Below are 72,089 nucleotides of genomic sequence, written 5' to 3' on the forward strand. Positions count from 1 at the left end.
TTGATTCAAAATCAGATATTTCATATTTAATGACCTAATATGTGACACTTTATAAGTTTTACACACTAATTCAACAAATATTTATTGAGTACTTACAACAGGTCTAATGCAGGTCATTGATACATCAGTGAAAAAATAAAAAATCTCTGCCTCCATGGAAAGTGGAGAAAACAGAGAATAAACAAATATTAATAAATAAGCTATTAACATATAAGTGCCACTGAGAAAATAACGCAGAGGAGGGGCATAGGGAGTTCTTGGCCTGGTGATGCTGAAATTTCAAGTAGGATTTCAAATAGGGTTGCCAGGGAGGATATCATTGGAAGGGGACCCAAAGTAATGAGCTGAGTTAAATAAAAGTGTTAGCCAAGAAGATACATGTGACAGAGCATTCCAAGCAGAGGGAACAGCAAGTGTCAAGACCCTCAGTTGGGATTGTGCCTGGCCTTTTCAAAGATGAACTGAGCTAGAAGGTCAGCATGGCTGGAACTGGCCAACTAGGAAGAAAGTAGTAGGAGAAAATTTAGAGGTTTAAGGGCTAGAGAGAGACTTTGGGTTTTCCTCTGATGAAAAGCCCTGGAAGAGTTTATTAAGCAGAGAAATGACATGATCTGACTTACAGCTTAGCTTGTTAAGAGAAAAACTTTAGACAAATTAAATTTAGCAGAGTTTATAGGAACAAAGAATGATTCATAAATCAGGCAGCACTCAGAACTAGAAGAAGTTCAGAGAGCTCCATCTAGCAACCTGGGCAGGCAGTATTTATACACAGAAAAAAAGAAGTGCCCTATAGAGATAGCTTGATTGGTTATAGCTCAGAGTTTGCCTTATTTGCCCAAAATGTGATGAGTCATTTGCCTTACATGGACATGATCTAATCAGAGGCAGCCTATGATTGGCTGAAACTCAAGCACTATGATTTTTGTGAGTGTTTTTTTCCTCTCCTGCCCCCCCACCCCAGCTACTATGACTGGCAGAGACTCATCTACTTGGTACAAATACATACTCTTAGGTTTGGTTCCTACACAGGAACTCCAAGTTTGGAGGCTTTAGGCCAAATTTAATTTAATTTATTTTAAATACAGTTGGATAATGACCAAAGTTGGTCATGACCAGAAGCAGGAACATAGACAAGGAAGCTAACACAATATCCAATAGAGAGAGGTAATTATGATAGAATATGTGGTGTGAAATGGTTGATTTCCGCATACATTTTGTTGGTAGAACCATCAGGATTTGCTGAAGAACCAAAGTTGTGATGGGTGAAAAAGAACCAGGACAAGGAGCTGCTGGCTTTGGAAACCACTTACATTCTCAGTCTTAGCTCTGAAAAAGGTAGAGCTTTGTCCAGATTTCTTGTTTTCATACCAGATTATTTAATCAGAATCTTGAGGATCGTGGCTCTGGAAACAATTGTGATTCTTCCGCAGCCACCTGACTCGGGCTGAGGAAGTCCGCAGGCCCAGGGCTCACTGGTTATATGGGAAAGCTTGCCCTTCAAGGGACAATCGGGAGCACAGGACTGTGCAGTGTGGACTGGTGAGCTACTGCATGGCGAGATTACTCTCACTCTGGTCCCTCACACAGAATGCAGGAGTACTCTAAGAGGCCTAAAGTGGGTTGGGTTAACCACGGAAGGGTTCCCGGAGGAGCCTGATTTTGATGAAGGCTTTCTTAGGCCTTTAATAGGAGGGAAGGGGCGAAGGTGAACGGAAAAGATGGTAGCTTGGGGCTGAGAGGTGCCAACCACCCACGCCAGACTTCTGGTTAGCGGCCTCTCTCCCCAGGACGCAGTCCAGAAGCCACGACCAAGCGCAGGCGCGACTCCACGAAGGCCACGCCCCTCCTGGAAAAAGACCGGCCCCTTTTCCGCCCGCCCCCGAGTTTGAGTTTCCGGAAGTACCTGATTTCAGAGGGGACCAAACCGGACGCAGGTTGCGCGCCCTGTTCCGCCCGCTTTCGGGTTCTCCAATGAGCGACTGCTCGGTGGGGCGGGGACGCGCCGTCCCTTTGCGCAGGCGCAGTCGGCGGTCCACGCGCGGCGCAATGCCGGGGCGGCACGTTTCCCGAGTCCGGGCCTTGTACAGGCTCATCTTGCAGCTGCACCGGGTTCTGCCCCCGGACCTCAAAGCCCTGGGCGACCAGTACGTGAAGGATGAATTTAGGAGACATAAGGCCGTTGGTTCTGACGAGGCCCAGCGTTTCTTGCAGGAATGGGAGGCAAGTGACGCCCCCTTTTCTTTGCCCCAGACCTTTGTGGACCCTCGGTATCCCGGTTTGTCCTTTCAGAGACCACCTGTCCCTGCTGGTCCCCAGTACCCCATGCAGGATCAAACAGAGCGGCAGCCTGTTCCGTTTTAATTAAACAGCGTAAAGCTGTTTAGACAACACTTCCCAAAGTTACTTCCTGAGACCCCCGATTTCTCCCACGGGTTCTTCGCTGGAGCAAATCCCGTTGCTCGGCGTCTCCAATTCAGCTCAACTTTTTGAGCTCCTGCAGATGCCAGGCGCCGGAGGGGTGAGGGTGGGAGGTCACAAATTGAATCACCACCGAGTGCGCAAAGACCTCAGCGGCTTTTGTCCCCTTCAGTGCCTTTGCACGTAATATTAGTAAATTACATGCTCTTTCACTTAGTTCTTAGACTTAGAGATTTGTTTCCGTAATTTTTTATTATTTTTTGAATCTCAGCGCTCTTGGTTGGGTTTTTAGTAATTTTATCGCTTGACTGAGAGAGAAATCAGATAACATGGAAAAGACTGTGTTGGCGATTACGAATGAAGGAGAAAAATGCTGGTCGGATTTAAGTCTGGCGAAAGTTGATTTCTCCTAAGTCTCAAGTATTGTTACTTTGTTATATTGCCCTGCACCATTGCACTAAATCTTAAGCAGACACATGCATTAGGGATAAGTTGTTTGACTTTTTTTGAGTGAAGGAAACACAAATATTCAGAGTTTTGCCGGGGGCTGGGGCCCCTGTAGGATTGTCCATAGTTCTGACTTGGCAAATATCAAGAAATAAATTGGGAGATTACAGCGACTTCTTAGGCATATGAAAGCATGAAGTGTTGGTGTGAAAATAGAGGTAAGCGACACTTGAGCCCAAAAAGTTGATGGCTGAAGACGCGATGACTGAAGACTGCTTTTGAAAAATCATAAAGGTTATGGTTAGGGTGAACAAAGAAAATTTTCACTGAATTCTGGAATTCTTGTTTGTAGAATCATTGAAGCTTTAAGGAAGGGCATTTTGAAAAATGGTGAAATTTAGAACTTTCTTGAAAGTCACGGTGTATTTGATGTAATTTGCTTGCCTGAAGCCAGAGAAGTTGAATGTATTATAAATGCACACCTTCTTTGAATAAAGTAATTTGGTCTGGGAGCCAGAAGAACTGGATTCAAATTCAGGCTTTCAGATTTATTGAGTGTCAGATCACTTAATTTTTCTAGTCCTGTTTTCTCATCTGTGTAATAATAACAGTATTTACAATATCTATCTCAAAACTAGTGTATGTAAATGTATTTAAAAGCACTTTCTGTATTGTTAATTGCTATGAAGCTGCAGTATTAAGGTGTTTCAGTGACATCTTTTAAGTTAGGTCAGTTTGTGGCCAGCCAGGAAGGAGAGTGTAGCTCTGTGCTGGGAGGAAATTAGGTTGCTTTGAGAAGTCCAAAAAGTATAAGAACTGGAAGCCTTTTAGGGAAAAAGTAACAAAGAATAGGAACTCAGAATAAATTGATAATGGGCTGAAGGAAGAGAGAGGGTGTAAAAAAAGAACTGGGTAAATAAAAAATGTGTTAATCAACCTAGTAGGCTTGGTAACAGGGATTTAGCTTTTAAAAAGTTTTGGAATAATTTTAGACTTACAGAAGAGTTACAAAGACAGTACAGAGTTCCCATACATCCTACACCCTGTTTCCTTTTATGTTAATATCTTACATAACCAGGATACAATGATCAAAACTAAGAAATTAACATTGCTGCAATACCATTAATACAGGCTTTATTCACGTTTTGTCAGTACTTTCACCAGTGTCTTTGTTCTGTTCGAGGATCCAATTTGGATCCTACAATGCATTTAGTCAGTCTTAATCTTTAGTCTGTGGCAATTTCTTAGTCTTTCCTATCTTTTGTGACCTTGGCACCTTTTTGAAAAGTGCTGGTCTCTTTGTGGAATACCTCTCAAGTTGAGTTTGTCTGATGTTCATGATTAGATTGATGTTACACATTATTGAGAAGAATACCACAGGTGTGAATTATTGCCCTTCTCAACATCTCATATCAGAGGGTACATGATATTAACATGACTTCTTATCATTGGTGATAACTGTGATCACTTGGTTAAGGTAGTATATACCAGGTTTCTCTATTGTAAAGTTACTGTTTTCCCTTTTGAAATTAATACATAATTTGTGGCAGGTGCTCTGAGGCAATGCAGATAGCCTGTTTCTCTTTAAGCTTTGCCAATGAATGCTAATCTTAGCATTGATGGATTTTGCCCTTGTGTTCCAATGGTGATTTTCTATTTCCCTGATTGCTTCTGAATTTATTAGTTGAAATAGTTCTGTAGGGAATAGTTATCCCTTCTTCCCCATTATTGATCTAACATTTTTACTCATTTTTTGAAATGAAAAGAGTGGCTAGAACCCTGTAGTTAATACACTGGCAGCTTGGTAAAGATAAATTTAAACCTCGTGAGCTAACTATTGGGCTAAAATAATAATTCTCACAGTTGCAAGGCAGCTTAGTCTAAGCCTGGGAGTTAGAAGGGGTAGGATGGATCCTACCAAGAAAGGTAGTTGGCTCTTCCTAAGAGTGGGGCTAGAGAAGACGCTAATGATTTGGAGGTGAGAAAAACCTTGCTAGGGCAGTTTTCACAAGAGAGCAGTATATTAATACTTCAGCCTTCCAAGTCTCTTTTCTCCCCACAGGTTCTTCAAAACACCTAATTTATGATTATGTTATACTAGATAAGGCATGGATTTATATTTTTGTTGTTTTTCAATTCATGGTGATTACAAACTTGGCATATGTTATCAGAATATTACTACCTTAATGCTTATGTTTATTTCAGGCTAATTGAGAGTAACACAGTTGTGAACTTTCAACTTAGTATGCTAGGTAGAGTTTAGTTTCTGGGGTTCCCTCACACTTATAAAATTTTTTATGGACTTGAATGGAATCTTAATTTGTTTTACATCAATGGGCAAAGTTGGGTACCACTGGAAAAAAGAAAGTGAAAAGGATGAAGAATGCTAGAGGACTATATTAGGAAGAGTGTTTTCTAATTCCTTTCATTTGTGATACTGGAAAACTGGTAAATAGTAGAGTTCAGCTGGGGAAGTTTCTGTTAAAGGACCAATTGAGGGAAAGTGGAAGGAAAGTATTTCATTTCATCCTAAGTATAAAAATATAAATGCATATTTACAGAGTAAATAGTGAATTTATACAATTTCTTACCATAAGAGTAAAAAATATAAGTTCAGGGAGAGTTGTTGGGACTCTAATAAGGGAGCAGTTTTGATAACTGGTTTATGCAATATCCATTGTAATCTCCTAAGTCGTTTAGGAGCCAACTATTAGAAGTGAAATTGGAACTGGGATCAGGGATCTTACTATGGCATTTTTAAAGTTCTGACAGTACTCATGTTTGAAGAATAGCTGATTTAAGTAATGCTTTCCATTTTTTCTCTGTACCTACCACTTATTTTCTAGAAAATCAGAATAAGTATTGAAGATTAAATAGGTAAACCATGTTAGAAAATATAAGACAAAGAGCAAAAAACAGTATGCCCTCTGGAGTTACTTTGAAGAGACTTATTATCTTATTAATCATGTGTTTAATTTTCCCTTTTCTATCCCATTTATTTATGTCAGTTGCCTCCTTGCCTGGTTTCTGTTGTTTTTCCTAAGTAGCTGCTTTGTTCTGTGTCTGTTGGGGGAATGTTTTATTTATGTGTTAGTTTTGTTTCTAGAAACAAGCAAAAAGGCATAAACATTTTATAGATTTGATCATTTACTATTGCCAGAAAATGTGCTAGATATTGTTGGGACACAAAAATGAATAATAACTGTATTTTATTTGCACAGTGTTTAAAGTTTAGTAAAATAGGCAATTGTAATATAGCATGAAAGAGTGTCTATTAAATGCTATGGGATCAAAGAGGAATGGAAGAAGTTAAAAGCCACATAAAATGGTTGAGCTGAGTCTTGAGCTAGTCGAAGTTACTATGTCAAGAAAAAAACTTTCTGGAAAGAGGGAATAACATATAAAGAGGCATTGAGGTAGGAAACAGTATGACTTTTTCCAGAAACTGTAGTGGTGTGTTTGGAATTTAGTGTCTTACGTGGAAGATTAGGAAGAGAAAAAGCTAAAGAGATGGCAAGAGACAGGATATTCTGCTGAAGATTTTAAGTTTTTATTCTGAATCACTGAAAGATTTTAAGCAGTGGTGGAAATGATTCAAAATGTAGTCTAGAAAGATCACTTTAGCAGCCATATAGAAGAATAATTGAGGGAAAAGCCAAATTGAAGATAGGAAGAACTGTTAGGAGATTGATGTAGTAATCCCAGATATGTATATGCGAAGACAGGTGTTGAGAATGGACAGTATGGATTTATAAATTATCTTTTTTTTTTTTTTTTTAAGGTAGAATGCGTCTTGACTTGGTGACTGATACAGTATTAATTGGGGTGGGGGGTGGGGACAGAATGGGTAACTCCCAGGTTTTGGAACATGATATCAATAACCAGAATAGAGATATAGGAGGAACAGGTGGGGAATGAGTTCAGTTTGGTATGCTCTTTGCTAAAAATTCTGGTCAACAATTAAGTGAAGATGTTCTGAGGTATGTATTGGTCTGATACTCAGGAGACAGACTGTGGCTAGAGACAGAGGTTTGGAAATCATTAACTATAGTTGGTAGTCCAAAGGGATGGATGGAAGTGCCCAGGTTGAATATAGCATATGGGAAAGTGGTCAAAGATAGAATACTAACAATTCGGAGTTAGTATTTTTTTCATCTGTGTTTAGTTGTTCCTAGCTACTTCTGCAAAGAGCATACTTTTTCCCTTCTTATGTTTAATTCTTTAGACTTGTGTGATAGTCTTGATATCATAATAAAACATTTGTTTTTTTGTTTTGTTGCATTTGTTTGAGAGGAGGAAATGCTTCGGATTTCATGTAGCCATCCATTTGTAGCTCACATGGGATATCTTTTTCTTATTACAACTTTGAAGTGGATTATCAGATAAAAATGTATGATTAAGTGGCATGTCACCTATATTTAGAGTTTTCTTAACTTAGTATAATTAGGATCGGATGGATATTTTGCTAGATTTTATAATTGCACGTTTCTCTTACCTAATTTGGGGGCCTCATTTTGTTGCTTTTGAACATCCTGATTTATAGTTTGTATTTTAGCTTGTGGGAAAAAAGGAATGAATTATTTCTCTGTTTAGTAAATGGATTGTATGCATGGGGGATACATCTACCAAGTATCAGTGGGTCACTTGGGTATCTCTCAGTTATATTGTTTATTCTGCATGTTACTCAATGTAGCTTTTTTGGTAATAGTTTATGGTGATGTGTCACACATACGTGTTTTCTATATCAAACTTTACCTTTTAAAAATATTTAATTATATTGTAGTCCTTAACAGTTTAAAAAGGGATACAAGAAAAGATACAAAACAGTATGTCCTTGCAACATAAAATGTTTTCTTTTTCCTGTGTCTAAAGCTTTTGGATTCTTAGTGAGGTTTTTAAGATAGTTATTATTTATGAATATTTAGTTTTTACTGGTGTCATGAGATATGTTATAACTGCTTATATGTTAAAGTAACTAAAAGTTTAAAAAATCATAATATTGCATATATTATTGACTTTATAGTACATCACTGGACAATAGAAGTATGTTTTATATAAACGATTCAAAATTTAATTGTCAGATTTAATATGATAATAGCATGATAATATGCTAGTGGTCATGGTTCTGAAACAGTTGTGCGTATATAGATAACATGCAAGAAATTTGAAATAAGATTTTGTACAGAATTTAAGGAGATAAAGGATTATATATGTGTGATATTAATTTTACTTAGTATTTTATGAAATATTTGTAGTTTATTGTTGCTTAATAAGAACATTAGGTGCTTATGAAGTTTTACATAGGGAGTCAATCTGAATTGACTCAAAGAGAGTTCCTGATTGCTTTGTTAAATAAACCCTTTTTTTCAGCTGATACACTTCAACTTTTTTCTTAAATCAAAGTGTATAATGCATATGGTTAAAATTAATGAGCATAGGAGGGCTTATGATAAAGATTAATATATACTTTTCTGTTGTTTATCTATTCTAGGGACAGTTTTTGTTTTATTTTGGTCTCTTTCATGTGTAAAATGTCTTGTGAATTTTGGTTACCTGTCCATATTTACAAAGAAAGCAGTAAGAAACAGAGCTCTGCATATAGGGTAGGCTTGTTGATTGGGAAGTAACCTTTAGGGTTAGGGTTTCAAATAGTCTTGCTCGTATTTGCTTCCCACTCCTGTTTTCTTACCTACCTAGAGTTTGAGTTCAGTTGGTTCTGGCGGTTCGGCTTTCTCTTTAGCTGTATCTCCTCTGTGCTCTAGCTGTGGCTTCCTTTGTCTACTCTGCTTCACTAGTTACACTCCTGCACTGTTTTCCATCTTTAGAAAACTGTTGAAATCACTTGGATGCCAATGGCGCCGTTCTTGTTCTCTTAGTTGTGATGAATTACTCCTTTTAAAAATTCCTTTACTACCAGTTTAGTAGGATTTTGGAAAGGAGAAAATAAGGAATAAGCTCCTATAATATGTCTAGTCTGCCATCTTTACCTAGAAACCCTCAATTCTTTCATTTTGAAGATAAAGAAACCAAGGCATATAGAAGTAAAATGACTTATTTGGTATCACACAGCTAGATAGTATACAAATCTTGTGTTCTTATCTCATGAAAGTCTAGTTAAAATTAATTTTTCCAAAAAAACTGTTTAACTTCTGTACTGTAAAATAGTTACAGATTTTTTTCTTTGAATTTTGCTTGTTTGCTTGCTACAATTTGTTTGATGATTTTTTTAATATTTTTTCTGAGGGAAAGAGAAGCTTCTTAATCACCTTTTTATCTTCTGTACCTCTAGCATAATGTCTTATAAGCAAATGTTTAAATATTGTTTGAATAATTTTTTCTGTTAGCCTGAGTTGTTAATTGCCTCACATTTTTGCTTCAAAGACTTTTTTTAGTAATGAAAATGGAATGCTGGGATATAAATGTTATTAATCTTTCATATTAATCAGGCAAAAATACAGTATGTATTTGCTTTCCGTGTAATTTTTTGAAAGGTTTCTTTGGGCCTCAGTTGGCTCAATAGGGAAAATGATATTTTGCCCCTAAAATTTTAGGGATGGACCAAAAAGTTTTCTTTTACCTCTAAGATACGATTATGAGTTAAACTGTCGAATCAAATGGCTTAACCATGCTCACTTTGGCAGCACATATACTAAAATTTGAACCATACAGAGAAGATTAACATGGCCCCTGTGCAAGGATGACATGCAAATTCTTCCTGTGTACCTCCGTTTTGATTTTGATTTCATCATGATAGATCTGCTATTTCCTTGTAAAAGACATTTATTGTGTGAATTAATACAAAGTATCCAAATCCAGCTGTATAGCAGCTTCAGACACATACCTGACCAAAAATTCCCAGTAAGCAGGCATGACCAAATTGTAGTGGTCATTTACATCTTGGAATTATCAGCACTTTTTTCAGGAGCTGGTTATGAAAATGTTCAAGTTGGTCTGACAGCATTTTATTAAGGATATTTGTTTATATGTTTATTCAGTATAATTAAATAAAAATTGTGTTGCCTTCAGTCAAAATTGAGTAATTATGACAGCTATCTTCTGTTGTTTTATAAAGTTTTTCTCAAGAAAATGGGAACAAATTTTGAGTTTGCTCAGCTTTTTACTGAAGATGCTGAAAGCCACAGGTTTTATTGCCTAACCCAAGCTGTTACTTTTAGCTGTGAGATGATGGGCAGCAGGATGAAATATCAGCATGTGGCTGCACTCTTTACACATGAGGCTGAAAATGGTTCCTGGTGTTATAATATTCTAGACGTAAAGAGGGAAGGTACAGGTACACATGAATTAGCTGGTGGTACAGTTGGGAGCTCTTTGTGCCTGTGATCTATTGGATTTTTTCTGCAGGACGTACATTCTCTGATCCTTCCCCATTTTCTATTCTTCTAGATGTCAGTGTAGTGGACTGCTACTGTTTTATCCACTTGGCCATAGGCTCTTTTTCTAACAGCTGCATACTCTTTCTGTATACTACTTGGATTGGCAACTTTGTGTCTTTGACTTTGTACACTAGCTTGATAGTGCTGTCTTTCATTTCTTGTTGTATGAATTTTCTATAGAATATGCAGCGATACAGCATTGCCATTCTTCTGTTGAAAGAAAACTTTTGATGATGAAACAATAAAGATTTTAAATGTCTAAAAAAAATGGCTTAACTCAGTTTATACTTTTCATTGGCACCACTGATTATTCCTTTTAATCTTTTCTATTAGTTCTAGGGTTATATGGTAGTAGAGCAATAGAATGGGTAATAAAAATGCAGTATATTTTATTTGTCTTTGAAATATTTAACATTTAAGATAAAATTAAAAACTCTTAAATTTACAGATAGTTAAAAAGGCAAATGGAATATATTTGAGATTAATATATGATAGTATTAATATAAAAAGAGCTTATTTAGCTTGATAGAAAACTTACAGGTTTGATAAAAGAATGGGCAGAGGGGACTCTTAATTGGTTATTCTATGATTTATCTACAAAGATGTTAATTGCTGTGTTGCATATATATAGTAAGGTAGTGTGTATGTCCAATGACAGAAGAATGAAATAATACAGCCACATAATGGATGGGTTAGTATGTGGCTATTAGAAATGATGTTTCAAAAGAATTAATGACATGGAAAACTGCTCATGAAATAATTAGATATAAATAGTGTTTATCTTTGGGTGATAAGATTAAGGATGATTGTAATTTTCTTTCTTTGACCTCAAATTTTCCAGATTCTCTGCAAAGTGAAATACCAGCATCTTGTAAATTCAGTTCCTAATATTGCCCTTTACATTTTGTAGGCTAAGCTTGGACTGTTTCATGTTTTGTAAATGTTCATGTCAGCTATGTGTTTTGTACGACTTCTAGTTGAGTTTTGTAAATGGAATGGAAACCTAAACTTGTAGACTCAAACTTTATCTGGTTACTCTTGTTTACCTAACCATTAGAAGAAATGTTTAGAATCCTTAGGGGTCTGAACTGAAATCAGAAAAGCATCATCATGTTTATCTATCTGGCATCATCAGAGTCATCTATCTGGTATAGTATTACATCTTGTTAAGCAACTTGAAGAATATCATGTTTAATTTTTTAGAGATCATACTTAAATATTCAGTGATTCTCCAGTAACTTAATTTGATAAAAATTAAATTTCTACTTAATAAGTTTATTCTACTGTATTTTAATTTTTTATCCTTTCTTTTTCTAAGTTTTGTAGAAAGTTGAATGAAAGCTGACAGGCAGTATTGGAAGGGGAGATAGGTTAACAGTTGATTTATCTTCTGACAGGTCAGGGTGGATGGAAGACGAGTAAACAGGCTCCCTTTTGTCTTGGAAACTGGTAGGCTTAGAAAAGAGATTCTAGGTGGGTATGTGCCCACCCATAGATTGTGATCATAAGGTCTAGTAGCGACTTTGTAGTCTGGAATTGAACTTCACCAGTATACATAGATATAATCAGATTCTAGGCATCAGACTCTTGCTAATTAAATTTATATCATATTCAAATATAAAGCAGAACGCTGAATTACTCTTTCTGCTGCTAGGGGTGCTGGTAAGAGGCTCCCCTTTTCCAGGAATTAGAATATTTATAATATATTTACTTCCAGGAGACCCTTTTTCAGATGTCTCAGAATCCACTATTTTTTAGATTTTAGAAAGGTAATAAGGAGTATGTAGTGAATTTTAAGAAACATCCTAGAAGAATCTAGGAAGGCACTGTGTAATCAAATACATTAATATATGTGCAGAAAAACATTTGACTATTCACATTAAGTGGAATAAATAAAGACTTCATGTCCATTTAGGTCAGGATTTGCTGCCAGATAAGTTCTGAAAGAGCTTTTGTTTTTAAGAACTTCTTTGATTTCTAAATTGCAAATAAGGGATTGTGGACCTCTATTAGCTTTCTGGGAAACTGAATTAGTGTTTAGAAAGTTGCCTGGTAAACATGGAATTAAAATAACGGGAAGTGGGTAGGCATGAAAGATTTTTTTCATCAGGCCTCACTGTGTCTGCAGTAGAAAACATGCCCGTAGTGATCGTTTTTGTGGGCCCTACAGCTTCATTGCTCTTTTTTTCTGAACAGATATTAGCTAGTTTGCCCACAATCCTCTATTTTGTTAGCCATCTTCTTTCTTTTGAGGCATTATTATTATTACTGTATGTGATAATAGATTAAGCTACTTCATTTAGTCTTCTGGGCCTGAAAGATTTCAGATTATTCCCACTGTGTATAAATTTAATTAGCTTACTCCCCAAGGGAGGATCATATTTATCTTATTTACAAGTTTTTGCTCTTCTTTACTCCTAAATCATTATAAGTTGTAGCATTTCTAAAGTAAATTTCATTTTGTTTTTTAAGCTCTAAAACACTAAAAGTATTTATGCTTTATTTGAATAGAGTTAAAAATTATAATATTTATTTTCCTTAAAAAAATTTCATTGTTATAAACATATCCCTTCCCCCTAAAAAACCCCACTCAAACCAAAAACAAAACCAGAATGTTACATATTGTGTTTAAGTAGGAAAGGTTTCTTTCTTGACTTTGATGCAGTGACTCTTTGCTAATGATGAAGTGGTCTACAGTTTGTTTAAAAACTATCCCACTTAAAAAAAAAATCCATACACCCCCCTCTTTTCTTTCCAAAGCTGAGAATGGCAGCAGATGGCATAGCAAACATACACACACACCTACAACCACTTGAGTGAGATGGGTGCTTGTTGCAACATCGGTGGGTTTGACTCCACAGCATGTACCTTGAATTATGACTTCTCCAAAAGGCATCATATTCGTTGCCTCACACGTCCAAGCATGGGCCTCAAGAGTTTGTCTCTATCATTTTTATTTATTTATTAATTTTATAAGCTATAGATACATATAATTGATAATTCAGGATTTCTGACCAATAACACTAGTTAATACTACTTAAAAATGCTGTGAATATGATTAAATCCCTTTATAAGGCTAAGAGAAAGGTGACCAGAGTGAGAACTTCTTACTTTAAAATGTTTGGAAATTTGTACAACTTTGATATAGTTTTCAGGGTGCTTATAATACCCCTGGCTGCTTAATGCAAACACTAAAAATTTCCAGAGCATTTTTAGAAATTTCAATGTTAACATATTCTAACTTTGTAATTAAATCTAATGAGGGGAGAGACACCTTCTCAAAGAGCTGTATCATGGTGTTTTCTTTACTCTGGAATTCACTTGGAAAGAGATATTCAGTTTTATTCCTTCATCATACCCCGTTTCTCAAACCTCGTTCACCCTCTGTCTCCTGGCTGTCATCCTTTTCATCTTCCTCTTTCATTTTTTTCAGGCGATTATAGCCGTCCCTGTTGCACGGTCAGATTTTCCTGAAGTGGCTTCTGCTTCAGCTTTACCCACTTAAATTATTGTAAGGCTGCTTTTTTGCTATCATTCACATTACTCCTGACTACCTAAAATAAGTGACTGAGGCAAAGATCTCACTCAGTGGAGGTTTATTAAGCCAAACTTGAGGATGCACTAGGGAAAAACATGAACTGAAGACAAATCTGTGGCTGTTTTTCTAACAGGGAATTCGGAAGTTTCAGTATTTGAGAGGAGGAGGGCATACAGAAAGGAAAAAAAGGAAAAAAATGGGGTGGGTGGTTAGTGATACAAAATGGTTACATTCTTGTGAGACCCAGGAAAATCTACATGTTACGTAAGATAAGGTGAATGTTAGAAGAGAAAAAGGGAGTGAAGGAAGCATCAATTATATGGGTGTTTTTGGGTAGGTAGAAGAATGTTTGATCCTGTCTTGTCGCTGTTCTGCACCTGGGAAGATGAAGTTATAATTCATTATTAGCGTGGAATCAAATAGACTTTAATTGTAGCATGTCCTAGTTTATGGGAGGCCAGCAAAGAATTTCCTTAATGAATGATCTGGGGGGCCAGTTATTCACAGGTGCCTGAGGCCTTTGCTTTCCCTTTTGCATAGGCAGGTGGAGGGGTGTCTTGAGATTTTTATTTTCTTTTTCACTCCACATCATACCTAGCATTTTGATCTTCAGTGGAGATGCCAGATTTGTATATTTGTTCTTAGAATGGAGCTGAACAGAACAAGAAGCCAGTCAGCAGTGGCAATTGGGGGGCATAAGGATCCTTCTTCCTTCCTTTCTTAGCTGGTCCAAAATGCTTCATTTTTGGATCATCAAATTTGGATTTCCTTTTTCCAGAAATTGTCTTCTGGCAGAGCATTTCTTAAAAAAATGCAATGCTAATGGGGATCTTTTGATTTTCCTTCTTTTTGTACTTCTTGCCTAGTTGCACAAAGAAGACAAAGTTGCTGTTTGGCTTTTGGTTTCTTGAGGTCACCTTTAGCCATAATGATTCTGTTGTTTGTTGGTCCCTGAAAAAAAAAAATATATATATCTTTTTTCATTTGAGACAGGGTCTCATGCTGTCACCCAGGCTAGAATGCAATGGTGTGATTATAGCTCACTGCAACTTCAAACTCCTGGGCTCAAGTGATCCTCCTGGCTCAGCCTCCTAAGTAGCTAGGAATATAGGCGCACACCACCTGTGCCTGGCTAATTTTTTTACTTTTTGAAGACAAGGTCTCGATATACTGCCCAGGCTGGTCTTGAACTCTTGGCCTCAAGACCTCGCACTTCTGCCTTCCAAGGTGCTAGGATTATAGGTGTGAGCCATTTCACCTGGCCCCTAAATATATTTTTAAAGGAGAATTGGGTAGGTTCATGATTATTAGGAGAGTTATAAAAATATATGTGACAAACTATCCTAAATATACATTTCTAGGCCATTCTCAGCTATTTATTAGTTTCACCTACATTTGTTAAGCTATTGGGACAAAGACTATAATAATAGGAGTTTTTGAAGCTTGATATTCTAATTTTATACTATAAGTGTATTTCTGAAAAGTTGTTTATAAATTGGTTTTTTTGAAATGTTTTAAGTATACTGGCAAATTTACTAATCGAAGGAGTTCTTTTGTGAATCCTTTTGTAAAGTGAATAATCAGCCTATAATTTGTTTCTTTGTGTCAACTTGTATCTGCACATATCAAATTTGTTTTAAGTAGGGTATGTCTACAATTGTTGATGCATGTGTCTAAAAAGAAGAATATTTAATTTCTGTTTGTGAAGAATAAATTCAGATTTGCCAGTTTTGATGAGTGAGGCATGCCAGATTATTTTAGCTCCATTCTTTTTAATGCTATTAAAATATGTTCCACACCCTAAATTAAGAGCGTGGCAAGAGTTTGTGTATTAAGATTGAACTACAGTATGTTTTAGAGCTGTTTTTCTTAAATAGTAACAGGGCTAGTTGAAGTTATGCAAAGTTTAAAAAGTTATTTAGTAGCTTTATCCTTTATTTTTTATAGCATAACTGGAATCTGAAATATTAATGATTTAATTTTCTTTAAAATTTTTGCCTTATCTTAATCTGTAGTTATAGAAGTGGATATATATGGTGTTTTTAAATAGAATATGGTTGTTAGCTTACTACTTACTATAGTTTGATTATACCCATCTATTTATTACTCTATTTAATACTTAGAAAATAGTAATGATAATTCATCTTCCTCTTGGTTTGAATACTTAAATGTTGCTAGCCAGAATGAGCCATAAACAGCTATTTAGTTCTTAATGTAACATAAAATGGCAAATTTATAATATTAACATAATGAAAATATAAAATAAAATGTGATTGTCATTGTGTAATATTTAACTCTACCGTGGGTTAAATATAGGGTTGTTTTTTTTTTTGTTTCATTTTGTTTTCAGGGCTGTCTGGGAGTCTTACTACTATTTAATATGTTGTTTCTCTGAGAAAGTATATGCAAATGAAAGCCAAGAGCATCTTATCCACGTCTCCCATGTCCTCTGCATAGCCTACTAGATTGTCAGTCAAGGGAGCCTTTCATGATCTAACGTGTTGTTAGATCTCATGGAAAATAAAATCTTTCCTTGGTAACTGAAGAAGTAGTCTGTGGGTTAAGGAACCCTTGGAAGTTTTCTGGGATCTTACCAGCCATGTTTGTCTAATGTAAATAAGATCAGCCATATTTGTCCATGTCCTTAACAAGTTGAGGGTCAGGGATAATCCAGAGGACCTTATCAGGTTCAAAACTAGAAAGGAGACAAAGGATCGGGAGCAGAGGTTTTTGGGATCAAGTTCAAGGTGGGACATGGACAAATTGTTCAAAATGTAGGCCTTGAACTATGTGAGGGTGTTCACACTGTGCCAGGGAGAACTAGACAGAAGCAGCCCAACTGAATTCAATTGTTTACTCAGTCATTTAGTGCCTGCTATTTTTTAGAGGATGCAGATATTAATACATGGTCAGTGTCTTTAAGGAGTTTGAGTCTCTTGTGAATCAGTATATGATAGAGTGACAACCATTGTGCCTTAAAGAATAGTAGCTGAGAAATGTTGGTTTTTTGGCAGTGGGTCAAACAATGATTTGGGGCATAAGTAGTATGAGTACAAGAGGAAAAGCTTCTCTTTCCCATAGCTATTGACTTTATGATTAGGCAGTTCTCTGACCAATATATATCTACCCTGTTACTTGCCATTTCCTTCATGCGGCTCCATTCCATTGGATTTTGAAGATCTTGTTAACTTTGAGTTTCTTTTAAAAGTACTTACCCCTATGAGACATTCTATTTTAAATTTATTATCAGCTAACACTTTTTTTTTTTTTTAAAGAGAGGCAGTCTCACTGTATTACCCAGACTGGTCTCAAACTCCTGGGCTTAAGCTATCCTCTTGCCTCAGCTTCCTGAGTAGCCACTCACCTGTCTAAATTTATTAAAAACAAACACTTTTAATGATTATCTGACATTGGTTAACATCTAGTCACTCACTGTGTGATTTTGGGTAATTTGATGGAACATACCAAGCCTCAGTTTCCTCATCAGTAAAATGGGCATACCAACAGTACTTACCTTTAAGGTTAAGGATTAAATAAGATAGTATATGCTTAGTAGTTGCCCAGTGCATTACACATAGTAAGTGCTCAAAAATATTTAGCTCTAGTGTAGGGAAGAAGGTTGATAGGAAGGAGGCAATAGTTCTATGTAAGAGTTCTGAAGATGCTGAAAACAATTCTTCCATCTCTCATATCTTCCATATCCATATCCAGTTAATTGCCAAATCTTGTTGATTCTCTTTTCTTTTACATTGTCTAAACTCTGACCTATTGTCTCCATTTCAATTGTCATTACCTCTGGGTGTTTGTAGTAATTTTATAAATAATCTTGCTTTTAGTCTCTTTTAACTGTCACCTTACAAAGCACAACTTTGATCATTTTATGGCCTTGCCAAAACCCATCACTGTTTTCCCATTGACCTCTATTTAACCTGAAGTTCAAAACTGTAAAACCTGGCCAGAATATGCTTTTATCTCTCAGTTTTCTTTGTCATGAATTCTGTGTTCTGGTCGTTCAACTGAGCATTGTTTTCTGAAGGTTAACCTCAAGTTGTTTTCACTCTTCACTATTAATTTGGCCTAAATATTCATCTGTCTTTTGCGTGGCCAAACCCTAAAATGTCTTTCAAAACAGCCCTATTACTATGCCGTCAACTCTTTTTTGATTAATTCTCCAGTGAAAAGGAAATCTCTATGTCTTTTAGTTCTCCCAAAACATTATTTTTGCATTTCTGTTTGGGTACTTAATGTTTTTCTACATTGTATTGTAGTTACTTATGTATACCTTTTTGCACTAGTAAATGGTAAGTTCCTTGAGGACAAAAACAATGTTTTATTTATCTTTGTGTACTTTAAATTTACTAAGACAGTAGTTTGTTTTTTTTATAATAGATGCTCAGTTAAATCTTTTTTCACCCAAAAGAAAAACGAATCACTATTTTTTAAATGGAGACCAAACACACTAATGTCCACAGCTGGATAAAAAAAGTAGCCAATCAAATGTGGGAATTGCAGTCTTTATAAAGATGACCAGTTTAAACAAAGGCTTAAATTCTTAAATTGTATTTCATAAATATATGAGAATTGAGTTTTATATTTTGTAGGGAGGTAGGCTTAATCCAAGCACTTTAATTCATGTCTTTATCAAGATAATACTGTCAGGTCATTAGGCATATGATTATATGTATAGCTGAGTCAATTTTTATTTTTTTTTTCCTATGTGGCTATTAATAAACTGTTGGTCTTTATTAAAGTAGTATCAAGCATATGTGGTTCCTAATTATTCAGGACAAGTTAAAGCAGCTTAATATTCCTGTTTTTTTTTCTACTTAATCTAGTGTTTTAAGTGCCTAAGATGGGGGAGAGAAAAGGAGAGAGTATTTAAAGAATTTAAGATCATGAATTGGAAAAGACCTAGAAGAGCCATGATTGCTAAGTGTCTTGGAAATAAAATGAGATTGAGTGTCTGCCATGCAAGTACCCTTAAGCTACAAATGAACACCATCTTCTCTCAGGAACAAGAGAGAAGCTGGGAGCAACTGTGCATGATCATTTTCACTAAATTCTTCTAAGACTACCTAACTTTGTTTACAAACTGGATTCATCTTTTCAAATATTGCAAACTCTTGGGGGTACAACAATTTTTTTGTCTATGTGTAATTTCAGAAATTTCCACAGGGTGGCAGAAGATGCTTATATCTGGAAAGACAATGACATGAAATTCATAAAACTTTATATTTCAATTTTATCTGAAATAGTATTTGTTCATATTCCTAGTAATTTTTATGTTTGCATTGTGTGATATAGGTTTGTTGCCACTTTAAATATTTTAAATGTGTTTGCAAATTTTAAAATGGAGTAAATATTTTTTATATTTCTTATATACAATTTTAATCCATTTTTGAAAGTTTCATGGGTGTACCTCCTGAATAGTGTTTTAAACAATTGTTTTGGTAAATGTCTTTTTCTTAGTAAGTCAGTTTAGGGGAAATTGAGGATAGTAATCTACTATTTCTAGATGAATATATGAGACCCAATATGTAAAATTTTATTTGACTTTATTTTTAGAGATTAAGGAATTGATCTGGTACAATCATAGCTCACTGCAGCCTTGAACTCCTGGGCTCAAGCAATCCTCCCATATAAGCCTCTGGAATAGCTGGGACTACAGGTGCATGTCACCATGCCTGGCTAATTTTTCTTATTTTTTGTAGAGGTGATGGTGTCTCACTGTGTTGCCCAGGTTGATCTTGAACTCCTGGCCTCAAGTGATCCTCCTGTCACGACCTCCCAAAGTGTTTGTGGTTCTTATTAACAAAAAATATGTTTTTCATAAAAATTTAAAGAATATGTAGCTTCATATATAGATAGTAGATTAAGTGTAAAATTATGAATTATGTGAATGATGAAAAAGATAAAAATAGGGATTTGGAAATTCTTTGGAAACTTAAATAGGCCAAGTTTTTTTTTTCCTTTTCTTTTTTTGAACACCAGATGGTAGATGATCTAGTTAAAAAAGATGGGGGAATAACATAAGACTTTTTATTTTTGGCCAGTAATATTCTGGCCTTTTTTAATGTGCTGATGTTTTATTCTATCTATTATTAGTTTGATTGTATAATTTGTTGTCAAAACTGGGCCACTCCTGGGAGCAAAAGAAGCACTAAAATGAAATCATATACATATTTGAAATGTGTCTTTATTGACTTTGAGTTTATTATGTTGCAAGAATTATAAAATAGTTCTTTATAACTGTTCTTAAAAGTAAGTTTTCAAAATATAAAAACAGATTTGTATACTTTAAGGCAAAAAAAAGCCCCTTTATTGTGATTATATGAACATTACAAAAAACATAAATAATTATTCTGAGACATATTATTGTACTTTCTTTTTAACTGTTCTGTCTGTAATACTGTGTCACTTTTTTCCCCTGAAGCATACAGATTTTACAGTATGGTTTTCTTTTAAAATTTTTCTTAAAATTGCCTAGAGAAGTTACATTTTACGATAAATAGAGAAAACTATCTAGCTATAGGTGTTGAGATAGCAAAGAACCTCAGGGCAAATTCTGCTCAATGGAAGATATTCTCAAATTAATTTTTTTAAGTTTAACTTTATAAATATTTAAGCCCAAATATTTTAACAGGCACTTTCTTTCTGTCTCCATTTAGATTAGCTTTCTTTGATAAATATTTTTGGAAGACAAAACTTGTCAAATAAATTATACTTAGGATTATTTTGAATGTTTACCAAATTCAGATGCTCCAAAATCATAGGCCTTTTCAATTTTTTTCCATTTTGGTATGGAAAAATAAAACAAGTATGTCCAGTTATAAATAGGAGTTCTTCAAAAGATTGTTTTTAGAAGTTGAGATATACATTACAGAATTCAAACTTAAATCTTATACACTATTTGTGCTCTCATGATTTAACTCATTATTTCTTTCTTAGTAAATTTCAGTGTTCCAGTTACAAGCTTTGTTTTCAGAAAACACCATTTGTTAAAAGCTTAAGCTGTTTGTTTATTAGTCCAGTAAAGCTCTGATTAAAGAATTCCTGCTGATTTGAACAAAATGCAACCAAAATGTGGGAGACTAGTTTATAAAAAAGTTCAACATCATTGTAGGACACTTAGATTGATTTGCAAATTAGTTCAGCAAAGTCTCCAGTAGTTCTATTAGGTCATTAAATATGAAATGTCTGATTTTGAATCAAAAGTTTAATTTATTATGTCTCAAACAAGCACCTAAATTATCGGCACGCTTTTGTCATCTTAACGGTAGCTTGTTTATGCCAGCAACAAAGAAGCCTGGAGAGTGAGTGGCAATGAAATTGCCAAAGGAGTTTTCCACAGCTTGTTGAGAATTGAATATTTTTCCTTGCAAGAAGTGGTCCAAAGCCTGGAAAAAGTGGTAGTCAGTTGGTATGAGGTATGGTGACAGAGAGTTTCCAAGTCTATCTTCTGTAGTTTGAGCAGTTGTTTGTGTGACATGTGGTCCAGTGATTGGTCTGTCTCTGTGGGATTAATCTCAGCTGCTTAATCATAAGCATCCTCATCATTTCATCCAACTGGTTGCAGTAGACATCCACTGTAATTGATTGACCAGTTTTTATGAAGCTGCAATGGAAAATACTGGCATTGGATCACCAGACACCATTAGATTTTTTTTTGAGAATATTTGGTTTTGGACTGTATTTTGGCACTTCATCTTTATCAAAGCATTGTGTCGAACGCTTGCAATTGTCAAAAGGAATCCATTTTTCATCACATGTAACAATATGGTGTAGAAATGGTTCACCTTTATGTCGTGACAGCAAAGAAAGGCAAGCTTTAAGACAATTTCTCTTCTGATGCTTGTTTAATTCACATGGAACCCATCTATCCAACTTTTTTACATTGTTGATTTGTTGCACATGGTCCAATATTGTTGGAATAGTCACACGTAGGTTGAGATGGATTGGCTTCCACTACAGCTTTCAGCTCATCATTATCCACCTTGGTCTCAGGTCACCCATGTGGCTCATTTTCAAGATTACATTCACCAGAATGGAACTTCTCAAACCATCTATGTACTATGTGTTTACTAGCCACATCCTTCCCAAATGCTTTGTTGATGTTTTAACTGTCTGCACAGTATGGGTTCCACAATGGAACTCATATTTGAAAATAACACACGTTTTTGACTTATCTATAGTTGCACAAAAATTGCTCTAGAAGAAAATTTGAAAGATAATCACAAGCCAAACAGTGCATTTGCAAGACAGGCTGTACCTTCACAATAAAAATAAAACAAGAAGTGTTGAAGTGAAATGTCAGAGATATCAACTATCAAACTTAATACTTAAGGAAATCAGACATTTCATACTTGATAAGCTAATAAAATCTGTAATGTAAATCTGTAGATGATAGCACAAAGGGAAACCTCATACTGCCATGCAGAAGTGCTTGTACTCAATAGTAGCATTACTACAAAAATTTTATAGATTGCTGTTACCGTATGTATAACCACAGATTTTTAGACAAGTAGCATTTTCACAACAGATTCTGTTTTATTAGAATATCACAATTTGGGTATGGTTATGAATTATGTACACCACAATTAATTCCATGTACATTCATTCTTGAAGAGTCGCTAAATTTAATAAGAACGTTGTTTTTTTACCTTGGCATTCTGCTTCACCAAGATTTGTATTTGTATTATTGCTATAAAAACAATTTTATCTTCAATGCTGAACTTTTTTCAAACTGAATTTACAGTAGCACTGACAATAACATCAGATATTTCACCTTTAAAAGCATGAATTTCCCATAGCTTTACTTTGATTCTGTGAGTTTGGTAAAGAAATCAAGCTGTTACTAGATTTAATTTAACTAATTTTCTATTTGAAGCATCTGTTGTCACTGATAGCTAAAATCGTTTAACTTTTTGCAAAGTGGTTCTTTTGCTAACAGTTTAACAATTGTTGCTTTACTTTTTATATGTGCACAAGATAATCTAGGATGAAAATGGTGATGTTAACTTAGATGATTAGTGATTTGATCTAAATTAAAAAATCATGCTTCTCATTGTAATATGTAAATATACTATCTGTAGCTATACAGATTGTCTTCACATACAGGCTTAAAATAATTCAAAATAACTTTTAAAGTAAATGCTGATGCTTAATCAGTAGATTTGTGTCTTTTGGTTTTCAGGTAGTCAATAATATTGCAGTAGTCTCTTTCGTACATGTTTATTGTCAAGTTTTTTTGAGAAATAGAAATTCCACACTCAACTTTTCATTCAAGATACATTTTTTTTAACTTACTGGTGCCAAAAGAGTTAATGGCAAAATAAAAAGCACTGCCAAGCAATAAATAGTTTCAGATTTATACCATGTGTTAAATGGACAAAACCACTGTAGTAGGAGCTAACCATACAGGAATACCTTGGAGATATTTTGAGTTTGGTTCCAGAACACCGTAATAAAGCAAGTATCATAATAAAGAGAGTCACATGAATTTTCTGGGTTCTTAGTGCGTATAAAAGTTATGTTTACATTATACTGTAGTCTGTTTAGTGTGCAATAGCATTGTCCAAAAAACCCCAATGTATGTACCTTAATTAAAAAATATTTTATTGCTACAAAAATGGTAACAGTCATCTGAGCCTTCAGCAAGTTGTAGTCTTTTTGGTGGTGAAGGGTCTTGTCTTGATATTTGTGTCTGCTGATTGATCAGGGTAGTGGCTGCTGTATGTTCGCCATGGCTGTGACAATTTCTTTAAATAAGACAACAATGAAGTTTGCCGCATCAATTGACTCTTTCTTTCACAAAAGATTTCTCTGTGGCATGCAATGCTCTTTGATAGCATCTTATCCACAGTAGAACTTTCAAAACTGGAATCAGTCTTTTCAAACCCTGCTGTTGCTTTATCAACTAAGTTTATAGAATATTCTAAATCCTTTGTTGTCATTTCAACAATGTTCACAGCATCTTCACCAGAAGTAGATTCCATTTCAAGAACGTACTTTCTTTGCTCCCCTATAAGAAAGAACTCCTCGTTTGTTTTATCATGAGATTGCAGCAATTCAGTAACATCTCCGGGCTCCACTTCTGAACTAGCGTTTTAGAACTAGAGTTCTCTTGCTATCGTCCCCACATCTACAGTTACGTCCTTCACTGAAGTCTCAAACCTTTCAAAGTCATCCATGAGAGCTGGAATGAACTTCTTGCAAAATCCTGTTAATGTTGATATTTTGACCTCTTGTGAATCACAAATGTTCTTAATGGCATCTAGAATGGTGAATCCTTTCTAGAAGGTTTTCAGTTTACTTTGCCCAATTCATCTGAGGAATCACTGTCTATGGCAGATAAAGCCTTATGAAATGTATTTCTTAGATAGTAAGACTTGAAAATTGAAATTACTCCTTGATCCATGAGCAGCAGAATGGAGGTTGTAGTAGCAGGCATGAAAACAACATTAATCTGCTTTTATGTGTCCATCAGAGGTCTTGGGTGACCAGGTACATTGTCAATAAGCAGTAACATTTTAACGGGAATCTTTTTTCCTGAGCAGTAGGTCTCTATAGTGGGCTTAAAATATTCAGTACACCATGCTGTAAACAGAAAGGCTGTTATTCAGGCTTTGTTCCATTTATAGAGCACAGCCAGAGTAGATATAGCGTAATTCTTAAGGGTCCTCAGATTTTCAGAATGGTAAATGAGCATTGGAGATTAGCTCCATAGGAGAGTCAGCCTGTTCTTTGAAGCCAGGCATTAGCTTCTGTCTAGCTATGAAAGTCTTAGATGGCATCTTCTTCCTCTACAAGGCTGTTTCTTGTACATTGAAAACCTGTTGTTTAGTGTAGCCGCCTTCATCAGTGATCTTAGCTAGATCTTCTAGAGCTTAGCTAGATAATTTGCTGCAGCTTCCATAGCAGCACTTGGCTGCTTTTTCTTGCACTTTTACGTTATAGAAATGACTTCTTTCCTTAAACCTCGTGAACCAACTTCTGCTATCTTCCAACTTTTCTTCTACAGCTTCCTCACCTCTCTCATTTTTCAAGGAATTAGACTTAAGGCCTTGTTCTGGATTAGACTTTGGCTTAAGAAATATTGTGCCTGGTTCAGTCTTCTGTCTAGGCCACTAAAACTTTCTCCATATCAGCAATCAGCTGTTTTGCTTTCTTACCATTCCTATGTTCATTGGTTTAGCACTTTTAATTTCCTTCAAAAATTTTTCTTTTGCATTTGTAACTTGGCTAACAATTTGACACATGAGGCCTAGCTTTTGGCCTATCTCAGCTTTTGACATGCCTTCCGTACTAAGCTTAATCATTTCTAGCTTTTGACAAAAAGTAAGAGATGTACAACTCTTCCTTTCACTTGAACACTTAGATGCCATTGTAGGACTATTCATTAGCCTAATTTCGATATTGTTGTGTCTAGGGAATAGGTAGGCCCAGGGAAAGAGAGACAGATGGGGAACAGCCAGCTGGTGAAGCAGTTAGAACACACACAATATTTATTAAGTTTGCTGGCTTTTTTGGCACTGTTCATGGTGCCCCAAAACATTTATAATAGTAACATTTGCAAAGATCATTGATCACAGATCACAATAACAGATATAATAACAAAAAGTTTGAAATATTGTGAGAATTATCCAAATGTGACACAGAGACATGAAGTAAGCACATAATGTTGGAAAAATGGCACCAATAGACTTGTTTGACAGTGTTGCCACAAACCTTCAATTTGTAAAATACATGATATCTGTAAAGTGCAATAAAGCAAAGTGCGGTGAAATGAGGTATGCCAGTATATTGTATTTGCACTTTATATACTCTGTTTCCCTTACATATTTCACATGTACCTAACCTATAATTTCTCATGTTCTCCATTCAGCTTGCTTAATGGCAGCTTTGTAGGTTTTATAGGCTGAAACATAGACCACATCACAACTGCCCCTGGTAGGGGCAGCAGAGTCAAATGCTTATTTGATTATTCTATTCTAGACAGGAATTATTTAACTGGAGCTGCTTATATCTGAGTGTTGTTTACTTTATCAACAAATCCTTGTATACTGTCCTTGCAGGCATTAGTTACACTGAGTCAGGAAAGGGTCGGGAAAGACAGGTTATCAATAGTCATCTTCCAGATTTAACCACTTATTAAGAACTTGTGTTTGTTGAATCTCATACCTCACTAGAAAATCTTTGAAACTGGAAGTACAACGTGCAGGTGTGCCAATAGTATCTCTGCTGTCAAATGCTGCTGTTAATACTTTAATAAAAAGTGAAAAAATTCAGGACAAATTTTAAACTGGATGAGATATCAAGACAACAGTCATAAACCAGGAGAATTCTCTACAAACTGGATGTATAGTTGTATTATTATGTACTTTAAGTTAATCTGATAATAATAGTTTTTGTAGGGAAGTGGCATGCTGTAATTTTATAAGTAAAATATTGAATTTAGTCAAGCCTTTAGTTCTTGACTATATCCACTGATTTGCTGTTTCATCTTTGTCGTGTTTCATAGTTTATTTGTTCCTTAATTTCTCCATCTTTCAAATAAAAAGAAGATATACTTTAGACCCGTGTGATAGAAAGTATTACATGAACAAATTAGACCTGGCAAGGCATTTGGACTCTTACAGAAATAAATCTAAACCTGAAAGAATTATTGACTTTATGAGGTGAAACGTTAGGGCTGCCAACATTGCACTCCTGAGAAAGAGCGTGTAAATGTTCCACTGAGCTCAAAGGCACACGTGGATTCTTGAAGGACACTGCACCTTGGGATTGTCGACTTACGTTTGTAGCTAATCTCAAAATTCCTATGTCTGGATACATACTCATCATGGACTATTATCTGTAGTCCAATTTTTGTTGGCTGCAGTGGGCTAGGCCAGTCTTCTAGCCAAAGGATCTTATTCCAGAAAATCAGCTCCCTCAACATCCCACCCCACTTTTTATTTTTGAACATATGCCCAAGGAAGTTCAGTTTGGTATTTGAGAAAGTTTCTCTCCTACATCAAATGTTTAGTCAGGCTTCTTTGAACCCAACTTGGCCTTACTGGCATGTCCTTCAAGAGTCCAGTTTTAGCAAGATTCTGTCAAATTGATTTAGCCAGAATCCCCTGCCCTTGATATCTGATCACCCTTGAAATCTGATTGGGTTCCTTATCTTCCACCATCCCCCAGGTAGTATCTGATCACTCTGATTTCTGCCTTTTGCAAGAATCCTGTTAGATCAGTTTAGCAAAGAATTGCTCTACTTTCTTAGTAATTTTTTATCCACTGATCCCTCCACTGTGCATCTTGGCTATAAATTTCTACTTTTCTTTGTTGTATTAGGAGTTGATCCCAATCTCTACTACTGGAAAACCCCATTGCATTAGTCCCTATACTTATTGCTATAGTCCTGAATAAGCCTGCCTTACGGTTTTAACGAGTGTCATGAATACTTTTTTCTTTAATAGCTTGCCACTTTTCTTGAAGGGATTTTGCATTTCTGAGGCTGTCATTCTTCTATAATAATCACATTAATAGATTGGATCTTGCAGAGAAAGTTAACTTGACACATGAACAATAAAAGGTTTTGGTTAAGAAATTCATGTGTAGCCGTCTTGTTTTAGGATGACCAGTTACCTGGTTCACATCTAAATAGGTTAGGATTTTTTCTTTTTTTAAATATCTGGACACTTGAAACTTCAAAATAACTACAAAAGTGTAAGAGAGTAGAAAGTATACTCTTGATAGGAAGTCATATCTTCAGTTCACTGTTTCCTTAGAGTACACAGACTTGTACGTTTTACACAATTTCCTGTCATTTTAGGAGTACCAAATTATAACACTTTTTGATTTTGATTTTTTCTATCTTATGAGCTTTAAGCATCTTATGCTTCACCAGTAGCTTTTTGCATTTCAGTATAAATTTGCATAATTCCTGATATGTTCCAGTTATATTTTTAAAAAGACACTTTAGCATGCCAGTGTTTTTAAAATGCCTACAGCCCTTTTTTTTTTTCTGTTGTATCTTTTCAGATGTTCAGAACAATTTCTGATTATGGTGATTTGTGTCTATGTTCATTTTAAAAAGAGATTAAGTATATACGTAGTATGTATTTATGTGTGGGGAGATTAGTGGGACAGCATTTTAGATCTTCTTGACATCCTGTCTGCCCCTTTATACTAGTGTGCTGTAATAGTTTATAGTTGCCATGTATTGAAAACAAAAAATAAAACACATTTTAATGAAATTGATATATTCCTTAATATTTATTGTGCACCTGTTAGGTTCAAGGCTTTGTTTAATATATGATTTGGGGCCTCAAGAAACTTTAGGATATAGAGGAAGAGATAAGAAAACTACAGCTATGAAGCAAGGCACTCATAGTTGTTGTGTTAGTAGTAAATACTACTCAAAGTTAAGATTTGAAATGGAAGTTCAAAGTATGTCATCCAAACAGCTGGGTCTGGGGCAGGTTCTATAGGCAGAAAACTATTACGAGAGAGGTGGGAAAATGCAACGAGGCATGACCTGGTTGGGCTATGCACAGAGGCGGTGCAGGGTCTGTGGCTCTTAAGTTTGTACTGCAACAAAACCTGGCACCCCTCACTTTTTTTTTTTTTTTTTTTGAGACAGAGTCTCACTCTGTTGCCCGGGTTAGAGTGCCATGGCGTCAGCCTGGCTGACAGCACCCTCAAACTCCTGGGCTCAAGCGATCCTCCTGCCTCAGCCTCCCAAGTACCTGGGACTACAGGCATGTGCCACCATGCCCGGCTAATTTTTTCTGTATATATTTTTAGTTGTCCAGATAATTTCTTTCTATTTTTAGTAGAGATGGGGTCGTCTTGCTCTTGTTCAGGCTGGTCTCGAACTCCTGACCTCAAGCGATCCTCCCGCCTCAGCTTCCTGAGTAGCTGGGACTACAGGTGCATGCCACCACACCCAGCTAATTTTTTCTATTTTTAGTAGAGATGGGGTCTTGTTCTTGCTCAGGCTGGTCTCAAACTGCTGACCTCAAGCAATCCTCCCACCTCTCGCCCTCCCAGAGTGCTAGGATTATAGATGTGAGTCACCGCACCCGGCCTAATATCAGAACTTTTTAACCTCTGCTGAATCAACTTGAACAATCAATTAACAAATACATTCTGTTATCTAACCTATCCTTTAAGTAATCAAACTGATCTTATGCTGTTTCTGTTTCTTCTCATTCTCTTTTCCCTTTTAGTCTTTATGTCTCCCATATTTAACACTGTACATATAGGCCTGTAGACATTCTATGAAAAGACCATAAGATGAAATTTATCAGAAATTCCAGTGTATCTTGTCAATTTCCAGGGTTGACTACTGGAGCCCTTAATTATTTGGAACTATTAAAAAAAAATCCCACTAAATTTCAAAAATGTATTTTAAAAATATAGACTGAATCATTACCTCTTGAGAATTTCAAAATAATTTTTCTCTAGTGAATTGTAAGTTATTCTTTTAAAAAATCAATCCATAATTAGACTGGAAAAGGAAGGATATAATTATGGAAGTTTTAATTGCTCCCTAAGTGTGTTTTACCAAAGTGATAGCATTTTTTTAATTGGAAAAAGAGGATATATATTATAGACTATATTATCAAAAGTAGAAATACTGAAAGCATTTCCTCTAACATACTGGTTTAGATAATGTTAGCAATTTGTATGTCTACTAATGGAGTATAGAGCTTTTAAGGAAATTCTATTTAGAGTTGAATATTTAATTTGGTGAATAGTCTATAAAGTATTCTTGTTATTGCCTGAGTGTTAATATAAAAACTTATATTATCTATATGCACAAGAGATTATACATAAGTCTTGGAAGCCAGGGCCTAACACAGTGAGTTGGGGAAACTTGTTAAAGGATATAGGACCACAAACCTTATGGAGTGCAGCAGCTCCACTTCTTGGCATTTTCTTATTGTCTTAACATGACATTACAAAATTAGGAAATAATACAAGTGAAAATTAGAGAATCCTGGTAGGGTTCCCCTTTACTCGGTATGCAGCATGCGAGACAGATCCAGCCTACATAGTCACTGCCTTATTCTTGAAACCTGTAGGGACTAAGACTTTTAGTAGCTACAGTGGTTCTGACCTCATCTTGTTTAAAACTGTAGTCTGCCTCAACATAATAAAGGTCATATATGAAAAGGCCACGGGAAACATTGTACTCCATGGTGAAAAACTGAAAGCTTTTCCTCTAAGATCAGTAGATAAGACAAGGATGCTTGCTCTCACCATATCTTTTCAACACGTTAGTGGAAGTCCTAGCCAGAGCAGTTAGGCAAGAAAAAGAAATAAAAGGCAGGCGGCAGGCATTCATATTAGAAAAAAAAAAAAGTAAAATTATCTCTGCAGATGACATAATCTTATATGTGGAAAACTCTAAAGAAGTTTAACCAAAAAAGTGTTAGAACTAATAAATGAATTCAATAAGATTGTAGGATCAGTTGCATTTTTGTATACTACTAATAAACTATCTGAAGAGGAAATTAAGAAAGCAATCTCATTTATAATAGCATCAAAAGAATAAAGTATATAGAAATAAAGTTACTAAGGAGGTGAAAGACTTACATATTGACAGCAAAAAAACACTGCTGAAAGAAATTAAAGAAGACACAAATAAATGGAAGGAGATCCTGCATTCATGGATTAGAAGAATCAATATTGTCAAAATGTCTATAACACCAAAGCTATGTACAGATCAATGCAATCCCTATCAAGATTCCACCATTTTTGTCATTTTTGTTTTTACAGAAAAAACAATCCTAAAATTCATACGGAACCATAAAGGGCCCTGAATGGCCAATATCATCTTGAGAAAGAACAAAGCTGGAGGCATCGTACTTCCTGATTTCAAAATGTGTTACAGGTCAGGCACAGTGGCTCACGACTGACTGTAATCCTACCACTCTGGGATGCCAAGGCGGGAGGACTGCTTGAGCTCAGGAGTTCGAGATTTTAGCCTGAGCAAGAGTGAGACCCTGTTTCTACCAAAAGGGAGGGAAAAAAAAAGTAACTGGGTAGGTGAGGCCGTGTGGTATGGTACGTGCCTGTAGTCCCAGCTACTGGGGAGTCTGAGACAGAAGGATTGCTGGAGCCCAGGAGTTGCAGGTTGCAGTTAGTTACAATGATGCCACTGCAGTCTACCCAGTGTGACATAGGGAAACTCTGTCCTAACAAAAACAAACAAGGCAACTGAACACCCCTCCTCACAACCCCCCCACACCTTCATATTTAAATTATTGTATTGTAAAAAATGTATTACAGAGCTACAGTAATTAAAATAGTATGGTACTGTCATAAAGACAGACCAGTGAAACAGAATAGATAGCCCAGAAATAAACCCATGAATATATGGTTAATTGAACTTTGACAGAGTGCCAAGAATACATAATGGGGAAAGGGTAGTCTATTCAACATATGATGTTAGGAAAACTGTATATCCACATCCAAAACAATGAAATTGGATCTCTATTTTAAACCATGCAAAAAAATCAAAATGGATGAAAGACTTAAGCATAAGACCTGACACTATACAACTGCTAGAAGAAAACATAGAGGAAAAGCTTCATGACATTTGCAATGATTTTTTTGGATATGACACCAAAAGTACAGGCAACAAAAACAAAAATAGACAAGTGGGACCACATCAAACTCAAAAGCTTCTGCACAGCAAAGGAAACAGTCAATAGAGTGAAGAGAATCTACAGAATGGGAAAAATACATGCAAGCCATACATCTGATAAGGAATTAATATCTAGAATGTTAATATATATGGAACTCCTAAAGCTGAATAACAAAAACCACAAATAACCTGATTTTAAAATGGGCAAATGACTTGAATAGACATTTCTTCAGAGAAGACATACAGATAGCAAACAGTTGTATGAAAAGATACTCAACATCACTGATCATCAGGGAAATGCAAAATTAAGCCACAATGACATATCATCTCACATCTCTTAGGATGACCATCATTAGAAAACAAGACAGCAAGTGTTGGCAAGGATGTGAAGTAATTGGAACTCTTATACGCTGTGTGGGAATGTAAAATGGTGCAGCCACTGTGGAAAATGGTATGGAGGTTCCTCAAAAAATTAAAAATAGAACTGCCATGTGACCCAGCAATCCCACTTCTGAGAATTTATTCAAAAGAACTGAAATCAGAATCTCAAAGAAACAATACACATGTGCATTCATTGGAGCACTATTCAGAATAGCCAAGATGTGAAAACAACCTAAATGTCCATTGACAGAAGAATGGATAAAGAAAATGTGGTCCATATGTACAATTGAATATATACAATTGAATTTACCCTTTAAAAAGAAGGAAATTCTGCTATGTATAACAACATGGATGAACCTGAGGGACATTATGCTAAGTGAAATCAGTCAGTCACAGAATGACAAATATGCATGATTCCACTTACATGAGATACCTAAAAACTGTCAAACTCATAGAAGCAAAAAGTAGGATGGTGGTTGCCATGAAGCTGGGGAGGGGGGGAAATGGAGAGTTGCTGTTCAAAGAGTATAAAATTTCAGTTACGCAAGATGAATAAGTGCTAGAAATCTGTTGCATAACATTGTGCCTATAGTTAACAATATTGTACTGTACACTTATTTTTTTAAGCTTATGTGTTCATACCGCACACACAAAAAGAACAACAAAACAAAACCCCCTATAGTCTAGCTGGTCAGATTGCCTTTGGCAATAGGCCCTATAGTCCAGTTGTGCCAAATGGAGTGAATGTCAGTCAAATTTAACCAGTTGTGAGCCTTGTGTCTCTTCATTATTATGAAATTGAAAATAGTTTGTTATGGAAATTAATAATGTTTAGATTGTATTCAGGGGATCTTACAGTTAATTGTATTTAAGAGCCTTTTAAAGATCAGTTCCTAGTTTGAGAAGTTATTATATTTACAAAGAGTATAACAGCTGTACATGAAATGGCAAGTTTATTTTGTAAAAGAGAATCATTTTTCTTAGGCTGATTCTACTTCAGCATGGTTTAACATTTATGAACAATAAGCCAGAGGTTTACAACTAGGCTTGAGATTTTCTATATAAGCAGATGCATTTGATCAGAAATTATGTTTTCATTTTAAGTCATCTTACAGATTGGCCATCATGGAAATGTGTCAAGTTTTTCGTCAGTTTGTTTAAAGTCTAGAATTTTTACTTACAATGGTGTAATTTTTTACTGTAACGTAATATGTACCTCTTTTTTTCTAGTAAATCCAATCATGTTTATGTCCTTGAACGTACTAGAAAATTTACACTGCTAAATATATCTATAATACTGTGTACTGTAGAACATTTTTCTTAAGTTAATAATAAATTATAGCTCTATTATTTTCATCCTGAGATCATATTGCATACATTGAACTTCCATTTTAATGTAATGAATATTTATTGAGGAAAGCAGTCCTCCTCTGAGCCCTTTATATCATTCAAATACATAATTTTAAAAGTTTTTGAAATTTAAGATATACCGAAATAGAATAAAATTACAAAAAATCTTGCTAAGTAAAACTCTGATCTTTATAGTTTATTTTAATAATGTGCTGGTAATTTTTTAGAAACTAAAACTATCTATAAATTATGATTACTATTGAAATTTACTTTGGTACTAAGCAAAGTAAATTTTACTTGCTTCAGGTGGTAGATCAGAACACACAGTACATTTGGGCTTGGTGGGATGAATTAGCCGCTTTGATTGGCTAAAGCTTGGCTGTTTGTGGTTGGCTGAAATCCGATTATTTGTTACAAAAAATATACTTCTAAATTAGGTTTTAGTTTGTTTATGTACAAAGTTAGATTGTATTTGTTAGGTAGGAGCTTCAAGTACAGAGACAGCCTCAGGCAAATGGCCTCTTATTTAACAGAATATATAGTGGCAAGGTAATTATTATCTCCAGACTAAACTAAAGATGTGTTGATATATGATTCTGATTTTATATACCTACGCCATTTATGCCACTAGTCATTTTGATGAATTATTTCACAAGTAAATTATAAATTATTCACAGTAAATAACTAGGGGTGAAGATTTATAGTGAAACTAGTCTACCCATGTGGGGATGGAGGGGAGGACAGGCTAACATAATTTCTCATAATTTGCTATATACCGAAGCAATATATTATCATATAAACAAAATTACACAGTCAACTGAAACTGCACGAAAAAATGGCAAATATATTAGGGAACATAGTTTTGAAATGATGTGTCATGGCTCTGAGGAAGCTAATGGAAAACAGTACCTTGGAGTTCTTTGATCATAACCACTTTTTAAAAGATTACACTGTATTTGGCTGGAAAACAGCGAGACAGTGTTTCCATGAGAATCATTCTCTGAAAATTGTTTTTGTTAAGCAACTGCTCATTTATTATCATTTGAGAAAGTTTACACATATGTAAAATAGATTAAAAATAAATCAATAAAATTAAAAGGTAAAGTAAATTGATGTGATTTACTGTGGAAACAATTTTAGTGATTCAGGTTTTACATACATACAAGGGAAGAAATAGAGGAAGGTATGGACGTTTCTAAAACTCCTTTTAGGTTGAATTTTTAAGAGACCAGGTTACACTTGTGTTTATGCTGGCAAAATAAATTTTTTGGCTTTAAATTAGGGTATCTGAAAGAAATTGTCCTATTTTTGTTTGTTTTGTTGCTTGTTATTCATTTTCATTGTGCTTACCAGTTAGCATTCCATTAGTATGTTTAAGGTATTTTATTTATTTGGAAGTTAACGTTTGACTTTCAAATATGCGATTAAAGAGACTTTGTTGCCTTTTTAAAAATATTACTTTTTTCTGATTAAAAAATTAAAATAACTAGGTTCGATTGTATAAAACAGTATAAAGGAGAAATAAAAACTACCTCCAAATAAGCATGTTTATACTATTCCTCACTGAATATCCTCATTTTATTGGGATAAATCAGGGTCTGAATTTTGATATTTAAGTTTGCAAGCTCATCCATTCAAATTTGTAAAATTCTGTATGTTTTTGTGAAATTGAAGAGATTAATATACAGACTACAGTGGTAATTTGGATATTTCCCTTGTAAAACAAAATTATCAGGCAAATTGAGAATATTGATTTTGGTTGGCCAGCAAGTTTTATACATTTTATTCCCTTTTTTCTCCCTTTTTCTCTTTCATAAATGTATGTTAATGCTTAGTGTTGCTAGATGCTGAAGGCATGTGAGTGTCTAGGTGTGAGCCTTGCCTTCAGGACTTTGCCTTCAAAGTCTAATATAAATAACATCAACACTAAGTAGTGTGCTATAAAAAACATGAGTACAGAGTGACAGGGGAGCACAGAGGCAAACCTGGGGCAGATGTACAGGTATCGTGGAGAGTGTGACATTTGAGCTGAATCTTAAAGTCTTATTCCATGAAGTAAATAAAGACATTTCAAATGGAAGGAATATATGTCTGCAGATGCATGGATGAGGATGGGATATTTGGGAACTACAGGTAGTTTGTAACGGGGCTGGTGAAATAAGGAGCCAGATGTTGAAGGATCTTGGAGAATAGTAGAAACAATAGTCACCATTCTTAAAATTTGAAGAATCAGATGGATGTTTAACAGTATGCGTTTAGCATTGTCAGAATAATGTATAAGGGATTTTATGACTAAAATTTATAGTGATGTATCTTTCTCTACTGCAGTGTCTTACTTAGGGGATCAAAATACTTACTGGACTGATCCAGGCACTCTCTCACTTGAAAATGCTTAATAATGTATTACAACATTCAGTGATATATATATTTTTTTCATGCCAGGGCAGTTAAAGAGGAGTGTGTTCAGGATGGATTTACACTTGGCTTTGTGTTTTCCTCGTGCCTTTTACTTGTTTTATCATGTTACTCTATTAACTAATTTTTATTCCCTCTTCTTCCTGTTATTTTACTTTTTAAATCTATAAATAAGTATTCTAAGTTGATTTTTAGGTGCTTAATCTTATATTCTCCTTTAGTGAGTGAGTTATTTTTTGTTATAATTTTTAGTTTGGTTACGGATATGTAGTTTCTGGGTAACTCGTAATATTGTGATAATGCTACACTCTTTCATTTGTTTCATTAGAATATTTAAATGCAGAAAATAACTTTTAAGACGTTATAGTATATTTAAATTTTGTGTTAAAATTTGTTTTTCAGAAACAAAGAATTATTGTAGTTAATAGCCTGCTTTGGGTCATGGCATGTGACCCCAAGTTGAAATGTAAAATTACGGCCAATTTCATGTGATTCAAAAATGTTACTTAATTTGATGTAGTAATTCACATCAGAGATTGCTTTGGAGAGAGTCTGAAAATTATGTAGGTTGCTATGGAGTTTTTTGATGACAGCCAGAATATAATTAGTAATTTGTTAGAAAACATACTACTCATTTTTTTAATAATACGTTGAAGATTTTCTAAACAGATTACATCAAGTATAATTTGAATGCATTACATTTTTCTTAAGTTAGTTTATATAATTATTTCTTTTCTTTTCCTCTTTTTAAAATATGGAATTAACCTACATTGTAGATAAACAAGCAGTTAAAAATCTCCTATGGGCAAATGCAAGATAATTAGGTTTCAGAAAAATGTATGGAATTTATACAGCTTTTTACAAGGCGCTTCATAGATTTCTTAGAAAAATGGAATTAAAAGATAAAAAAATATATAAACTTTAGTTCTCATCATAAACACCATCAAGTTCAAGACACTTTTGTAAGTGATGATACCAGCCAGTTAGTCTATCTCTAGAGAACTGGAGGTCCTGGGAATTTAACCATGTCATTGCAGTCTTTTTTACATTGACAGAAGAAAAATGGATGCCCTTTAAAGATTTTTTAAGATTATCAAACAAAAAGAGTTCAGAAGGAGCCAAATTAGGACTGTAAGGTAGATGCCTAATGATTTCTCGTGGAAACTCTCACAAAATTGACCTTGTTTGATGAGAGGAATGAGCAGAAGCATTGTCGTGGTTAGAGAAAGACTCTGGTGAAGCTTTCCCAGGTGTTTTTCTGCTACAGCTTTGGCTCACCTTCTCAAAACACTCTCACAATAAGCAGATGTTATTCTTTGGCCCTCCAGAGGTCTTTTGCTGATTCCTTCTCATCTGGCTTTTCTATTAAGTCCTGCCGGTACTAGATCTGGCTTGTAGTCCTCGTCTCCCAGGGTTCCAGAAAATCAATCCCTCACGTCAGGGAGAAGAGTGCTGGTCCCAAGTTGCCTATGGGGCTGTTGTTTAAGCAGGTTTGCTGATCCTCTCAAGTTGCTTCTGTCTTGCTGTCTTCATCTTTTCCCAGCAGTGTGGATTGTGTTGGCCGTCCCCCACCCCCAGCTTAATCTCGGGATGGCAGGTAGTACTTGTGAATATGAATCAGCCAATCCCTGTTCGCTTGAGTTGGAAGACACTATGATGAGCTATATAGGTTGTTCTCCCTGTCATTGGTTGATGTTTATGTGAAAGAAAGCCAGTTGTTGAGATATTCTTTTGTGACCATGGTAGGCTCTGGTCCCCCAAGTGGAGTACTTGAGTGGCCCAAGCTTTAAGAGGGACCCTATAGCTTCCAGGGGTTTGCTTGATCTCTACCACTACTGAGCTGGGGGCAGGAGCAATGCAGTTGCTTACTGGGTTGTGGGAGCCTGAAAGGCTTTCTTTGCAAAGCCTCAGCCGGGCTCAGGAGTTGCTTTTCTGGTCACTAGGGGGAGCCACTGGTAGATGGGTCAGGACAAGCTCTCCAAACTGGTAAGGCCTTAACGCTTGAGTGCTAAGGCCCCAGGCCGGGATCTTTCCACCCTTGTCTAGCAGTGCAGTTTTTTTGGCGGGGAGGGGTGGGTGCTCTCCCTAATCGCTGCTCCTTGGTCCCCCACAGCACACTTCTGTCAGTTCAGTCCACATGTGGCCCCTCCCCTAGGCCAGGTCTCAAACCAACCCCCATCTGTGTGTCTGACCCACTGGCATGTGTCTCTGCTAAACACCAGTGGGTAAGGAGTTCCCAGAATGTGCACCCCTGTTCCAGTTCAATTCTCAAAGGAAGAGGTGTGGGGCTCTCTTTTGTGGGGACTTCAGCCAGGAGCTCGTGAACTTCTCAGCTCAAACTGCTCTCCCTGTTGTAATGGGTGGAGGAAGCGGCCGCAGCACCTGGTCAGCCAGCACACCTGCATGTGCGGCATTTGGTTGCCATGGAACCAGGGGCCAGGCTATTCCTCTGGAATGCCACGTCCTTATCCCATATGGCAATCTCCAGCGGAAGGAATAGGTGCGCTCCCACCACACTCTCCCACCAGCTGTGTCCCTGCAGGTTTCCTTGCCATCCAAGTCCAGCTTCTAGACTTCTTCCCTGCGACCCCCTGCACTCCTCTCATGTCGCTAGGGAACTAGGACTGGCTTGCTTATCTGCGGTGCCAGGTTGTGTGACCCCGTGAAACACCAGCAAGCAGAGGGTTCCTAAATTGTGGACCCTTGTTCTACCACAAGTCCTCAAAGGAAGAGGTGTGGGCCCCACTCTCTGTGGAGACCTCACCCTAGAGTACGCACCTGCCAGAGAGAAGCAGCCGGTGGCAAAGTTCTCTGCTCACTCGACTCTCACGGTTGTAATGGGTAGGGGAGGGGCCGTGGCTCCCGGTCAGCCCGAGCTCAGACTGCTTCCTCAGTTGCAGTGGCTAGGGGAGGTGCAGGGGAGGGAGTGTCTGGATGGAAGAAAGCTGGCATGCTGGCCTCTCATGGCCCTCTCCCCAGGGGAGCCTCTCATGGACTGCCCACACTCCTGGGGCTTGCTATTTCACACCACTGTTTCATATTTGCTGCCTTGCCTGGGGTCGTGGAGGGTAGAAAAGCCTTTTATCCAGTTTGCTGTAACATCATAGAGTAATATTCACAGTTATCAGAAAAAGCTATGAAAATACTCCTCCCTTTTCCAACTGTCTTAGTGATGGGAGGCTATATTTTCTTCAAGTACTTCAGCCAAATTATATATCATAACAAATATGAGAATCCATTTGTTAGTAAGCCAGACATTAGATTTGCAGAAATGTAAAACATAAAACAGTGCCACTCTTCTAACAGAACTTTTTAAAAATAAAGTTTTTTCTCATATAAATATGCTGTTTAGGAGTTTATTGGTTTTATAAGTTCATAATAAGTTTTCAGTGAATTAATGTTTTTAAAAGTTTTATTTATAATTGACATAATTGTACACATTTATAGGGTACAATATGGTGTTTTGATACATGTATACATTGTGTAATGATCAAATTAGGGTAATCAGCAAATCCATTGCTGCAGACATCATTTCTTTCAATGAGAACATTCAAAATCCTCTTTTCAAGCTGTTTTGAAATATACATTATTGTTAACTATAGTTAATACTATAATGCTGTGTAATTGAAAACCAGAACTCATTCCCCCTAACTGCAACTTTGTATCTATTGATCAACCTCTCCCCGTCCTGTATGGCCTACTTACATGTATCAACTTCTTTAGATTCCATATATGAGTGAGATGATGCAGTATTTGTCGTTCTGAGTCTGGCTTATTTCACTTAACATAATGTCCTCCAGATTTATCCCTGTTGACACGATTTCATTCCTTTTTATGGCTGAATGGTATTCTATTGTATATATGTAGCACATTTTCTTTATCCATTCATGTGTTGATGGACACTTAGGTTGATTACATACCTTGACTTTTGTGAATAATGCTGCAATAAACATGGGAATGCAGATTTCTCTTCAATATACTGATTTCATTTCCTTTGATATATACCCAGTAGTGGAATTGCTAGATCATATGGCAATTCCAATTTTAAGTTTTTAGGGAAACTCGATATAGTTTTCCATAATGGCTGTACTAATTTACAGTCCCATCAACAGTGTACAAGGGTTCCCTTTTCTCTATGTCCTTACCAACACTTACCTTTTGTCTTTTTGATAATAGCCATTCTAACTGAAGTGGGGTATAATCACATTGTGATTTTTATTTGCATTTCTCTGGTGATTAGCGAAGCTGAGCATTTTGTTATGTACCTGTTGGTCATTTGTATGTCATTTTGAGAGATGTCTATTCAGGTCTTCTGCCCATTTTTAAATCAGATTATTATTATTATTATTATTATTATTTTGCTATTGAGTTGTTTGAATTCCTTGAATATTCTAGATATTAACCCCTTGTCATATGCATAGTTTGCAAATTTTTTTTCCATTCTATAGGTTGTCTCTTCACTCTGTTTCCTTTGCTGTGCAGAAACTTCTTAGTTTGATGTAATCCCATTTATCTGTTTGTCCTTTTGTTGCCTGTGTCTTTGAGGTCTTATCCAAAAAAGTTTTGCCCAATACCAATGACATGAACATTTCCCCCATGTTTTCTTCTAGTAGTTTTATAATTCCAGATCTTTAAGTCTTTAATTCATTTTGAGTTAATTTTTGTATTGAATTAATAATTATAAAAAAATTAGTATTAAACCCTAATGTGAATGTTGATAATTCATAAATAAAAGCTCTTTGAAAAAAAATGTAAAAGAGTTCTGAGACCAAAAACTTTGAGAATCACTCAGTAGAAAAGATAACCTTTGAAAATGTCATCAGTAAGGAGTAAAATATTGAGGGGTGTATGGATGTTTCCGTAAAGGGGAAAGTATCAAAATCTTAATTGTAGATCCTTATAAAAATCTACAAGCTTAGGCATTTGGCATTGTGCCTGTAATACCGTAGAAGAGTGGTTTCTGGTAAATGTTTGGACAACATTTATTTATTCATCATTAGGATGATGATTACCAAATACTCTGTTTGTTCCAAGCATTATGCTAGATGCCAGCAATTCAGTAAAAAAGACAGCTGTGTCCCTATTTTTCATGGATGTTTCATTCTAGTCAAGGAAACAGAATAATAACAGATTAGGATAAGTACCGAACAGGAAATTTAGGGTACTGAGAAAAAGAGTAACAGGGATACATAGGTGAATTAGGAAGGTCTCTCCAAGGAAGAGACATTTAAGCTGAGACCATAGGGATAAGAAGCCAGCCATGAGAAGAGCATTCTAGACAAGGGGAAGAATACTCACAAAGACATAAATGGCAAGAAAATTCTATGGTATTTCACAGTCTGGATACAAATACCTTTAAAAAATGTCAACAGTTTATCATTTATTTCTCACAATAATCCTGTGAGGTAGTCCAGATACCATTACTGTAAACATTGGGTAGTTCTGACAAATAAAGATGCCCCATTAGAATGGTGGATAACAGTTTTATCATTTTTAATACCCCATGTTAATGGCTGATAGTAATATAGATTTAATTCAATATCTATAATATAATGAGGCATTATAAAATTTATTGATGCAAATTATGTTACTAAAGAAATTAAAGTTGCTACATAAAGCATAAAATATACAAATAGTCCATTTACCTCAAAAATGATCAGGAAAAAATATTTTTAAAATTAATGTTGTGAATATATTTTTAGATAATGAAGAGTAGCCTTTAAGTAAAATAAGTTATATAATATTTATCTTAAGTACAATGCTATTGAAGCTTCTAAGAATTTTTGAATGGATTTCATAAGAATGTGCTTGTTTAGTTGCACTGACTTCTCATTTCTGATGTTATGACATATTTGATTTATATATGTCCAGTGTCACAGACATAAGAATTTATAGTAGACAAATGTAAAGAATATTTGTGAACCAGGTCTTCTCTAACCTTTCTTTACTACTTCCTTAGCCAAGAACCTTATATATTCTTGCTTTTATCTCTTTTTTGCTGTGCTGTAAGTAGCAACTAACACCTTTTTTGCTCATTCCTGGAGTCACAGGTGAATCCTGAGTTTGGTTTACTGCTCTGGGCAGAGGAACCTGAGGAACTTGACTCCAGAGAAGCCTAGCTTCAAGGCCACCTGAGAAATTCACTTACTGGTGACACTGGTGTCACTTCCTATTCTTTGTATTCTGTGAATCATTGATATCAGTGTTTAGGGGCTAAGAAATAGCATAGGTTGTTATTTGCTGATATTTTATGCTGTCAAAATGGATAATCTATCATCAGTGACTTGAAAATCATAAAACCTAGTTCAAAAGAGCCAAGACACCAAATTTATTATCATTGCCAACGTAGATTCCTTTTTTCTGTGTTAATGACTTTGGCAGATGTGCTTCAGATCCCCAGGGTATCTTTGAATTTAGTTATTGTAATTTGGGTAACTTTCAGTTTTCCTGTGGCCCTTGTGTTTTGGTTGTGTTTGCTCCTTGGGGAGGCGTGGCATTTTTAATCAGTTCTCTAGGGAAAGCTTGACTGAATGCTGTGCTTAAATTTACTGGTTCAGTGTTGTTAAATAGAATCTTAAAATAATTGAATAAATTTTGGAAGAAAGGTATCTTTTTTCCTGCTGGATCTAATAGTTGACTTTCTCTTTAGGAGTTTACATTGAAGGAATGCAAATAATTTAATTTGTCAAAAATAAAAGAAACAGTCATTTTAGCTTTCCAGGAAAATTGTGAAAATGGCAATGCAATATTTGTAAGGGAATTTATAATGTGATTTATGTAATTTTAAAAAAAGATAGGCTTCTTCAGACTAATTATAGTATGTGGAAAAATTGTGGTAGTATTTTTATGATTGAATCTGAAATCTTTTTGATGGCTGTCAAGGCAATTCTTCATATATAAAATAAAAAGTCAAGTTTTTAATGGGACAAATGTTATATAGTTAGGCATTTTCTTGAATTATACTCTATACAGTTGAGTTCTGACTGCTATGTTCTAAAATTCTATGTTCATAAAATATTTAAACCATTTAGTTTCATTTTAAAGGAGGCCTATGATAAATGCCTTTCTAAATGTGAATATCCCTTTATAAAACAACTCATTTACAGAGTTTGGATTTTTATATTTTTATAATAAAAATGTTTTTAACTGTACTTTTGGGCTATTTAGTTGGAATTTTGTTTTAAAGAACACAGAAGGGCAAATAGTAGATACATGATGAAACAAAATATTAATAATGAGAACCAGTTTTCTTTTGTTACTCTTTATGTTCCAATTATATTAATTACAGTCATCAAATTGATTTGGTCTCTGCTGTTAGGACAAATCATAAAAAACCAAAGCTATAATTTCTTCATTCTAAATTTTTTCCTATAGCTTCTCTCTTTCCTTTCCATTTAATTACTTAAATGATATTTATTATAAAAAAATCAAAACATTACAGAGCTGAGATGTTCAGAACAAAACATGAAATACTACCCTCCAAAATTTTGTGAGCAGCCTTTGTTTTGTATACAAATATACAAGTATTCTATTATATATGTACACATTTTAAAACATACAAATGTCATGTTTACATAATCTGCAAGCTGATTTTTTTAACTTTTCTTTGGAAGCTTTTTATGTCATTACATATTTGACTTTATTCTTGTTAACTATTGCAAACTATTCTATAATCTGGATGAAACATAGTTCATTTAACCAGTCCTTATATTTCTTTCTATATATGTGTATTTTGTAAAGTATGAATAGGTCCAGTAGCTTTTCTTCCTTGAAATTCCTGTTACTAACATTTAGAGTCTCAGCTCTCTGAAATTCATACGTTTATTTTCTTGATTCTTGGCTTTCTATGACTCTGTCACCATCCCATGTTCAAATCCCATTCTCTTCTCTTCATGCCAACTCTGTTCTTTAGTGGAATCTTTAAAAATTGTAGCCCAGATTTATTCATAAGAACCAATCAGTATCAATTTTTCTATGCCAGTTGTATAAAGGATTTTATGCCACTTTGATTCTAGCCTGAAAGGAAATCCAGTGATTCACATTATAAATAGAAATGCTAATTTAATGGTACACAAATTGAATTAAATCAAAATTCAACAGGTATGTGATAAAGTAACAATTCTAAAATCCTATTCTTTTGGTGAGGAAACTCCTGTGAAGCCTATTTAAAAATGATTTTGGCATGTCTTAGATTTTAAAAATGTATATTATATGCCTTAGCATTATAATTTTTTATAAGAAATACTTTCAGAAGCAGAAGCAAAACTGTTAAATGGAGGCTTTCTTCATTAAAGAACCTTAGTGTGTTCTCTGATGAACATTTACTAGAAAGGAAGGAGAGACAGTGAAATGGTCACTTGGCAGTAGGAGAGAATGAGGATCAAATAAGATTAACAGCAAGAACTATAAGGGGCTAAACTTTGTTACCCTGGTAATCATTATAACCTCTTTGGAATATTAAGGTCTCAGGATTGAGAAAAGATACCCTCAAAAACTACCTAGTTTTTTCTTTGAACCCTGATGAATCCACACACACACAAAAAATTTAGAGATATTTTGGAAGTTGAAATGGCAAAGAATAGACCATATTTGAATCTGAGTAAAACACAGTTTATGTTTTTCTTTGGTAATTCACAAAAATTAATTTAAATTTATCTTTGAAGACACTTAGATCCTTCATTCATTGAAACAAAATGAATTGAGAGCTATGGTTTTTGGTTTGGTAAAAGAACAGAAGATTTTTCTCTCTAGAGTTACAGGCTTGTATTTAGATTAGGCCAAAGGTAGCTCTTCATTGCCTGGGAATATTTGTAGATAAGAAATTTCAAACCCACAAATTTAGAAGTGATTGAAATAATTTTAGTTGAATGGTATTTGTACATAGTCTGGTCCTTTACCCATTTTTTATAATTGGGTTGTAGTTCCTTGTATATTCTGGGTACAAAGGCTTACCAGATAAATGATTTGGAAATATTTTTTCTGAGTCTTGATATTGTCCATTAAAATTCAAAACAAAGGTTTTTAACTTTGCTGAAGTCCAGTTTACCTGTTTTTTTCTTTTGTTGCTCAGGCTTTTGGTGTCATATCTAAGAATGCATTGCCAAATCAAAGGTCATGAAAATCTACCCATGTTTTCTTCCTAGGAGTTTTATGATGTTAGCTCTTAGATCCATTTCTCATTAATTTTTGTATATGGTTGGAGGTAGGGGTCCAACTTTACTCTTTTGCATGTGAAAATCCGGTTTTCTCAGCACCATTTGTTGAAGAGGCTATTCTTTCCACCATTAAATGGACTTGACACTTTTGTGAAAAACCAGCTGGCTTTTTTATATAAGGGTTTATTTCTGGACTCTCTATTCTATTGGTGTTACATGTCTAACCTAATATGCCAGTACCACACTGTTTTGGTTACTGTAGTTTTGTAGTAAGTTTTGAAATTGGGAGGTGTGAGTCCTCCAATTTTGTTGTTGTTCAAGATGGACTTGGCTATTCAGGGCCCTTTACATTTCCACATGAATTTGAATATCAGCTTTTCCATTTCTGCAAATGAATGATTTTTTTTAAGCCTGCTTTTCAGATTCTGTTTTATTTGAGATTCATCGATGTTGGTACATAGACATTTGTTTGCTGGTATGTCCTTATAATCCATTTTCTGAATAAACTTCAGTGTATTTGTCCTTTTTCCTATTGAAGTACAGTTAGATTGTTCGCAGTTTTTTTCTTTTAACAAGCAGTGCTCCCAATGAACACTGTTGTGCATGCTACTTGTTCACATGTTTGAAAGTTTCTTTGGGATAGTAGTTGTCAACCAGGGGTGATTTTGCCCGCCAGGGAACATTTGGTAATATTTGGAGACATTTTTGATTATCAAGACTAGGGGAAGGGGTGGTGCTAGTGGCATCTTGTGGGTAGAGGCCAGAGATGCTGCTAAACAAAGAATTACTCAAATTATCCAAAAATCTTAATAGTACCAAGGTTGAGAAACCCTGCTCTGAGAATATACTCAGAAGTAGAATTGATAAAGCTTAGGGTATGTGCAATGTTTTTATTTTGTTAAAATGATATGAAATAGGTTTCTGTAAAACATGGAGGAAATATTTCCAATATAGGTGAAGGTTTGGAATATTTGGAATTAAAATTAAAGCTGCTTTAGCAATGCTGGCAATCTGATAATTGTAAGCAACTTAGATATCTCAACCAGATTGAGTAGCAGCATTATCCAGAGTTAACCAGTTCATTCACTTACTCAGAGTGTGTATATAATCTTTGTGAACTGAAATGTATTGATACTTCCTGTCTGAGTAAAAGATTGATTTTAGAGTGAGAGTCTGTTTCAGAAAAGTGCCATATGTGCAGATAGGAGAGTTGGAATATTAGGCTAAACATGCTAACTGAGTAAGAGCAAAATTACAATGTAAAAGCACACAGTTTTTCCTGACAAAGATGGTTGTTAAACATTGAAGGCTTAAATGTTTTAAAAGTTTCTATTGCTCTAGTGTGTTTTAAATTAAACACAGGAGTGAACTTATTGAATTTTGAGACCCACTTTTAGGCCCACCTTTGAAAATCTGATGCGCAGAAATATGTGCACACAACTTTGCATGTGGTTTGGGTGGTTTATGCATGCTCCTGAAGCCCATCCACAGACTACTCCATCCCCCAGTGATTTTCAGGTTAAGAACTTTGCTAAAAGCCTTTTGAAACTCTTCAAATACTAAAGATAAGGTATATATACATATATATAGATATAATTACTGAATACTAAAGACAACAGTATTTTTTGTATATTCCTGACCAAATGCAGAAGATTTAGTGATAGAGAAGAATAGGTGACTTGGAATTAGAATTGATCAAGCCCTCCAACATTAAGTAAGTGAACACAGGTATTATTTTAACTTTACATCTGTGACCTTCACTTTTGTTTCTCTTTTTACTAGATGTATGCAGCAGTGTTATGGCAACAAGCTAACGAAAACAGACAAAATTCAACTGAGAAAGCATGTTTTGGCATCTCCCTCCCAGAAGAAAAACTTAATGACTTTCGTGATGAACAGATTGGACAGTTGCAGGAGCTGATGCAAGAAGCTACTAAACCCAATAGGCAATTTAGTATTCCTGAGTCTACAAAACCAAAATTTTAGTCTATGCAATCAATAAAGCTTAACAAAGCATGTAAAATTCAGAACCCCCCTTTTAAACTGTCATTGGTTTTTAAAATGATTTGAGTTTTGAGAATGCCTTATGTTAATGAAATATTCATTTATTTTTTGATGTTATGAATGCAATATATGGATCAGGATCACCAGTGACAGTTAAACTCTGACATTATCAGCATAACAGTACTTGGTCGATGGAATTTGATTTTTGGACTAAACATGAAAGAATGGCTCTAAAATGGACAGACTTCTGGAATTTTGTTGAAGTTTTTTTATATGTAAATGTAAATGTTTTTAAGTGCTATGCTTGTTCAAGCATTATCCTCCTGGCTTTGCTTTAGTTTCATCAGATTAGTATATCCTGATAATAATGATATAAAATTCCAGCAAAGTTATTGTTAAAATACATTGTCATTCTGAACATTTCATCATTTCTACTTTAATAATACATACATGATTTTTTTTGAGTGCCCTCTCCCTGAGTCACTGTTTATTCACAATGAAAGGTTGAAGAGAAGCTTTAAGATTCAGTATTACACTATCATTTATATAATAGAGTATACAAAGTCTAATACACTTTTACAATGTTAATAACAAATGACCCCTTAAATAATTTATGGTTACCTTGACAATCTTATTTATTGCCCAATGATTGAGAAGATTAAAAGCATTTTCATGAAATTTTTTCAGACTTCAGTTGATTTGTGATTTAAAAAGAAAATCAAATGGTAATCCCATTCATGTCATAAAATGTGAATTTTTAAAAATATTACAAGCTTAGGTGAATTGTATCTTGAGTTATTGCTATGGTCCGAATATTTGTGTGTCCTCAAAATTTCTATGTTGAAACCTAATCCCCACTATGATGGTATTAGGCAAGAACTTTGAGAGGTGATTAGGTCATGAAGGTAGGGCCCTCATGAGTAGGATTAATGCCCTTATAAAAAGAGGCCCTAGAGAGATCTCTTGCCCTTTTCATCATGTGAGGACACAGTGAAAAGATGGCTGTCTGTGAAACAAAGTGGGTGCTCACCAGACCTCAATGTGCCCGTGCCTTGATCTTGGACTTTCCAGCCTCCAGAACTGTGAGAAATACATTTTTCTTGTTTATAAGCCACTCAGTCTATGGTAGTTTGTTAGAGCAGCCCAAACAGACTAAGACAGTTATGGATGTTTACCCTGGGATTCCAAAGTGATCATTTTCCAGGTACACTTATGTCAGCTCTTTAAAAACTGACCCATGTTTTCTCTCATTTGCTGTCTCATGTGCCTCTCTTTGTATATGGCCGTTAGGCCCCCTAGTCCTTTCTTCTTTCCCTCTTTGTCTCTGTCAGTTGATTAATTGGTCTTTTTCTCATTGAAAGATATATAACTAATCAATAATCAATCTACTCTCTACATTATAATAGGCTCCAGGGGATACAACAATACATAAGATAAAGTTCTTGCCCTCAAGAAGTTTAAAATATAGTGTATTCAGGAACCCTGTTTTATCATTCTCTTTACAGTGTTATTTTTTTTCATCTTGTCTAATAGAAACCTAGTGCCTGTTGAGGACATAGCTTCTCTGTAGTCTTATGAAATGGAAGTTGTGGATTTTTTTCTTTCTTTCTTTTTTTTTTTTTTTCTTTTTTAAGACAGAGTCTTGCTCTGTTGCCCAGGCTGAAGTATAGTGACTGTCATATAGCTCACTGCAACCTCTAACTCCTAGGCTCAGGCAATCCTCCTGCCGCAGCCTCCGGAGTAGCTGGGACTACAGGAGTGTGGCTAATTTTTAAAAAAAATTTTTTTGTAGAGATGGGGTCTTGCTATTGCCCAGGCTATTCTTGAACTCCTGGCCTCGAGTGATCCTCCCACCTCAGCTTCCCAAAGTGCTAGGATTACAGGTATGAGCTACCGCACCCAGCCGTGGATTCTTTTTTTAACTTGCTATAACATAGAGTCCCACCCTCTGGTCTCTTTCAGTCCATCACTATGTTACCTTTGCGTTTTGTTTTCTTTTGGGGTATACTTTCCTTTTCCTACTATTCTTTGGCACCTGACTTGCAGTTCTCTACCTCAAGTCTTACAATTATTTTGGTGACCTTAGTATCTATGTAGTTTACTTATGCAGTAGCCTAATGGTTCTTTGATATTATTCACTTTAACTCATTCAACCACCTGTGTCATTATTACACTTAAACTTTCACTGTATTCAGAACTGTTCCACATCTGAAATTATGAATTATAACATCCCATGCTTTTGTTGCTGTCTCTTAGATCAGATTCCTATTGCACGATTTATTTGTCGAATGAATGAATTACCTATTAAAAACCTGCATATGCCAAACATCATTTTAGATATTGGGACACAAAGACAAAGTCTATGCTATGGGACTCACATTCTAAAGGAGGAACACAAAATACACCAAATATGTAGGATGATAAGTACTATGGAGAAAAATAAAGCAAGGACAGGGGAGAGCTATGGTCCCCAAATTGTGTAATGAGATGCCCTGGGGCACCACAGAGAAATATTTCAAATTTTTGAGGAAATCATAACAGTTGTTGGACACCACACAAATTTCTATCTAGCTCAAGGTGTTAAACAGTTTTACCAGTATGTTGCTGCATTCTTTTCAATGACATCTTTGGGAAGCTGGGCTTTTAGTGGTTGCTATTATAAAAAGGCAAATATTAGATAAAAATTTGTAACAGAAAATAAAGGTGGTGGTATCCAATATGATTACAAAGTTTGAGAACTTGTATAGTGTCTAGTAGGTACTAAGTTGTTATGGCATAAATACTCTCCAAGTTGTTTAGACTCAATAAAACTAAGTTTCTTTTGTTGTTGTTACTGTTTTTGCCTAGATATGCCTGAAAATACTGAGACACTAAGGGTATGTGAACTGAGAAAGTTTGGGAACTGCTGAAATGGGTTGTAGCAGGGAGTGGTGTTTAACAGTAAATTTATGAGTCCTTTACTCGGTTTGTTCAATGTCCTCCTCCTGCTGCTCTCATTCCCATCCCAGTCTGCCCTAGCTTCCATGATCCTTCACTTCAGCCAGCCATGGAGCAATACCCTCCATGTCATCGTCTCCTTTTCCTTTTACCGCATCTGCTGCTCGGGCCAAGGTAACCACTCACTTGCCAAAATCTGTGGGATATTAATCAGTGTAAGAGTGATACATTATCCCGTGAGGTTTAATAGTATCATTCTCTTCTACTTTTAAACCACACATGCTTTTTATACTGCCTAATTCTCCTTTAGGTTATAATTTTTCTCCTTCCCTTTTTTGTAAATAATGATATTCTCTAGAGTTTCATCCTCTGAACTCTCACATTACACATCTGTTTCTTCAAATATTAGCTATACTCTTAATTCTCTAACGCCAGCCTAAATCTCATTTCTAAACTTCAGATCTGTATTTGAGATTTCCTTTGATACTTCCAACTCACATTTAAAAGCGCACCTTTTTCTTCCCTTTTCAGTGAATGAATGGTATTAACATATACCCAGTTAACCAGTTCAGAATTCTGTAATTCAGCTTAGATTTCACCATTTCCTCAGAGGCCTCCTTCTCATTGTTCAGCAATTATGACAACACTGTGTGGCAGATCACAAGGTGGCCATAGTTGTCTACCACTCCCGGTACCCATGCCCTTCACAGGGTGACTTTGCAGCTCCTATTATCCATCTGTTTTTCTGATTCTTCAGATCTGGGCTGGCCTCCTGACCTGATTTACTCAAAAGAATGGGGTAGTGACATTAAACAAATCTAAGTTCTAGGCCTCAAAACCTTGCACACTTCCACCTGCACTGCCCAACTGCCATGTGAACAAGCTCTGCTGGCCTGACCGTGTGGAGCAGAGGTGAACCACCCCAGCCGAAGCCAACCGCAGATACCAGGAGCGAGCCCAGCCAAGACAGAACTGGCCTGCTGATGCCAGTCCAAACTGCCAGTCACAATTTAAATGAATGGCTGTTCTTTTAAATCAATATGTTTTGAGGTGTTTTGTTATATAGTTAAAGGTGATACACTTACTGCTTTACTGTGTCAAAATCATTCCCTTTTTTCCACCCACCAGTCTGATATTTTAGACTTAGAATTTTTTCTTTAGTAATCTGTATGTGGCTTCTTTGTCCCCAACCTATTCTTTCATATATTATTCTCCATGTGGCTGCAAACATCACCTTATTATATGCAAATCTGATGTTTCCCTGCTTAACATTTGGAATGGGGGAAAGTGTTTGGATCATACTTAATGGTAGCAAGAGATGGCACATTGGGATCTTACCATTGGTGGTGGTGGTTGTGAGGAGTTTGATACAGCTTATGGAAAATAAATTGGAAATAAAGAATTTTAAAAATGATTATACCTTGATTGAACACACAAATTCTAAGATTCTCAGGAAAAATAGAAATGTAGACAAAATCTTTCATGTAAACATTATTTTTGGCAGAGGGGAGAAGGTCTCACTGTCACTCAGGCTAGAGTGCAGTGGTGTGATCATAGCTAACTGCAACCTTGAATGCCTGGGCTCAGGCAGTCCTCCTGCCTCAGCTTCCCAAGTAGCTGGAACCACAAGTGTGTGCCACCATGCCCGGCTAATTAAAAAAAAATTTTTTTTGTAGAGATAGGGGCTTGCTATGTAGCCCAGGCTAGTCTCAAACTCCTGGCCTCAAAACAATCTTCCCACCTTGGTCTCCCAAAGTGCTGGGATTATAGACATGAGCCACCATGCTCAGCCCTAAACATGTTATTAAAAATGGTATTTTTTTTAAAATGGTATTTAAGAGTGAATATTTGGGAATAGCAAAAATGCCTCAAACTTCAGAACAATTAAATGAGTTGTGATAACATGTATAATTAAATAAATTTAGGTTTACAAAGAATTTTTAATGACATAAGTTTCCTGACATTGATAAGCAAAAAAAAAAAAAAAAAACATGCTATAAAATATATAGCATTTTCACAAAATGTTAGATTTTTTTTAAGTATTGTGGCAGATTTTGCTAATCTGAGCGACTCTGCTGAAAACTAAAACTTTCAGTGGAATACAAAAAGCATTTTTGAAAAGCATCTGGGAGGTGGCAGTATCCTAAGAGATTAAATAATTACAAGGCCAGTGTTGCTAAGTGAAACCATTGAAGCCTTCTTTAGCCTGAGGGTGTATTTCGAGTTTGGCTTTGATGGTCCTTTGGAACATAGTGGGCAAAAGACAAAGCATAGAGCCCACTTGTGATGAAGAGTCATAACTGACACTTTGTCTTTAAAGCCAGGACCCTCTACATCCTCGGGGTAAGAAGGAGCCAGAAGAAAAGCTGCTACAGTACTTCTGCAAAGTTGCAGGCCATCCCAAATTCAAGTCATCTGTATGCTAAAACAAAACTTAAGTTGTGAATTTAGTGTAAAATGACCCGAGAATGAGTGCCTGGCAGATTTAAACAAATTTTTGGAGGATACTAGGGTTAAAAGTAATTTCCCTAGGAAAGTGAATGCCTCAATTTTCGATAAACAAGCAAACTCTACAAGGAAAGCTAGCAATATAAGAGGCAGCAGACAGACCACCACAAAACTCAGATATTGGAATTATTATGTATAATATGAAACATGTTTATATGTTTAAAAATAAAAGTTGCTTGGAAAGATCTATAGGAAACAAGGCATTATAAAAACTGACCTAGCATATTTGAAAAAGAACCAAATAGAACTTCTAGAAATGGCAAATAGATTAATTAAAAATAAATAAACCAGTGGACAGGTTTAACAGAAGATTAGATGGACCTGAAATGAGAATTAGCGACTGCAATATAAGACAAAAAAAAATTGTCCAGAATGCAACATAAAAAAGGAGCTTGAAAATATCAGAGTGGAAGATGAAGCAAAAGGATCTACTGCATATCTAATAATAGTTTCAAGTAGATAGTGGGACAGAAGCAATATCCGAGGCTATAATTGCTAAGAATTTTCAAATCAATGAAAAAAATCAGTCTACAGATTTATCCAAAGCAGGATAGATATGAAATCCTCACCTAGACACAGCATAGTGGAAAAAAAAAAAAAAATAGAATGCAAAAGACAAAAACTTGGAGAGGCAGCCAAAACTAAAGTCACAGATCACCTTCAAAGGAATATCAGCTAGTGCATGACAACTCCCTGCATGGCCTTGCTGACCCAGCTCTTGTCCCCCTTTTCTTGCTTGTAGTTCTCAGAAAAATGTGCTGAGTATGCAACACCCTGAGATAAGGGAGAACTCTCCAGAACAGCCCAGGCTCTGTGTTTGTCCCTCCTAGAACAAGATGTCCTTCACTGCCTTAGCCCAGCAGATGATGTCACCCTCAGTAGGCTGCTTTCTAGGGGCTCTCAGCTGCAGTGCAAGTGGGGTCTTCACAGACGATTATGTCTGCCCTGGGCAGCTTTCCTAAACTGTAGGGGACTAGCTAGTCATGAATCCTAGGCTACTTTGTTGTCCCTTGATGCTGAGCTATAAATAATAAACCCACTTCATGTAACTTGCCGTGTGTGTGAACATTCTGTCTCACCAGACTGTTGGAAGTAGAAATTGCAGTGCAAGATACACTGGGCTGATGTAATCAGTGCACAGTTAATCTTCCTCACAGCTAGACCTTCAGCTGACTTCTCAACAGCAATAATGGAGCCCAGAAACCAGTCGAGTGACTGTCTCTAATGTGTCAAGGGAAAAATAACTTCCAACTTAAAATTCTGTACCCAGCAAATATATTCCAAGAATGATGGTGGAATAAAAATAGTTTCAGACAACAAAATATAAACAAGGTTGCCACCTGCAGATTCTTACTGAAGGAAATTCTAAAGGATGTGCTTTACTTATGTAGTAGGAAGGCATAAAAGACTAAGAAGGTTGTAAATATGGATGAATCCAAAGAACATTTCATGTATAGAATAATAATAATGTTGCATAGGGTTAAAAATGAAAGATTTAATATACACGAAAACAATAATATATAAATTGGTAGGATAGTGATTGGAGTAAATGCTCTAAGTTTGTGTAGTCTGAGAAGAGAATAAAAGGTACTGATTAACTTGATTTTAACTTACATATAAATGTGATTTATAATGTAATACTACAAATAATTGTTATATAGAAATGAGTATATATCTTCCAACCTAGTAGAGAGGAAACATAAAATCATTATAAAAGAAGGAAAATAGAAAAAGAAACACAGAAAGGACAGGACAAATAGAAAAAGCTGAGATAAGAGATGTAACCCCAATATGTCAGTAATTACATTAACTGTAAATGAATTAATAATGATCCAGTTAAAGGCAGAGTGTTAAACTGGTTAAAAAATGAAACCAATTATATACTGTTATGAGAGACCACACCTAAAGAATAAAATACAGACAGTTTGAAAGTAACATGATGAGTAAAGTTATACAAACCAAAAGAAGGCTGATGTATACACATTAATATCTGAAAAAAATATTAAGGCAGAAACATTGGTAGGAAAAAAGAGTCACTTCATATAATGAAAGGTTCAATTCACTAGGAAAATAATTCTAAATTGCCATTTACCTGGTAAGTAAATAATTAAGCAGTCTCATATCTAAGGAAGTTAACACAATTCCAAATAACCTGTAAGTCAAAGAAGAAATCCTCATGGAAACTACAATGTAAGTGGAACTGGACAATGGTGAAAACATTTTAAAAATTTATGGATTGCAACTAAAACAGCACTTGGAGGAAATTGACTTAAATGTATCTAGCAGAAAAAGGCTGAATAATATTGAGAGTAACATCTACCTTAAGTTAGAAAAACACCACAAAATAAGCTCAGAGAAAATAGAAGGAAATAAAGATTAGAGCAAAAGGAAATTTTAAAAACCAAAAGTTTATTCTTGGAAAAAGATTCATAACAGTGATAAACCTCTGACAAAGTTAATCAAGAAAAAGAGCAGGCACCATAACCTATATCAGGAAAGATGTCTTGAGAGGGGAAAGAGGAGTGGTAGGAGTGATGACAACAGAGCTTGCAAAAGAGAATTCACACCTACCTTCAGTAAATAAAGCCAATTATTGACTTATGTGAAGAAATGGGAAAAGTCAAGAAAATAGATGCTTCTAAATCTGCTGATGAAATTTTTAATGAACTTGTAAAGATTTTTGACAAGGAAGAATAATTCTAAACCTGAAAGTATCCTTGAAATAATTCTACACTTCATATGGAACCAGGTAAGACCCCATATAGCAAAAGTAATCTTAAGCAAAAAGAAAAAATTGGGAGGCATCAATTTACCAGACTTCAAGCTGTAATACAAGGATATAGTAACTAAAAGAGCATGGTGCTGGCACAAGAACGAAGACATAGAACAATGGAACAGAACTGAGAACCCAGATATAAAACCATCCTCATGTAGCCATCTAATCTTTGACAAAGAAGACAAAAACATACACTCAGGAAAAGAATCCTTATTCAATAAATGGTGCTGGGAAAATTGGATAGCCTCATATAGAAGACTGAAACAAGAGCTGCACCTTTCACCTCTCACAAAAATCAACTCATGATGGATAACAGACTTAAACCTAAGGCATGAAACTAAGAATTCTAGAAGAAAACGCTGGAAAATCTTATAGACATTGGCCTAGGGAAAGAATTTATGAAGAATACCCCAACGGCAATCACAGCAACAACAAAAATAAATAAATGGGACCTAATCAAATTAAAAAGCTTCTGCACAGCCAAGAAAATTATCATGAGAGCAAACAGACAACCTACAGAATGGGGGAAAATATTTGCGTGCTATATATCTGATAAAGGGCTGATAACGAGAATCTATATAGAATTCAGGAAAATCAGCAAGAAAAAATCAAATGCTATCAAAAAGTGGGCAAAGGACATGAACAGAAACTTCAACATAGACTAATGGCCAACAAACATATGAAAAAATGCTCAACATCTCTAATCGTCAGGGGAATGCAAATCAAAACCACAATGGGATATCATTTATTTCCAGTGAGAATGGCATTTATCAAAAAGTCCCAAACAATAAATGTTGGTATGAATGCTGAGATACAGGGACACTCATACACTGCTGGTGGGACTGCAAACTAGTAAGTACAACCTATGTGGAAAGTAATATGGAGATACATCAAAGAGCTAAAAGTAGAACTACCATTTGATCCAGCAATCCCATTACTGGGCATCTACCCAAAGGAAAAAAGACATATTATTAAAAAGACATCTACACTAGAATGTTTATAGCAGCACAATTCACAATTGCAAGATGTGGAAACAACCCAAGTGCCCATCAATACATGAGTGGATTAATAAAATGTGGTATATGTATACCATGGAGTTCTGCTCAGCCACAAAAAACAATGGTGATCTAGCACCTCTTGTATTATCCTGGATAGAGATGGAGCCCATTCTTATTAAATGAAGTATCACAAGAGTGGAAAAACAAGCACCACATGTACTCACCATCAAATTGGTATTAACTGACTTAACTGACCAACACTTATGTGCACATATAGTAGAAACACTCACTGTTAGGCAGGTGGGGTGGAGAGGAGGGGATGGGCACATTCACACCTAACAGGTGCAGTGTGCACTGTCTGGGGGATGGACACGCTTGAAGCTCTGACGTAGGTGGAGCGGAGGCAATATATGTAACTTAAACATTTGTACCCCTGTAATATGCTGAAATTAAAAAAATGTTTTAAATAAGTAAATAAATATGGTGTGGTGCAGAAAAAAATCATGCTTGAGTATTGTTTTGATAGCTGCTATTAGAGCCCTTTTTAAGGCAATTTTAATCTTTCATAACCACATCTCAATTAAAGGCTGGAAAGTATATAGTAAGAAATTAAAATTTTCATGTTTTCTTAAAAAATAAAAGATATAGGTTGGTGGAATTGATTAAAAACATGAACAAACTATATTCTGCTTACAAGAAATTCACCTTACTGGTTACCACACTTATAGACTGAAGGTAAAGGAGTGGAAAAAGATATTCCATGTAAACTGACACCAAAAGAGAGCAGAAGTAGCTATATTTACATCAGATAAAACAGACTTTAAGTCAAAAACCCAAAAAGACAAAAGAAAATTATTGTATAAAAATAAAGAGATCGATTCAACATGAGGATATAACAATCCTAAATGTATATGCACCTAACACCAGGATACCCAGATTCATATGACAAATATTACTACAACTAAAGAAAGAGAAAGTGATATAATAATAATGGGATTTTGACACTCTACTCACAGTACTAAACAGATCATAGAGACAGAAAATCAACAAGAAAACCCTGGACTTAAATTGGACATTAGACCCAATGGACCTTACAGACTTTACAGAACATTCTATCCAACAACTGCAGAATATACTTTCTTCTCATCAGCATTTGGAACATTCTCTAAGATAGACCATATGTTAGGCCACAAAACAAATCTTGGTAAATTGAAAAAAAAAATAGAAATTATACCAAGTTACCTTCTCAGATCACAGTGGAATAAAGCTAGAAATCAATACCAACAGGAACTCTTGAGACTATATAAATACATAGAAATTAAACAATATGCTCCTGAACAATCTTTGGGTCAATGGCAAAATTAAAAATATCTTTGGAAATGAATGAAAATGGAAACACAATATACCAAAACCTCTGGAATACAGTAAAAAAAAGTGCAAAGAGGAAATTTCATATCATTAAATTTCTATATTAAAAAAAATCACATATTAACAACCTAACATTGCATTTCAAGGAGCTAGAGAAACAAGAACAAACCCACAGCTAACAGAAGAAAAGAAATAATAAAGATCAGAGCAGAACTAAAAGAAATAGAGACAAAAAATAATACAAAGGATTAATGAAACAAAAAGTTGGTTATTAAAGAGATAAACAAAATTGATAAACTGCTAGCTAGACTAACCAAGAAAATAAGACAAAAGATCCAAATAAATATAATCAGAAATGAAAAAGGAGGCCGGGCTCGGTGGCTCACGCCTGTAATCCTAGCACTCTGGGAGGCTGAGGCGGGAGGATCACTCGAGGTCAGGAGTTTGAGACCAGCCTGAGCAAGAGTGAGACCCCATCTCTACTAAAAAAAAATAGAAGGAAACGATCTGGACAGCTAAAAATACATAGAAAAAATTAGCTGGGCATGGTGGTGCATGCCTGTAGTCCCAGCTACTCAGGAGGCTGAGGCAGAAGGATTGCTTGAGCCCAGGAATTTGAGGTTGCTGTGAGCTAGGCTGATGCCACTGCACTCTAGCCTGGGCAACAGAGCGAGATTCTATCTCAAAAAAAAAAAAAAACAAAGAAAAAGAAAGAAAGAAAGAAAAGAAAAGAAAAAGGAGACGTTACAACTGATACCACAGAAATACAAAATATCGGAGACTACTATAAACAACTTTAAGCTTACAAACTAGAAAATCTAGAGGAAATAGATAAATTCCTGGAAATATAACATCCCAAGATTCAACTAGGAAAAAATAGAAATCCTGAACAGAGCAATAATTAGCAGTGAGACTGAAACATTACTTTTAAAAAATCTCCTAACAAAAAAAATCTCAGGACCAGATAGATTAATAGCCAAATTCTACCAAATGTACAAAGAAGAACTGGTGCCAATCATCCTGAAATTGTTCCAAAAAATTAAGGAGAGAATCCTCCCTAACTGATTCTATGAAGCCAGTATCATCTTGATACCAAAGCCAGGAAAAGACACAACAACAACAACAAAAAGAAAACTACAGGCCAATATTCATAAATGCAAAAATCCTCAACAAAATACTAGTAAACTGAATCCAACAACACATCAAAAATATAATACACTATGACAAATTGGATTTTATTCCAGGGATGCAAGGATGGTTCAAAATATGCAAATTAATAAATGTGATTCATTACATAAGCAGAATTAAAGACAAAACCCATGTGATCATCTTAATAGATGCAGAAAAAGCATTTGATAAAATCTAGTATCTCTTGATGATAAAAATCTTCAACAGATTAGGCATAGAAGGAATAAACCTCAAAATAATAAAGACCATATATGACAATCCCACAGCCAATATTATACCATATAGGGAAAAGTTGGAAGCAATCCCCCTAAGACCTGGAACAAAACAGGGATACCCACTTTTACTACTTCTATTCACAGAGTATTGGAAATCCTAGCCAGAGAAATCAGGCAAGAGAAAGAAATAAAAGCAATCTAAATTGGAAAAGAGGAAGTAAAATTATGTTTGCCAACAATATGATTTTATATCTAGAAAACCCTAAGGATTCCTCCAAAAAACTTAGATTTGATAAATGAATTCAGTAAAACTGCAGGATACAAAATCATGTACAAAAATCAGTAGCATTTCTATACGCTAATAATGGTCAAGCTGAGAACCAAGTCAAGAAGGCAATTCCATTTACAATAGCTATAAGAAATACTTAGGAATATATTTAACCAAGAAGGTGAAAGATTTCTACAAGGAAAACTATAAAACTTCGATGAAACAAATTGTAGATGACACAAACAGAAAAACATTTCATGTTCATGGATTGGAAGAATTAATATCACTAAAATGACCATGCTGCCCAAAGTAATTTACAGATTCAATGCAATCCCTGTCACAGTACCAATGTTATTGTTCACAGAATTAGGAAAAGAATCCTAAAGTTCATATGTAACCAAAAAAGAGCCCAAATAGTCAAGAGAAATCCTAAGCAAAAAGAACAAATCTGGAGGCATCACATTACCTGACTTTAAATTATACCTCAAGGCTATAGTAACCAAAACAGCATTGTACTGGTATAAAAATAGACACATAGATAAATGGAATAGGATAAATGGAATAGAAAAGAGAACCCCAAAATAAAGCCACATAGTGATCGTTGACAAAGTTGACAAAAACATACACTGGGAAAAGAGCACTATTTTCAATAAATGGTGCTGGAAAAGGATTGCTACATGTGGAAGAATGAAACTGGATCCCCATATTTCACCATATACAAAACCCAACCCAAGATTGGATTAAAGATTTAAATGTGAGACCTACAACTATAAAAATACTAGAATAAAACCTTGGAAAAACTCTTCTGAGCATTGGTCTAGGCAAAGAATTCATGACTAAGAATTCAAAAGCACAAGCAATAAAAACAAAAATAGACAAATGGGACTCAATTAAACTAGAAAGTTTCTGGCCAAGCATGGTGGCTCATGCCTGTAATCCCACTTTAGGAGGCTGAGGTGGGAGGATTGCCTGAGGCCAGGAATTCAAGGTTGCAGTGAGCTATGATCAAACCACAGCACTCCAGCCTGGGCAATAGAGTGAGACCCTATTTCTAAGAAAAAAAAAAGAAAAGAAAAAAAAGTTTCTGCATAGCAAAAGACATAAGTATTCAACCAAGTGAACAGACAACCTACAGAATAGGAGAAAATATTTGGAAACTATGCAACCAGCAAGGAACTGAAACAACTGACTACCACCACCAAAAAACAAAAAAACCTCATTAAAAAGTGAGCAAGGACATGAACAGACATTTTTCAAAAGAAGACATACAAATGGCCAAAAAGCATATGAAAAAATGCTCAACATCACTAATCCGAGAAATGCAAATTAAAACCACAAGGAAATATCTTACACCAGTCAGAATGGCCATTACTAAAAAGTAAAAAAATAAAAGGTATTGGCAAGGATGCAGAGACAAGCGAATGCTTATACACTGTTGGTAAGAACGTAAATTAGTACAACTCTGTGGAAAACAATATGACAAGCTCTCAAAAGACTAAAATTAGATCTACCATTCAATCCAGCAATCCTAACACTAGGCATATATCCAAAGGAAAAGAAATCATATCAAAAAGATACCTGCACTGGTAATGCTTATCACAGCACTATTCATAATAGCAAAGATATGGACTCAATCTAAGAGTCCATCAACAAATGATTGGATCAAGAATATGTGGTATATATACATGATGGAATTACTGTTGAGCCACAAAAAGAATGAAATCATGTCTATTGCAGCAACATAGATGGAACTTGAGGCCATTATCATAAATGAAATAACTCAAAGATTAGAAAGTCAAGTACTGCATGTTCTCACTTATAAACAGGAGCTAAATAATGTGTACATATGAACAGAGAGTGTAGAATAATAGACATTGGAGACTCAGAAGGGTGGGTCGGTGGGAGGGGTGAGGGATGAGAAATTACTTAATGGGCACAATGTACATTATTCAGGTGATGGTTACACTAAAAGCCCAGACTTACCAGTACACAATATATCCATGTAACAAAACTGCACTTGTACCCCATAAATTTATACAAATAAAAAAATCTTTGGATAAAATAAATTTTGAGTTTATCTGAACAAAGAAAAATTCATGAATCTGGTAGCACTCAGAACCAGAAGAAGGGCTGGGCACTGTGGCTCGTGCCTGTAATCCTAGCACTCTGGGAGGCCGAGGTGGGAGGATTGTTTCAGATCAGGAGTTTGAGACCAGTGCGAGCAAGAGCCAGACCCCGTCTCTACTACAAAAAAAAGTAGGAAAAATTAGCTGGGGGTGGTGGAACACACCTGTAGTCCCAGCTACTCAGGAGGCTGAGGCAGGAGGATCACTTGAGCCCAGGAATCTGAAGTTGCTGTGAGCTAGGCTGATACCATGACACTCTAGCCTGGGTGAGAGAGAGAGAGACTATCTCAAAAAAAAAAAAAAAAAAAAAAAAAAATCAAAACAAACAAAGAACCAGAAGAGGTTCAGAGTGCTACCAGCAGCACTCTGGCTGCAGCAGTGTGTAGAACCAGCAAGCTTTTACAGGCAAGGAAGACAAAGAAAATATCTGATTGGTTTAGAGTACAAAGACCCTAGCTAGAGTTTAGCTGGTGGTTTCTGATTGGTAAAGTCTCTAGTTTTGTTTTACTGTTTATGTTGGGCTTCAGTCTGCTCAGGCAGGAACCTAAAGCACTGGCGCTCTCAGTCTAACAGCCTCCCTATTAGAATTTTTTTTAAACACTTGGCAAATGGGTAAGAGTAGAAACTTCACATCATCCCTTCGCCTTTCAAACCTGAACTTTCCGGTGCAGTTCATACTACTTAACCCTAGGACTTGGCATATACTGCTCCATGTCTCTGGAATGCATTTTTACGCCTTTTCTGTCCCTTACTTGCTGTTTTGGCCTTAGCTGAGATGTTGCCTGCTAGGCAGTCTTCCCCGTCTCCCTAAGCCTGGGTTAGGCGCCCCTTTTTTGTGTTCCAACAGTCCACTTGACTTATCTTTATCCTAGCATTTATCACATTATGTTGAAATTGCTTATTAAATTGTCTATATCAGTGTTTCTTAATCCTTTTTATTATCACCCCCCAAGGAGCCTTTTGAGACATTTTGTTCCAAATTGCTACCCCCGATGGAATTTTAATGCCACATGTACTATACATCTATTTATGTACTGCATGTATGTGTATGCTTTATATATTTCTTTAAAAATATATTTTATTCACCCTTCCAAAAACGCTCTTGCTTCCCCACTCTCAGTCTTGAGCATGCCTGGTCTCTAAGCACCCCCAGGGCACAAGCTATGTCTTATTCTTTGCTGAATTATCAGCACTTAGCATGGTACACTCATTTAGTAAAGACTCAATAAATATTTGTAATGAAGGAGTTAGTAAATAAATGAAACCACCTTCAAAAACAAAATCAAAGACCATAGATCACAGCAGGTTGGTATTCCTGTTGCCTTTCATCTTTGAGTCACCCTTACAGAATTTTCAAGGCTATGGTTTTTACTCCTTTATTATAATTTTTAATATATTTTTTCTTCTATCGACAGCCAGGACCAGTTCTCATTCATTGATTAACCCCATGGAGGAAAATGGAGCACGGTGCTTTGCACATAGAAGGTATTCAATGAACATTTGAAGTAAGTAAGCTAAGACAGCTAGAGCGTTTGAGAAAACCACCAGTTTCCAATTAAACCTGAAGGACAGGGTTAAGACAGAGAGGTAAAGGATGATTTCACTGAGATTTTGCTTCAGGGCCATGAGAGACTTCTAGGAACTGCTGCGTATTTCAGATTAAGTATCTATCCCTTATCCAAAGTGCTTGGGACCAGAAGTGTTTAGGATTTCTGATTTTTTTTGGATTTTGCAATATTTGCATTACACTTACCAGTTTAGCATCCTTAATCTGAACATTTGAAATTTGAAATGCTCCAATGAGCATATTCTTTGAGCAATAATTTTGGATTTTGGAGCATTTTGGATATTGGAGTTTCAGATGAGAGATACTCAACCTGTAGTTTGTTTCTTCCTCTTAGTATTATTTGTTTGTGCTTATTGTGGGTCAGGCTACCAGATAGACTAGCAAATCCCCCATGGCAAAAACTAGTTTTTACTTGGTATTGTATCTTTTGTACCCCAAACAGTATCAGTCATTAAAGGAAGTAGTAGAGGCATATCCATAATTGAATTCTCCCTTTGCCTCTGACAAGCTTTGTGATCTTCGGCAAATTACTTACATTCTTGGTCCCTGTTTTATCATATGATAAATGAGAATAATAATATTAACCAGTCCATCAATTACAGGTTATGCAATAAACAATCTCGACAGCCAGGTACAGCATATTCAGGAATCTCTTTGGATTCTTTAGCCACAATGGATATTTCAAGAAGTTTGACTAAAAATCAAACTATGTTCAAGCGTCCCTGAGGCTGCAGTAAGACTGACAGTCCAGTGGCTCATTCCTTCCTTTCTCTATGTCACATGTCCTGACCTCCAGGTCCTGGCTGAAAGGAGTCTGGGAATCGTAGTTTTGAACTTTTCTGGCATCAGCGGTCCAAGATGCCAAATAAGAAGATTAGAACAGATGTGTGGACCAGAACAGAGTATGGACCACACCATCTGATTGGTTAAAAGCAAAAATGAGGTAACTTAAAAAGTCCCTAGTCTGGGAGTCCAGCAACGAGCCACTAAAACTGTCTGCCCTAAATTGTGACATGGGGTAAATTATATGCTCACTCTGGTTTTCAGCTTCCTTGGCTGCTACAAGAGAGATCTGGACTGTACTGCTTTAGCAGTTAGTCTAGCTGCAACATTATATAATTCCAGAATTTGGGGTAAATCTATTCCCTGTCACTGAGCTTCAGCACCATGAAGGACACATGACTAGAGAGGCTGTGCGTCATTGGTATCTTGGAATTAAAAATCCATCCCACGCCAGACTTTAGGTCTTTTACATCTTTGTGCTGTTCCAGGTTTGTAAAGTATTTTGCCTGCTCTTGTGCTAAGGTCCAGATTACAGAGATAACTAAGAAGAGATTAAAACAAATATACTTGGCAAATTCTTTCGACTATTTCTCAGGGGCAGTTAATCTTCCTTTGAGGGTGGGTTTGATTTTGGAAACTAGTCAAGTCTGGCAAGTAGGATGGATGATTAATCTGACAGTATACATAGATTATTGTACAAGATGTTAAGATAAATGCACTGATTTCTTGTGCAGGGGAGAAACAGCTCTGTTGAGGAGGATGCACAGGTGGTATACCTCACACACTGAGAGTTTTGTGTTCGGAGTTTTGCTTTCACAGTTCTTTATTGCCACTTCAATCCCCAGCTCTCTCAGTTTTGAAGCTAATAGCCTAGGCTATAAATCTTAAATTTTTAAATTCTCAAAATGACCTCCAGCTATTTTGGCCTTTTCCTCTTTGTTTTAAGCCATGCTCTGATACAAGCAGCCAGTGCACACTGTACTTTTACCTGAAAAAGTCAGAGAGACTTTATTGACCGGGGCATAGAGAGAGTTGGGGAGGCCAGAAGGGCAGAGGCTCAGAAGAGCCCTTTGGAACCTTATCAGTTTCCTGGGAAAACAGTTACAAAGTGAGTTCCTTCACTGTTGACCTCAGTGACATGAAAACCATCAAACCTTCCTGAGGTCCAAAAGTCTCTTCCTTTCACACTCAGAAGACGCCCAGAGATCCAACTGGGATGACTTCATAACATCTGAGGCTGAGGAAATTATTTCATATTTTATGACACTGGCTTTAAAAATGTTTTATCACAAAATGATCCTAATGCATGAAAGGTTTATATTTATGGTTTCTAGTGAATTAAAGAAAGGTCTGAAAGGGAGATTGGATAAAATAAAATGAGTGGGCTAGATAGTAGTAAATAACAGTGGCAAAATCAATGAAGACAGGGGAAGACTTTGCAGTGCAGGCTAAAAACCTGAGGTTGTACCTGGGAGGATGACGGTGCCAAGGAAAGATTGATGAAAAGAACATTCTTTTGCTAATTTATTTTTCTTTACGGATTATGCTAATGTTTGCATTGATGACAGGGGAAAGGCAGAAAGTATTGAAAAATTAGTAGAGTTGTCTATTATTATTATGATATAAGAAAAAAGTAACCAGATACTCCATGTGTCAACTATAGAGTAAAAGTGAAAATAGGCACTAACTCAAGATAGTGGGTTTATTTGGGAAGAAACACTGAGGATGTCCCAGCAAAAGATCAAACAGTCTCTTGGGTAAATTCGAGCAGGTGGGAAGATATCTTCTAGGTAAGGTCACTAGATTTAGTAAAAAAACAAAAGAAAGCAAAAATCAAAATATAACAAAAACAGGACACCAGTTAAATTGAATTTCAAACAAAAAAGTTGTGTGTATATTTTTATTATGTCCCAATGGACATACCAGATGAATACACACGTGCGTATACACACATACATATGCAAAGAATTAGCCTTTTTAAAGTCTCAGTTTTTCATATGTAAAATGGGATGATAGTGACAGTATCTGCCTCTTTTTGTTTGCTTTGAGGTTTAAATAAATTAAAACTAATAAAGCATTTTACAAGATACCTAATGCATAATAAACATTCATTATTATGGGGGCAGTCAGAAAAATAGGGGTCTAAACAGATTTTCTGTAACTAAAACAGTTCCTAACTCTTTTAAACATTAAAGTCATGTTAAATTTCTCATGGATAATGAGTTTTGCTAGCAGATTTATAATTGACAAGACTTGGAAGCAACCAAGAGGTCCTTCATAAGTGACCAGGTAAATGGTGGTGTATCTGAATGATGAAATAGTGTTCGGTGACAAAAAGAAATGAGCTAACAAACTATGAAAACACACGGAGGAACCTAACTTGCATTTTGCTAAGTGAAAGAAACCAATCTGGAAAGGCTACATGTGGTATGAGTCCAACTATATGGCATTCTGGCAATGACAAATAACAGAAACAGTAAAAAGATCAGTGGTTGCCAGGGGTTTGAGGGGCAGGCAGGGATGAATCAGTAGAGCACACAGGAATAGAAAGCGTCTGAAGATTTCAAACAGAACAAGTAATTCCATCATTTATTTTGACTTTTAGTATTCGGAAAACTGGGATTCTCGTTTTCCTGGAAGAATAGATCATTATGCCAATAAAAATAGCCTAGCCTTGTGACACAAAAGTTCTTCCGCTGTCCAGCATCACCTGGAGCTTGTTAGAAATGCAGACTCTTGGGTCCCTACTGAAGGGTGTAGAATCACTGTCTGCATCCTAACAAGACTCTCAGGTGGTTTTCGTGCACATGAAGTTTAAGAAGCCCCAGGACAGCAGTCAGGAACGTGGGTTATGATGGCTGATGGACGGACTGCATTTTGAATCGTGTCACACTCCTCCTAACTCTGCCACTGTGGGCAAGTTACCTAACATCATTAAGCTTCAGTTTTTTATTTGCAACACAATGGAAGTAAGAACACCTATCTCAAAGGGTCATTAGGAAGATAAAATGAAGTAAAGCTTGTGAAACTCTTAGCACGGTGCTTGGCAAATAAAAAGTTAATGTTAATGATGTCCTTAACAATGTCAACGATAGCAAAGGCCTAGGAAGAATGTCAACTATTTATGTTAGAGTTTTACCTTTTTAATTTCCAAAATACTTTTTTTTCCTAAGGAAGAAGGAAGGAAGAAAAGGAGACAGGAGGTAGAGGGGTGGGGGGAGAAAGGAAAGAAGGGAGAAAGTCTTATTTCCTTACAGGAATAGGTATGCTAAAGTCACTCTTCAGAAAGCCGATTGTTCCTTTCTATTTGTGGAAATAATTGGCATTGTTCTCTTGGTGCTCTGCATAAAAGCCAGATGAATCAATCTGCTACAGATTGACACCACGTAAATGAGCTCATTTAGCTCTCATTTAGTCCAAATGACTCCTTTCTAGTCAGCTACTCCATCTGACAAAAAGAAATGCCAAGGTCCTCTTCCAGTCCTGTTACTAAGTACCAGTGTGTCTCAGCAGAGAAACCTGTCATCGGGCACTGGTGTCTGTTTTGGGTCCCGTTATTTCTAGAATACATTTAATACTAAAATAATTTCTCTAAGGTGAACAGTTTAGGGAGTAGAACTTTATCTAAACTGGGCTCAATGATAAGAGTTGTTTTTGAAGGACTCTATCATTTGACAACAGACTTATCTGTTCTGAGCAGTCAAACAATTGGATACTTTAAGGTGACTCCCTGTAATATCAGAAGTCAAGGCTATGTGGTTTGTTTTCATGATGCCAGTATAGTAGATTATTCCCATGGCTCTCAGCGTGGATAAGGATCCAACTGGTCAAATCAGGAAAAGATTATAGTGAATTCCTCTCCTAATGCTATTTGTTCCCTCCGTCTCCAAAGCTCTTGCTCCTTCCATTTCTATCGAATTCCTACTTGTTCCTTAGATATAGCTTAAACGTCACCTCTGTGAAGCCTCCCCTGATTAACTTAGGAATAGTTCATGTGTTTGCTCTTCTAGTGTTTGTACTTATCTCTGTCTTATACCATGTATCTCTCTGGATAGCGTTGGCTGTTGGTGTGTCTGCCCACCGCCCCCAGCTCCCCTTTCCCTAGGATTGTGAGTTTCTGGAAAGTGGGGACCTCATCATTCATCGCTGTGTTCCTAGCACTCAGCCTAGAGAGCCAGCAATGGACACCTAATAAATGGTTGTTGACATATTGAACAAGTGAATTAATGGCAGAATTATTATACTTGGATGGTATATTAGTTTCCTGGGGCTGCCATAACTAAGTATTAATACCACAAACTGGGAGGTATCACAACCTAAATCTATTCTCTTTTAATTCTAGAGGCTAGAACTCTGAAATCAAGGTGTCAGCAGGGCCATGCTCCCTCCACACCTTCTAGTGGAGGGTCCATCCTCACCTCTTTCAGCTTCTAGTAGCTCCACGTGTTCCTTGGGTTGTAGAAGTGAAACTCCAGTTTCTACCTCAGTCCTCACATGGCTGACTTCCCTGTCTGTGTCCAAATTTTTCTCTTCTTATAAGAACACCAGTCAAATTTGATGAAGGACACAACCTACTCCAGTATGACCTCATCTTAACTAATTACCTCTGCAATGACCTCATTTCAAAGAAGCTCACATTCTGAAGTACTGGGGGTTAGGACTTCACCATATCTTTCTGGGTGGCACAATTCAGCTCCTAACAGAGTAAGGATCGCAGGGAAATCCCACAGTGAGCATGGTCTGTGCCTTCCACTCCATCTTTGTACAGGTGAATCCTGATTTAGAGGTAAGGTCACAGACAGCTTTAATAAATAGCAGCCAGAAATGGAACATTAGAGAAAAGATTTTAAAGTACTGTAGCAGGAAATACATTAATCTCTCAAGTGGTATAAAAGTATCACTCACCCAGAGCTTTTGCTGTAATATTTGTTAAGTGAATGAAAATTAATTAAACCAAGGTCTTTATAATTATCAATGGAATGAAATACCCTTTACTCTTTACACAGGTCTGACCCAGATATTAGCTTAATAAACACTCATTGTCATTTCATGTTAACCAAAATTTCTTTGGCAACTTACCAAAATCTTGGCAGCTGGCATTCTAATAACTTTAGTAAATAACAGTAGAGAAGCAGGTTAATTAATTCTTAAGGAATTGAGCATGGGAACATACAGAAAAGGATGATGAGATGCTGAAAACCTAAGACGTTAGCAGCATGGGTGTCAGCAGTAATGGTAGTTGACACCCCTTGGGCAGACATCAGCCCCTTAGACAGTGATCATTGGTGGCCTACCCCTGGGTAGGAGCGACAGAGGGTCTTACAGACCCTGGCAGCATACCTGCCATTTGGGTCCCAGCCATGGTAGGAAACAACACCATGCTATGGTGGGATTACAGGGGGAAAATGACAGACATTAATGGGTAGCAAAGAAGCTTTGACATAACACACATCAGATGCCCTTTCAGGTTCTAGAATCATTTGGGAGGAATTAAACAGACATTCTGAATTCTTTTCAGAGCACTCTGAGGCTGAGGCAGACAATTATGGAATGGTGACATTCACAGTGATCTTATTTTACCTCCAAACTTGACTGGCTCTCAGTTCATGATTTTACAAAAAAAAAAAAAAAGCAAGTGACAAAGGTCAATCAAAACCTGAAGACGGAAAAAAAAAAAAGTGAACAGTAGGAGGGCAAGAGAGAAATGTGCAGGGAAAAAGAAGATAGAATGAGAAAAGGCAAGAGAATTTCCCAGGGATTGGTAAGGCCTCATGATTGATTCCCGATGATCTGAATAACAGAGTGCACATGTGACAGGAATGATCTTGAGAAGGGTGGGGTTGATGTTGAAGCATGTTAGAGAGAGGATGAAGATGGGTAAATAACTTTTTGTCCAGACAACGGGAAGGGCTTGGGGTATATCTAGTGTGGCTCTGAGAGAGGGGTTGGGGGGATTGGGCAGTTGGGTGTAGAGAAGGGGATGGCCAGGAACAGTCTCAAGGATGTGGCAGGAGGGCTGTGGACATGCTGACCCTCATGTCCCTGTAGGCCAGAGGCAGGGCCGTTGTGTACTCCTGTGCAGGTGGGCCCTGATCCAGGGCAGCTGGCCGAGCGGGTGTGCGGGACCTGGAATCCGGGCTTGGTGCCTCACACTGAGCTGTGGGCCCTGTCTCTCAAGATGGCATCCTCTTTGACGAAGGGGGTGGGGGAGATTTTAAAATTCACAAAGCAGCATGTGGGCTAGAATAGCCCTGGCCAATAGCATTTTCTCTGGTCATTTTTTGGCACCTGAGTCACTAATACTGCTTCCGTCTTTACCTCCCCTATTTGAAATCAGCTCCCTTCTAACTCTACCCGTGCTGTAAACCTACAGCCTGTGCTGATTTTCTCAATCGGCTCTGACAGGTATTTGATACAAACCTGAGAAAGCCTTCATGCTGCATTTCCATCTCAAGCTTTCCTATTAGTTACTGTTTAATACCTTTTTTTAACTTTATATGCAGGCCTTATCTTCTCCATGGACTAGAATCTTCATGGGCTGAACGTGCATGTTCAGGGCTCAGGCACGCTTCATTCTCAGCCAGCTCTGCCTAACACACACCCACGGTTGGCTTATGTGCTTCCCTGGGACGGAATGATGGCTGAAGCCTTTCTCTTTATCTTCCTTAGGCTAAAGCATTCTCTTTTGAGTCCTGGACCCATTTGAATATCTGCAAAGGTATGAACCATCTCTCCATGAAAGTGCACATAATTACATTTTCAGTAGTTTCTAGATTCTGTAAAACTCATTCATAGCATTCCCTTAGAGGTTAAGTCCCAGATCTAGAGATCATTCGAGGTAGCTGTAGATGCCTGTGTGTTGTATATTATAATTAATTTTCCTTTTGTAGAATTCACAGTCTTGAATACAAACAAAAACTTGATGTAGCCAAATGTCTGTGGTACCTAGAGGCATTTGTGCTTGTGGCTGCTGCTCTGAGAATGATCTGCTACGATTTCTCTCTAGTCTATCTCCTGGTCACTGACGTCATTCCCTGAATTCAGGTCTTATTTATTTTAACTGGTTTATTATAAATGGCCTCCTCACTTTTTGTCCTAATTCTTACCCTTCTTTATTCCATGTTCCACTCTGGCTTCCAGAGTGATCCTTGTGAAATAAAATTCAGGTATCATTTCCTTGCTTAAAAACCATCCAAGGATTCCCTGTTGCTTGTAGCTGATATGGGATTATATACCTATGACCAACAATCCTTCACAGATCAATGTGTAAAACTTTGATCCATGTATAAAATCTGTATTTCTGCAATTGAGACTGCACGATGAAGCCAGTCAGAGAGAATGTGGGCTGAGAGGGTCGTGGAATTCAGTGTAGACGGAGGTAGAACAATAACATCAAGGCAAGACAAAAGAAAGCTCATGTGTTTCCTGGAACTGTAGTACCAGTGTCTCAGGAGTGAGAATAGCAAAGAGTTGTACCCAAAGAGCAACTCAGTGCTGATGGATGACCAGATTTATGCTCTGATAATTCTACTGTAGTTTTTTGCCCAAATCTCTGCAATTTGGGATTCTTAACCCTGATAATCTTCTATAATCTTCTAATGTGTAAAAAGGAGAACAATTTACTTCCATTGGACATGAAATGAGACTTACAGATTTCCCCTCTGTCCAATATTACTAAAATACCTAAACTACATTAATATCTTAGACCTTGAGACAAGAATTTGGGTGCAAGAATTTATTCGGGAGGTGACTGGTGAAGGCATGGTGAGGGGATAGAAAATTGAGACAGGGAAGGAATAGAAAAGAGCTACTAAAGGGCTTTGTTCCATAGCTTTGAGAATGACATTTTATAGATGAGGATACACTCAAAGGTGTAGCAGACTATTGCTGCCAAGAAAGAAGAGCTACAGGCATGGTATTCTAAATGTTAGGTGGGTTATAGTAATTAGTAAGTGCTAAGCATTGCGCACCACAGGGAGTTGATAATGGGATGAAATTAATACCAGGTCAGACAACAAGAACTATACATTCTCAACATTTAAAACAGATTTAAATAAACCTAAGCCAGGGAGGCTGGCAGAGAAAATCTGCATGTGTGCATTTCCAAGGAGATAGCAATTACATTAACTCCCACCCACTGCATTTTTAGATGAGAAAACTGGAGCATGATGATGTTGGGTAGCAATATTGATAATAGCAGCAACAACAGCTACTACTTATTAAGAGGTTTCTAGGTGGCAGGTGCTATATTAAACAAAAGCACATTATATCATTTATTCTCCACATTCCTGAGATAAGAATAATTATATACTCTCTGTAAATTGAGGACTAAAGTTTATACAGATCAAGTAACTTGCCCAAGGACACATAATGGGTAAAGGATGGAACCAGGATTTGAGTCAACGAAGTCTATGGCTAAATTCATACCTTTAACCACTAGGTATTATTTCTGATCAGGGACCCTTAATCAATGATGGAAACATGAGAAGAATCCATCTTTCCACTGTAACAACCTGACAGAACCCAACATACTTTTATGTCTCATTGTTAATTGTCCTAATACTGCACTGGAAACAGCTACATTGTCAGGAAAGAGAAAGAAAAAGTCG

The 72,089-nt window shown here is 36.2% G+C and overlaps 1 protein-coding gene and 1 non-coding gene across 2 annotated transcripts; both read left to right on the forward strand.

Moving 5' to 3' along the window:
• The first annotated feature begins 1,947 nt into the window (after positions 1-1,947).
• Positions 1,948-46,830, forward strand: SDHAF3 (succinate dehydrogenase complex assembly factor 3). Its single transcript, XM_045564778.1, has 2 exons — positions 1,948-2,220; positions 46,525-46,830. The coding sequence occupies exons 1-2, from the start codon at positions 1,972-1,974 to the stop codon at positions 46,726-46,728; spliced, it is 453 nt and encodes a 150-aa protein (XP_045420734.1). The 5' UTR covers positions 1,948-1,971; the 3' UTR covers positions 46,729-46,830.
• LOC123647825 lies at positions 9,491-9,597 on the forward strand. Its single transcript, XR_006738364.1, has one exon. It is a non-coding gene; the product is annotated as a U6 spliceosomal RNA (small nuclear RNA).
• Positions 46,831-72,089: the final 25,259 nt, after the last annotated feature.

This window comes from Lemur catta, chromosome 11, assembly GCF_020740605.2.
Source record: "Lemur catta isolate mLemCat1 chromosome 11, mLemCat1.pri, whole genome shotgun sequence".
In the NCBI taxonomy this organism is placed as follows: Eukaryota; Metazoa; Chordata; class Mammalia; order Primates; family Lemuridae; genus Lemur; species Lemur catta.

Coding starts and splice junctions, on each gene's coding strand:
- SDHAF3 (XM_045564778.1), top strand. CDS start 1,972: ATGAGCGACTGCTCGGTGGGGCGGGGACGCGCCGTCCCTTTGCGCAGG. Junction 2,221..46,524: donor GTTTCTTGCAGGAATGGGAG/GCAAGTGACGCC, acceptor TCTTTTTACTAG/ATGTATGCAGCAGTGTTATG.